The following is a 72089-nucleotide window of genomic DNA, read 5'->3' on the forward strand; positions in this document are numbered from 1 at the left end:
ATCACGAGCGCCTGGACTGCAGCAGACCTGGAAGAGCGCGCGGCTCCTGGGGAGGGAACCGTGCACTTCATACGTGTGCGAAGAAAAAGGGGGTGGAAAGGGAAAGGTGCCTCAGGCGTAGGGTGGAGACCACGGGGAAGTTCTGGCCCTGGTGGGGGGGGACCCCAATCACTGCTCCCCTCTCCGAGGCAGAGACACACACTCACCCCCAGAGCTCTTGCAACCGCTTGGCATCCTCAGAGCAGCAGGACAATATTATTCCCACACTCAAAATATTTGCAAGTGGGGAAGTGAGCCGTGTCAGGACCCATTAATAATCTCCTTGCTCACTTGTATGGGAGACACTCAGCTCGCTCTGCTGTCTCCTGGGAGTGGCGACTGCCCTGCCAGAGACCCGACCCTCCCCAGACAAGCCTGGGGTTTTTGGAGGGGGGGGTTTAGCGGGGGGGTTGCTGAATAATGGCGATTTTCCTTTGCCTTATGAACGAGACAAGGTGGATGCTTTTAAGGTTGCAGCCTAGATCTGCGCAGAAGCTCTCTCAGCCCTTCGCTGTGCATTGGAGCTGCTGGCTCATCCCTCCCTCCCAGTGCCGCAGAGGTGACAGGGTTTGGGCTGGCAGCGGGAGGGGGGCACATAGCCCCCTCCCCCGGTTTTGCAGGGTCTCTTTGCGGGGCTCAGCTGCCAGGTGGCTTTGCAGCGTGCGAGGTTGGAGACTGCAGCAGGAAGCCCCCAGCCCCTCCCACTACTTGTTGTTTGCAGCCTGGAGTTCTCGGGGGGGGGGGGAAAAGAGGGAGGTGCATGGGGGTGGGAGGGCGCCTATGGTATATTCTCCTCCTCGGGATTATTTCACACTCCAGACAGCTCAAGAACCCACCCACCCTGGGAGTTCCGATTCCTCGCTCCGATCGGCCGAGCCGGTGCCGGCCCCCGGGGATTTAAACCTGGCTTTTCTCCCGTGCAAAGTGGGGAAGAAACTGCACCAGGCAACCTCCTGTGATCTTGCAATATTGCTCCTATTTAATTTTTTTTAACCTCGCCCCAGCCAGGGGGAGGGAGAGGAAAGCGGGGGTGGGGGGGCATTTTTCAGGAAGAGAAACATTTCGATCCCTATAAATAAAGATCCATTTACAAGGAGAAAAAGAAAGGGGAAGGTAGTGGAGGGCCGGAGAGGAGGGGGGCGAGCTCGCAATAAATAAATAATTAAAGGAACCTGCTGCTGCTCGGGTTTGCCTCCTGCCGGGGAAGGGAGGCGGGTTTGAAGCGCTCCCGCACGTCTGGAGGGGGGCGAGTTTGTCTCAGACAGGTGATGGGCGTTTCGGCGGCGCTCCGGATTGACTCCTTGGGTTTCACTTTGGTCTGATCTAAACAAATATGCAGAAGTACCGGCTGGTCCAGTCCTAGGAGCGCGCGCGAGAGAGCAGCAGAAGCGGAGCTCCTCTAGCAAAGGGAACATACAAACCCCCCAAGCACACCGCCCCCCCGGCACACCGCAGCGTGGACGAAGAGCCCCGAGCCGCACGCCTCACCAGTGTCTTTCCCCGAGGGATGGTACTGAATTTCCCAGCCACAGGAGCCGGGCTGGAGCTCCGCCGCAGCACCCTTGCCTTGGATTCGTGCCCCGAGTGTATTAGAACGCGATGAGGACCTGGGCTTGCATTTTGCTGCTAGGTTTTTGCTACCTTCCCTTTGCGTTTCCCGAGGTAGGTGAGACTGGCTTCTTGCATGGTTAATTCCTAGTGCTCAGCCGCGGCGGGGGGTTGGAAAGAGTGTTTAGAAGGTCGTTTGCAAGGGAGGGCGGGGAAGCTCCTAGTTTTAACCTGGGCAAGGGGAAATCTTTTGCTAGTGTCCTCCAGGGCATCTCTCAGGATTGCTACCGGACGAAGCGATTCACCACCGTTGTTAGAATTTTGCAAAGGCAAAACCAAGTTGCAAATGGGTGGACAGAATGACCGTGCATTTTGCTCCAGGGCTGTTTGCTGGCTGCTTGCTTTTTGGAAAAAAAAAAATAAATACCCACCCCTGTTACAGTTTTCTACACCCATCGGAACGCAAACAGCCTTGGGATTATTTGCAAAGAAATCCGTGCTCGGACCTGTTGTTGCATGGCAAGGAGAAGGAATTATAGCGCAGTTTCCTGCCAGCAAGAAACTAGAATGAAACCGCTAATAAAATGACCGAGGAGCAGTTACTATATTGGGTTCATATACACACACGATCTGTGTTTAAGACCGAAGTCATTTAAAACCTCCTCTCCCCTCTTCAGAGCTGAAGTTGTTCTTATGCGGCCAAAAATGTAAAAATAAATATCCCTGCACCTATGTATTTGGAGCCCAACCAGGGAAAAGTGGGTTCTAGTCTGACCTAAATCCATTTGTATACTTCTACCGTGTGCTCAGTAGATTCCTATGCAGAGAGATCTAAGAGAAACGTGATTTTTTGTCTCTCTGGGGATTATTACAGGTGGCCATTTGTAGGGGAAGATTTGAGGGAATTTGTAGGACAATTGAAACCCCACTTTGCCTCTCGCTAGTACAAGGTACATGCCCACCCCAAAGCATCATACCTAGGGGGTTGTTGTTATTATTGTAAGTTTCATTTTCGTTTATATCTACAGCGTGGGTACTTGTAGGCTCGCCTTCGGTCTCGGGTACATGATTTCTCTCTGCTTTCCGACAGACGTTAGGGAAAGGTGCTGACGCCCTGGGTTGGGGTGAGCTTATAAACAGCTTGAAAACTTTGTTTTATCCCCTTCCTGTAAGTTTCTGGGAGATTTAAGGATCTCTCCACCTGGCAGAAACTTTAAGCCAAATCAAAGATTTAAGTGCGTTAAACAATTGCTCAGGGGTTTGGGTTTCAGAGTCGTGGCGCATTTCAACCTGATCTCTTCTGCTGGTGATGGCTCTATGAAATCATAAACACCTCTAGGCACCCTCTCTCTCCCCCGGCCTGTGCACAACAGCGGAGCTATCGAGGGGTGGTGAACGCAGGGCGACTCCAGACACTGTGGAAGGGAGATTTTAAATGTCTAACCGAAACACGTCCAGCAAAACCCTCCAACGCAGGGCGATGCCTAACATGGGTTACTTGGAAATGTTAAGCCAGGAGCCTGTTTAATAGAATTTCATGCGCAAAGCCCCATTCCACTTGCGTAGTGGGGAGCAGGGTGGAATCAGCTCAGAGCTTTCTGGGGTGTCCGTAGGCACACACAGCCTGCCCTGATGATGTACTCAGAGGTGATCCTGGAACAGGCGGGGGAAGCAATGATTTGGTGTTTTGTCTGTTTGAAGGAAGCTGAAATCCCCCAGGAGCTAATCGAGAGGCTGGCTCACAGCGAAATCCACAGCATCCGCGATTTGCAGCGCCTCCTGGAGATTGATTCCGTAGGTAAATTATTCTCTTTCCTTCCTTCCCTTTTTATTCCACTGTTCTGAAGGGTGGCACCTGGGCCCACAGATCGGCACGTGTCTGTTTGTTGTAATGGCTTTAAAGAGACGGTCTCTGAATATTCCATTCACTCGTTTCCAGCGCTGGGTGGGCCGACAGACCTAGCCCAAAGATCAGAATCCAAAGCAGGGAAACCAGAGGATGACGATGAGTCAGGCGTTTCTCCCCAATCCCATCTATTGGGTGTCTGGGAAAAGTCTAAGAACAGGCAAGGATCCATTTCCAAACCAGGCTTATTTTGCATTTTAAAATGAAACCATCAAAAAGTGAGCAGACACCAAATAAACTTGGTGCACGTATTTCTCGGTATAATATTAATGTTGGTGACCTTTGTACTGTCAGACCTCTTTATCAGTAAAAAAGAACGTCCATAATATTTATTGTTGTTATTCCACTGCACCGTTATCTTTAAGCTACTGTGCGAGACTCATTTAAAATATTTGCAACAATATTTATGAATGAAGTAATGTCTCTCCAAGATCTGGGGCTTACTGAAAGGAAAATAAACTGTCCATACTGATTTTAAACAGGAACCTTCCTATGGAGCTTACAGACACTCATTCAGAAGAGAATAGCAGGAGGTTATTTTCTGCCCCATTAGGCTTGTGAGACTGTACAATTCGCTAATGTTCTACCCTGGAACAAATCATTGCAGTATTGAATCAAATGTCAGAATCATTGCATTATTGAGTCAGAATCATTACATTTCAGTTGATACACTTAGCTGTTGGTGGTTTCTTCAGTTAGTTTGTGAAAGAATAAAACAAACAGATGCATCCTCCACGAATGAAGGGTAAACCTCTACCTTTCTAAAAGCACAAACAAAAAGTCAATGAATTGTTGCTTGCCTTGGTATTGGGAGATCTCCATTTAAACCATATGGTATGCATTCTGGTAAAATATAGACTAGGCTCAATCCCCTTCATTCAATGTGGCAACATCTTTTTAAATGATAACTTAATTGTCTTATTTTTTTTTAAGTGAAATAATAGTGAACAGAAATGTACCAGAAACATAGTTTACAAACACGGCTTTCCTTTTTCATGATGCTGAGCAGTAACTGGTGTCCCATTAAGCTGAAGTTTCATATACTCATCTCATTCACACTGCTTTGCCATAATGGCTGATTACTAATACCGTTAAAAACATTCTTTCTTCAAAAATCCTCTTATCCAGCTTGATTTTGGATTGGGCTGAAATTTTTAGAGACAGAAGTTCTGCTCTGCTAGTGTTTGTCATTGGGATTAAAGAAGCATTCACAATAGGGACAAAATAAGGAATCCATATGTCCCCACCTAAAATTGTGCCTTATACCATTCAAGTGCATAAGGACCTAATCCTGATCCCATTGAAGTCAGTGAATATTTTAGCTCTTGTGGGAGATGCCTGAGCACTTAGGAATTCGAACAGATTTTTTTATTTCCTGTGCCTTTGAGTCAATAATTGGTAAATACAAGACTGTATTATTTTAAAATACGTCAGTGAATGGAGCAGATCAGAGGAACTTATTCCAGTCTATAATTACTTACCTAATTGCAAATATCAAGCAGAAACAGTACTGAAAAATTAAGAAGTTAACCATAAATGTGTTGTTTCATTTTGCTGTTTTACTGCAAAGCATCAGTCAGAAGGCACCAGAGAAACAGGAAATATACATATTTTAATATTTGAACATGAAACTTTAATATTTTAGGGCATAAATGTATAAAAATCCCCATTAAGGATCTAGTCCTGCACCTTTATTTTTACTTATGTGAGTAGTCCTTATCCAAGCATTAAACTCTATTACTCTATTCTGACTAATGGTTTCAGGTCTGGGCCCTGATGGAGGTAGATAGTCATTTACCATCTTAGTTTATGCTTATGTTTAAACACATCACTGGGTCCAATACCCCATGAGTAATCCTTAGATCCCAAGTATTATTATAGCTATACAAAATCAATTAAATTTGAATTCTGTGGGCATAGTTTGGAGATAAAGGATTGCAGGGTTGAGCGTGTTTATTGTATGTGAGGTTAGCATGGGCTAGAAAGTCAGATGTCTGATAGCACTGCTAAGATAATACTTCACTCAATACTCTTTCTTTCAGTTTAATGTATTTGTTACTTTGAATAATAACTGCATTTTAAAAGACTTGGTTCAGTTAAGAACTATGCAGCAGTTATGTTGGTGTTTTTGCAGCATTTACTCTGTTAAATTATGGATTGCACAAAAAAACCCAAAACAAAACTCCATACTACCCATCCAATCATTACTTTCTTCCTCATTTTAGTGCATAACCTTGCAAATCCTTCTTCAAGTGACTAGCTCTATTAAACTCAATAGATCTTCTCAAGTGAGTAAGAATTGCTCTCCTGGACAAAGGTTTGCAGAATCAGGCTTTCATGCAGTAAATGTCTGAGTTCCCTAAGAAACCTGTCGCTCAGTAAGGGGCAGAGTCAGTGGAAATTTGAGGAGAGAGAGGTCACTTTCTCTCTCACACTGTAAAACAAACACAGTATATGTTTTTCGCAAGTAAGTCTTGTAAGTCAGAGTGGGCAGCTCTTCCTTGCATTCTGACAGATTTTGACTTGATATTGCGCTGCAAGGATGACTGATAACCCCTTCTTAAAATTAGAAACCACGCCTCCACACCATCTGGCATTTTACTTAAAGAAAAACATTATCCAATGTGGTGCTTATCAATGTTTTCAATTAAGAAAATCTGGGCCAAATTCTTCCTTGTTTGCCAGAAGCTGGGAATGGGCAACGGGATGGATTACTTGATGGTTACCGATTCTGCTCATTCCCTTTGGTGCACCTGGCATTGGTCACTGTTGGAAGACAGGATACTGGGCTAGATGGACCTTTGGTCTGATCCAGTATGGCTGTTCTTATGTTGCTATGCTCTTATGGCTTGATACTGCAGTCCTTAGTCTAAGAAAACTACCATTGGCAATAATAGGAGTTTTGTCTCAGTAAGGATTCCAGAAACAGGCCCCTATGAAAGTTACACAGGTGTAAATCCATTAAGTTCCACTGAGAGCAGAATCAAACCCTGGCTACTTAATATAAAGCATGCATGATCCCAGCAAGTAAATATCTCTAGCATTCAAGGTCTACAACTTTACTACTAATAGCTAAGAGAATAAATCACCAAAACAGAGGCATTTCATTTACTCTACCTGCAAAATCTCTTTGGTGTGGTGGTTCTTACCATTCACACACTACCTTGTCCCTTCTGTCCTGGGGTGGTAGAGTTCATTTCATCATCTATTAGATTTTCTTCCTGCCTCATCACTGCTTGGACTGAGATGAGACTCTCCCACAGAGGGAACAATAGTTTCCCTGTACTAGTGGGTGATGTTGGGGCATCAACCAGGAAATTCTAGTGCTACTACAATGCTAAATTCTAATGGTGTATTATAAAATAACACACACATGGAAAAATTGCTATTATATTAGTTCATTAAATCACAAAGTCTAATTCATTAAAATCTCCTGTTGACTTTAGTGGTCTTTGGACCAAACCCCAGTTTAAAAATGAACAAGAATGCAGATATTATCTTCTATTAGGCCAGCTGGAAACAGTGAAGGAGGCAAGCTTTTGAGATATGTTTCTGTATTTTGCTCTCTTCTCCCCTCCCCCCAACCTCTCCCCTCCCAGACATGATGTAGGGAATGTGGCTCTGGGAAGCTTAAATACTATAATGTTATTCTTTTTAGTTACTAAATTACAGCTCTATACAGAAAAATGCATCCTACATGTTACTATTTTAATTTATTTTAGTAGATCAAAGTTTAAAACTTAGACAGTCTCCGAGTTTGGATGTCACAAGGGCATATTTTACACCGGATAGAAATATGATCAAACTGTCTGATTTTGCCTTGGTCTTTTGGGAGTAGGACTGATTTGTAAGAGAGATTGTATTTGTTATTGTACATTGTATTGAATTCCTGAAAGAGAGACAATGAGAATTTCATAAGCTGATGATGATACCAGAAATCTTGGGCATCCATTTTTTGTACACACCTTGAGATGATGCTTATTTGGCAGAACACAAGTAAGCACACCATTTAGGACTGTACCTTACGCACAAAAATTACATGTGAAAACGAGGACACTATACAGATATATAAGTATTTATATAACAGTTGCTTTAGTGTTAGGGCACTTTTCACATGCTTATTTAGAGAGTACAGTAGTCATATTATTGGCAGAGTGTCATAGGAACGCTGAGATTTATGTATTAGCTACTCCTTGACATAGTGGAAAAGTGCCAATCTGACAAAAAGAACAATTTCAACTACATTAAGGGACTGACCAGAGCTAACTGCTAGCTATCTTTCTACCCATCATCAAAATGTTGTCAGTGCATCAGTGCATAAAAGATTAAAGAGAAATTACTTGATCAGCTGCCATGAAAACATTTGTTTTATTAAATGAACTACCCCATCTTAAAAGAGAGTGGCATTCATCTTGCTCAGCACAGCATCCTCAAAGTTGACTTAGCGACCAGTACGTTGCAACATTTATAAATTGGGAATCAGACTTTTTCCTATATATTCACATTTCTCAACTCTACTCTTAGGACCTGATGCTGCAAGGTGCTTAGCACCTACAGCTCTCAGTGACTTAATAGGGAGTTCAGAAAACTCCACATTTCTGAGGCACTTGGTACCCTGCAGCTTCGTTCTCTTGATCACTTCTGTCTTGTGGGAAAATTGACATAATTTCTGACACCATTAGTTCAGGAGCCCTTTTGTCAAATCGTGAGTTTATTTCCAGGCTTCAGCAGTCAACAGGAGAGTTCTATTCTGGATTACTGAAACAGCATTGTTCTAACTATTAAAATGGTAAAAATTCCTCTTCTGTCATTGATTTCAGTGGAAGTTAGGAGCCTAAATAGCTTTGTTGGCCCAGATGCCAAGAGGGATACAATATAGGCCAACTGCTTTCAGCACTTTAGCACAGTTCTTACAATAACCACGTGCTTCACAATTCTGCTTATAAAAAGACACTAATGATGGACTGAAAAAAAAGTATTTTGTATGCATGTTTCGTAATGCATTTAGATTTCACTGGAACTTGTTTTACAGTCAGCTGTGTTAGCAGTAGGGTAGCTCTACTCTTTTTGCTCTCAGGAATTGCACCCAGCTGGTTGCGAACTAATTGTATTTTATAGTGATACATCAAGGTATAATATAAGCCAAGGGCCTTCAGTGCCTTACAAGTTATCTTATAATAAGCAAATCCAACATGTCATTTTGCTTATAAACTGGTGATAGAATAAGGCTAAATGGAATTCTGAGTTGTGCAACTGTGGTCCCATAAACACATGATTTAACATAGTGGTTAGTTGATGAGATTGCTTCCTGGATCTTACCTGATTCACAAAGCAATATAGTATGACTGAGTTATGCTAAATAGGAGCTTTGCCTAGTAGGGGACAGAGGATTGGAATCTGGTCCTCAGGGCTGCTCTGCTGCTGGCATCACAATTCATTTATTTCTTAAGCAAGATGGCCACCACCAGCAGGAGGCTAGGCACAGGAGAATCAGTTTTACAGATAGTCTTTACTTTTAAACACTGTTTGCAGGTAAGCAGAATGGCTTCGCACCCTGTGCAAGTCAGGCTCTTGTGCTAAGCAGAATTAATGCAGCTTGCTTTTGAATAGGGTGAAAAAATGGGACACCCCATGGGCTAGCCTGAGCCCACCCCTCTGCCCACCCACTCACAGGGCCAGCCTGAGGTCCCACCTCCCTGGGGCCACCTGAGGCCCTCTCCCACCCACCTGGGACTGGCCTGAGGTCCCCTCCCACCCAGGACTGGCTCAGGTGCCCCACAAGCCACTCTCCTTAGCCCTCCCTCCAGCGCAAGACTGGTGTTGCCACTTTCCCTGCCCCCGTATGTACTTCCACACCCCGCTAAGGGTTGCACCCCACTTTTTTTGCAAAATTGTGCGAAAAAATTGATGATCAGTCGGCAAGAGCCAATGGGACAAATGCACAGTTTTGCCAAAAAAGTCGGGATGGCTGGGAGAGGGCTTAAAAAAGGGACTGTCCCAGCCAGAATGGGACATATGGTCCCCCTGCTTATGAACTATAGTTTCTTGCATCAAAGAGAGAGAGGTAGCCAGTGCTTAAGGTAGCCAGCACTTAATGAGCTCCCAGCACATGGGAAATCATTAAAGGTTTGGTCCTATGAGGTGGTGAGTACTTGCAGATCCCATTGAGTAAAAATGACAGGCCAGATGCTCAGCTAGTGTAAATCAACATAGCTTTGCTCACCTGAGAGTGGAAGGATCGCCTAGTTGCAGTGGGGTAGGTCTTGGCAAACCTGGGTTCAGTTCCCCACTCAGCTACCTACTTCCTATTATTTTACAGATAGGAAACTGAGGTACAGGATGGATTAAGTGACGTATCCTAGGTGTCCTTGGATATGTCACTTAATCCACCCCAGGCCTCAGTTTCCTATCTGTAAAATGGGAGCAATATTTCCTTACCCTACAAGGGTGTTGTGAGGCTACAAGCCATTAGTGACCACGAGGTGTTCAGACACTCCTGTGATGAGGGCCACATACGTACCTAGATAGATAGGGTTCAAAGGGGCTATGCTGATTTACACCATCCCCATAAGATCAGTTGCACTGTCTTAGGAAATGGGCAGGATTTGCCAACAGAGGAATGGAAGTGTTTGCTGGAGGCTACAGTTGCATAGCCTACTTAGTCTGCTTTTTTCCACTTATAAGAAAAGAGGAATTACACACTTGAGGGCATGTGGTTCCTTCTAAGGATGCTGAAGGCACCTGGCCTCTGTCTTTATGTCTCACTATGCACCCGAGGCATGCAATTATTTCACAGCCGCACGCTCTGTTGGGTGTGATTCCTTGTATTTGGGGGGCGCGACGGGGAAGGAGTCAGTTTATTTATAGAGCAGCCATGTGTGATCCATACTGTTAACATAGCTGAGTGTAAAACAGGTTCCACTACAGTCTGGATACATTATGAAACATGCATATAAATTTACTGGAAGCAGAAAGGACTGCGGAGTTTAGAAGGCATGCAAAGCTATAGAAAACAGGAGACCATTACATGCTGTTAGCAAGCAGAGAGTATAATTGATTTTTTGTATGCCAGCCACTTGCATTTTTTATGCATATTACAATTCTCCTTGAAGGCATCGGTGAAACCTATAAAATATCCCATTATGTCACAGAGGGCATTCCAATAGGCAGATTACCACACATATGAGATGTGTTGGAATTTAGTTACATTTCAGTCTGCATTTTGTTTATGCCAGCAATGCAGTAAGTATGTGCTCATAGCCTTCAGAAACCCACTGCATGGGACACGACCTGGACTGCTTCACTTCACAAAACCAAATAGTGAAGCGGTCATTTTGTTGTTGTATATGATAAATGAAATGCCAAGTTTTCCATCTTTGCTCTTTCTCATGGCCCTTTAACCCATGTGGTAGGCTTATTTAGAGAACGAGACAAGCCTGGATGCAATCCCAGAGTCTGCAGTAGCTTCAGATGCCCCTCCAAAGGTTAGGATACTTCACAAGGGATTTGTTCTGCAACAGAGAGACCAAATGGAAACCCAAACTAATTATTGCTTGTCCTTGAGTTAGCGAGACTAGAGAAAGTTTATAGGAACAGCATTATTACTACACCACCATATTTTATATTGTGTAGACCAGAGGTAGGCAACCTATGGCGCTTGTGCTGAAGGCGGCACACGAGCTGATTTTCAGTGGCACTCACACTGCCCCGGTCTCTACATTTTAATTTAATTTTAAATGAAGCTTTTTAAACATTTTAAAAACCTTATTTACTTTACATACAACAATAGTTTAGTTATATATTATAGACGTATAGAAAGAGACCTTCTAAAAACATTAAAATGTATTACTGGCATGTGAAACCTTCAATCAGAGTGAATAAATGAAGACTCGGCACAGCACTTCTGAAAGGTTGCCGACCCGTGGTGTAGACTCACAGCAGCAGAACTCTTGGAACTTCTTAAAGAGAGCTTGAATCTGTGTATTAGCATCATGAAATATTGTTATTCTGATTTCTACACCTAGATTCAGTTAGAAAGTTTATTATGCCTTTCACAGGAAAAATGCAACTGAATTAAAACAGAATTGCCCCTGTATCATACAACACAGAGAGTTGCTATATTTTTCCATAAAACAAATATTAAAGAGTTAAAAATGCATAAGTTTGTGTGAGAAATTCTGCATTCAATTCTGCCCTTAGGCCCCGGCTGTTTTATTGGTAGGAGTCTCACAGAATTGTATATTAAGGCAGGATTTGATCCTGTTTGTATGGCTGACGCATATTCTTATACATTAATGGTGCAGAATTAAAGTGACTGTCGTGCTTATGACACAGTAAAGGTCTGATATTGTGTTTTCTACTTTAGGATATGACGATGTTTCAGAAACAAACTTGAGATCTCATAGTGTTCATTCTGCTAAACATGTTCAAGAGAATCGCCCTGTACCCATTCGCAGAAAAAGAAGCATTGGTAAGAAACAACAAGCTATTTGTGCTTAAAGAACAACATCATGGAGAGAGGCTCCTTTGATTAGTCATGCAAGACACTTCATTGTGCAAAATAAAAAGTAGAAAGTAAAATGGTCTTTTCCTTTGAGCATGTCACTTTTCCAAAGTCAGTTGTTGCATCAGTCACCTTCTGCTGGGTAATCTATCCACAAGAGACAGGCATGAATAAATTCTTTACATTCACTTTCTTGTTGCAGCATGTTAAAAGGGAAACCTTAGTTAGAAAATGCAGAGATATTCAATGTATAATTCGTAGTGTGGGGAACAACTACTGCAATATGCTTTTTTAAAAAAAACCCATTAACAGTTGGTAGAGTTTTCAGGACAGAAGCTCTAGAAAAGGAAACAGCTTGACTCTTTCATTCCAAACCAGTTTATCCAAAAATGAAGAGCAAGACTGAAGTGCTATGACATTAATTCCCATCATTACACAAGGGACCAGGCATGTTTACAAGGCATTTTTCTAATAAGTATTAATGATGGTTTCAAACAAAAGCCTGGCTATAAAATGAAATAGATGTTAATTGGCTTCAAAATGGCATTTTTATGCAACAACACTTGTTACAAGTGATTAGATCTTACTGATTTACCATTTAACTTATATTTGGAAAACGTGCATATTCTTATATGCTGTGGGTAATTCCTAATCAGTGTATTTTAACTTTAGGCTAAGAGCCCATGAAACTTACAGCAGAGCACACTGTCAGCATGGATTTGTAGTGTGAATTGGCAACTGCACACTTATCACACGGAACCCCTCTAGAGGACAATGATTCTGAAACCACCTGCTGCATTTGGTGTCTTATTCTGTAAGGTGCCGAATGCCTCCCATTTAAGGTCAATGGGAATGGCGGTCTTAGCATTTTGCAGGAGCTGACCGGTATCTTGCACTATCAGGCCCTTAATTGGCCTAGTTAACAGCATTGTAGGGAGTGAGAAGCATCCTTCCTCTGCTGTGATATTTACCCACTCTATAGAGTTGTTTTAAAGCTTCTTCTGGGGCCTTGCCCATCAAAACGGACCTCTTCTCAAACCAAATCAAAGCAAATGTGATCCTAGGCTTTCGAGTTCTGGGTTAAATCAGATCACATTTTCTTCTCTTTATACTTCTATTGAGGGTATTGAAGAGCATCCCAACTTCATCACACCCCACCAGCTTAGCCTCTTTAACTGGACAGCAAAAAATAAGCTGCCTTCAAATAAATTCTCACCATTCAAATTTCCCCATTGGAGCTGCCATAACAGAGACAAAACATTCTTTGCCAGCCCATCTGGTCCTGGAGTCAAGAATGTCACTTCTTGAGTAGTCCTAGCTCTTATCATCCAGGCTGCAAGAGATTCCAGGTTTGTGGATCTTGGATTGTTCATATGTCAGCTTAATGCACTGTGACTAAGCTGTCATCTAGCAATATCTCACAACATTGCTTTATTGCACAGCAAACATTATACAGCTAACCCTCAAAAGCCTGAAACCTTTGCCTGTAAACTGGTCTTTCAGCACCAGGAAGTTGCTGTAGATTGAGACCTGGTAAAATAATTTGCTCAGCTGAACAGAGTATTATAGTCACTTTGGTCATGCTATTCTCATGGTTTTGCCTTGTTAAAAAAATCAAGCCATGCTTAATTTCCCCAGCTTCATTCAGAAATAAGGCATGCTGCCATTTGCATGACAGCTTGGGGTTAAGACCATTTCAGAACTGGAAGTTGGAGAAGGTTTTGTTATAAACAAAGGGATGGTGCATGGTGTAGAAATTACAGAAGCAGATTGTGTGCAGTTTATTAAATGTGCTTTGTATGTGTGAAACATACATAGATGCACATTATGGCCCTTATCCTGGAAAATAGCAAAGCTTCCGCTGCCTTGTGTGGTTCAGGACCAGTCCCTATCCAGCTGTCTTATCAGGAACTAGTACAACAGTGAGAGTTTCAGACGGTGTCCTTGCCTGCTGTCACCTTTCAGACAATCTGTGCCTCCCATTTATTTATCCGCGCTCTGAGCTGCATTGGAAGTTGAGCGATGGAAAGCCCTCGTTTCGTGATCTGGGTGTTTGGAGCAACTCAGGCTTCACTCTGGGGTAGCATGCACAATTGAACGGGAGGCAAGCAGTAACAGCTTATCCAAGCCCAGCACAAAGGCATATCATTAATGTCAGCAATAGGAGCACAGAGCACCTGTCACAAAAGCCTGGGTGGGAATCACTCTCTTAAGCACGTAGTTGTGTAAGCATGTGTGCTCTAAAGCGAGAACAGCTGTTCACCTCGAAGTTTGGGTTCTTCTGTTTGCAGAAGAAGCCATTCCTGCCGTCTGCAAAACAAGAACTGTTATATACGAGATACCTCGGAGTCAGATCGATCCCACGTCTGCTAATTTCCTGATATGGCCACCATGCGTGGAGGTGAAACGTTGTACTGGCTGTTGCAACACCAGCAGCGTGAAATGTCAGCCATCACGGATACATCACAGAAGTGTCAAGGTGAGCAGATGGTGATTGTAGGGACATTAATGTAAGAGTTTGGGAGCTTCAGACATTCTTGTGTGTATCCCGCTTAGCATCTACCTTTACCACCCTCGTCCTAGCAAAGTCAGTCAGATATCTTGCTCTCTTGTAAGTTGAGCAGATGCCTTTCATAAAATATGATTAGTGGAAAATGTTATTTTTGGATTTGATTTTCATGGATTCCTTTCATTTTCCTTTATATCTAAAAAAATGGTTTTGATTGTGTCTTTCCCACGATCTCTTCCAGAACAGATCTTGAATTTAAAAGATAGAATGACTCAAGGGGTGTTGGACTGCAAAATCCACTGCACAGAATTACGTTTCTTTAATTCAATATTGTGCAGCCTAAATTGGTCTTTTATATGTGACAATATAACACTTTTGATCTGAAAAAATGTCTTCCAAATTATTGTATCCCTGGGGATAAGAGACTCAAGGCTTCATGCTATATTTATTCATTAAGCAAAATCCATTTCTCCCTGCCACAGGCTTCTGGTAAATATTACATGAAGTGAATGGTATTTCTTGTATTTTGCTCTCTTTTATATCAATGCAATTCAGTAGTTACTCTGCTGAAGTCAACCGAGTTGCACCAGCATGGGTGAGATCAGAATCACATTTCATTAACCTCTGGGCTCCATGCTTAACTGCAAATTCTAAGGTCAAAATCCTGTTTTTTAAAAACTCAAATATGGATTTGCCTGAGAAGATATAATGAGTGCAGCAGCCACTGTGGTTTACTGAGTAATTATAAGAGGTGCTGCTAACACATTTATTTGGTCATCGCACATTCCAAGTACAAAGTGTGACATCCCAACCAATTATGAATTATCTGAACCCACAAAAAAGTGTCTGAGCAGAGGTTTTTTTAAGGGGTGAAGAACAGTTTCACACTCTGATAAGCTGGAAAACATCTGAACAGATTTTTTCAGTCTTTCCAAAAATAATTATACTTTACACTTACATGGCATCGTTCCTTTGTGGATCTTGATACGCTTTACAAATATAATTAAAAAAAAAAAGAAGAAAAAGAAAAAAAAACAGGGACAACACAGTTAACTGCTGGGCTGAGAACAAAGTGGAAAAGTCTAAGCCCCAAAGTTTAAGCCATTTCAAATAGAGACTTAGAATGAAAGTGCCTCCCCACCTGTAACCATAATGTCACTGGTGAGGGCAATGCTGTCATCTTTGGGCCCAGTCCTGCTCCCACTGAGTTCTCTGGGCCAGATTTTCTCGTTAATATGCTGACATGGTGCAAAGAGGTGAAAATCAGGCCGCATATGCCGAGCAGAGAATTTCCCTGGCTGATGAGAATTCCCTGCTGGTGCATCTGTACCACAGCCTAGTCTCCACTCCTCCATCTCCCATTGAACTGCAGGGGGCAGGGAGTGCGTGAGCCGGGTAGTCTGCCACAGCAATCCCCCACTGGCATAGGATGTATTAAGGAACATAAGCCAGAGATAGAGTTTAAAACTTAGGCAGCAGCTTTAAGTGATGTCATCTCCCCACCATTACTGCGCCAAGGAATCTGCCTCACTGTCTCACACAATTCAGTGATGCAGCATTGGTCCCTTCAGGATGACATTCATTGTATTACTGGGGTAAGTTAAAAGTAACCCTATCAGGCAAGATGATTTTTATGGCAGCATTAATAAGTTGACACCAATGGTATCGATATACACGTCGGCCTGTTCTTCAAAAAATTCCAAGGCAAGTCCCCTGCTCCAAACAGTAATTAAGTAGCAAGAAGGACAAGAGGTCAAACAGAAACAGGATGCTCATTGTCGAGGTTGCCCGCTGACCCCACAGTCACATCAGAAATCTCTGAACAGAATCTGTATTTGTTTCCTCCAGAGTCGGTTCTCTCATAGGCTTCGATATAATTAATTGTTGGATGAGCCTTTTGGAAATCTTGTATTTCGAGCTCAGTGGGTGTGCATGCCATTATCTAGCAAAGACCTGCATGAGGGTCCCAGGAAAGGTGGGAGTTGTTTTGGGGGGCTTGTCTGGGTTATTCCTGGAATGCAGTTGAGAGCTGTCTTGTTTTTTCCATGATGTCAGGCTGGATAAAAGCGCCCTTTTGATTAGGACTGGAAGGGCTTCCCTCCTTCCCCTTTCATTGACAAGGTGGTGAGATCATAGCATGCCTAGTCACACTGCAAAAATGTCCACCCAGAAAGGTCAGAGTGTGGGTTTGCAGATGTATTATCTCACAGGCCAAAGCAAAGGAGGTTTCTTTATGCCCTTGTGGACAAAGTTATCATTTATCAATAAGTCGGAGTGTTAGGACTGGAATGCAAGGACTTAATGCAGGTGCAGTGAAGGTGGGTGCAGGCGTTAGGGACATTCCTCTCCTTGGATTTGATCCTCAGGCCACTGAGGTCAATGGAAAGCCTCCCATAGACTTCAGTATGCTTCGGTTCAGACCCCTTGTACACTAGGCAGGGGGCTGCTGCAGTCTAGCTGGGGAGCAAAGCAGTGCTCTGGGCCAGCACTGCTGGTGGCACTGGCATCCCACAAAGGGGCAGGGGAACAGGGGTGCTTTGACCTTTCTCCACTCCTGCATGAGCCAGTGGACCTGGCTGGCATTAATACAGCCGGGCACAGGCTGCACCCCTTCAGAGGGTGCTAGAGCTCACGCTCCAGGATATGCTCCCTTTGGGGCTCCCTCTGCCTTCCGGCCCCTCTGAAATCTCCCTACCTCCAAACGCAGCCAATGGTTTTAAGAATCACACTGTGATCCTTTATTCTTAGCTTTTAAAAAAAAGCCACCTGATACTATGGAATCTCTTTCCTCGCTAAGCGATCAACAAAAAGCAGGGTCTGAGAAGTGGGGCTGCTGCTTGGCAACACAGAGAGCACCTATGTCAGATGTGTCTCCCTTTCCCCACAGGAATATGTTTTAAACAATCTATTCATACCTAGCATGAAAGAACATCCGTGTGATTGAAATGAAATGCCTGTTCTAAAGTCATTCTCCCTCGTTGACCCTCACATGCTTATGAGCACAAGTTCTATTGCTTGTATTTTTATGTTAACATACTCAAGGATTCAGTAATTGGAGCAGACTTGAAGTGTTTGCCGCTTCTTCTTCTGAACCTCTGAGTATCTTTTCTGACCAGTTTTCAGAGTGGTAGCTGTGTTAGTCTATATCAGCAAAAAGAACAAGGAGTCCTTGTGACACCTTAGAGACTAACAAGTTGATTTGGGCATAAGCTTTCGCAAACTGGACACCATTAAATTAGGCTTGAATAAAGACTGGGAGTTGGATGGGTCATTACACAAAATAAAAACTATTTCCCCATGTTAATTTTCCCCCTACTGTTACTGATACGTTCTTGTCAGCTGTTGGAAATGGGCCAGCCTGATTATCACTCCAAAAGTTTTTTTTCTCCTGCTGATAATAGCCCATCTTAATTAATTACTCTTGTTATAGTTGGTATGGCAACACCCATTTTTTCATGTTCTCTGTGTATATATATCTTCCCACTGTATTTTCCACTGCATGCATCCGATGAAGCAGGTTTTAGCCCACGAAAGCTTATGCCCAAATAAATGTGTTAGTCTCTAAGGTGCCACAAGTACTCCTGTTCTTTTTGCTGACCAGGCTACTGCAAACTCTGAACCACGGTGCAAAAGAAAATTGCTCAGTCCTGCAGAATTTTGACTTTGGGAATTCCTCTGTGATTAGCACATGGCAGGGAGTCCAATCGCTCCCTAGTGCCAGCTGGTGGAGTGTGATTTTTTTTTTTTAAATGTCACTTGGGGAACTATTTTCTCTAACTGTGCCTGTTGCCTCAAGAAAACTCAATTCATAATGCTTAGAGGTTCCATTGGTTTTATATTCGTTCCAGAAATATGTCAGGTAGATGAAGTATTTAACCAGCCCAAGGACCTGGAATATCCCTTTGTTTGGCATTTCCTGAAGTTTACATAACTGGGTCAGCCCAATAGCAGTCATGAAAGAAAACATCTTTCCATTCAGCAGATCTGCCAGTGTGTTCCTAGCCAAGACAGCAGATGTGGACATTATGGAGCAAATCCTGTTCCCAATGCCAAGCCTGAGTAGTTGAGCTGGGTGCTAGGGATCTCTGCAGGAACAGCAGGGAGCAATCTTCCTTTCCAATCTGTGGAGCAATAGCAGAAGGGCTCCATCCACTATCCTTAGCTGTAATAGCTGTGATGGATTTGGAGCTGCTCTGCATTAATTTATGAATATGGCACATTGACCTGGTTAATGGGATGTTTACTGTATGGATATGCTGGTGTAATTCAACAGGGGGTAGCTGGGAAAGACAAGCAGGAAAAGAAAGAGTAGCCCGAGATAAGCCACTTCAGCAAACCAACACTTGAGAGTCATTCAGAGACAGTGCCAGGGCAGGAAAGGGCAGATATGCAAGAGATCAAAAGAACTCTCACTGTTTAAAAAGGAGCACTTCCTCAAGAGAAAGGGGTAGTTGCTCAGGAGAAGCAGACTGTTATGCGGGGACCTGATGGGGGTATCTGCCTCCGTTACCGTCAAAGGATGATAAGCCTTTAGGTAAGACAGATAAGCAGATAGAGTGTTTCTTGTTTTAAAATTCTTTTTTTTTGAAATGTCTTGTTCCTTTTGTTAAAAGAAACAATACTTTGGTTTTAAGAAGGCTGGCTGATCCCTGGATATCACTAGACTCCTGAAGGAAAGAACTGAAGGTACCCAAGTTCAGTTAGACCTGCTGGGTAAGAATGGTTGCTCCACACAGTGCTGTAGCCCAGGGCCTGGTGTAAGAGACGGAGAAATGCAGAATTCCACTCCGCCATGGGTTAAGGTATGAAGACTGGGATACATGACAGATGTATGTTGCTTGGTGCACTGCTGGAAGGTGTTCAGATACTGTGGTGATGAGTGCAGTATAAGAACTAGTATAGTATAGTAGAGAGCAGATGCACTCAGTGAGACCAGAAAGGAAACAGAGGTGCAGCTAGCCCGGTAACTGTAATGATAGCCTCCACAGTCTTTGTATCCCCCATCACATGCAGGGGTCACTGGCTGGTGAGTCCCTACAGCAGTAAATCCTGCAAGCCTACGCTCACAAAGCCTGCATAGCTCCCCTATCTGGCCTCCTCTACACTGTGCAATGGAACTGTAGTGGTTCCTCTGCCAGCAAGACCTTCTGGACTAATCATGCGTATCCTGGTAGGCTGTCCATGGGGTCACACATGTATGGTTTAGGGACCATGGACATCTAGGTAGCAAGACTCCATCTGTAACAAAGCATTTCTTGAGGAGTGTGGTGGTTTCTTATCTCTTCAGTGTCCCTGCCAGTGTCCAGGGCCAGGCCATAGTTTCCCTCTGAGGTAGGTTTAGTGCTTCCAGCCAGAACAAAAGTCCTCCCCTTCCAGGGCAACCACACGAATCCAAAGCAAAATGGTCTTCTGGTTCTCCCCAGGTTCAACAATCCTCCATCCTGAGGCAAAGCTAATCAGATCCTCTGTCCTCACTGGGCTAAGTATTCTCTTTTCCTGTGACTTGAGGCTAAATGGCTCCTTCCTTGGTCCACCATGGGCCACAGCTCTCTCCCCTTTCATGAAGGGGAGTGAAAAAGGGAGTTCTTCCTACTCTTTCTGGAAGCACCAGTCTGAGCCCCCAGACTATGTGCCAAAATCAGGCCTCAAGCCCTCAGCAATACTGTTTTACTCTATACTTTTTCCTTCATGTGCTTTGTCACTACCCTGGGTTTCTTTCACTAGGCCTTCTCTTAGGTCCTTGCCACAGCCTCTTCCAAGCTGTTTCCTCTGCTCTCTTGGTGAAGAGCCACACATCAGGTCTGATCTCTCCCCGGTTTCTCCTCTTCTGAGGAAAAGCTGCTCCTTATATTCCCTGATGCTTCTTCCCATCATGCCTTGCAGCATCACAATATTCCCAGTGTCCCTCTGGGGACTACATCTTTCAATATTCTCTTGTTTTGTGCTGAAATGTGACCAGGCAATACTTGATCTTTAATTTCCCTTTAAGAGCAATTACAACATAACAGGTAGTGCTATAATCGTTCTTATTCCATAAAACATAATTGTGTGATGACTTTTTGACCTACTATAGGCAAATGCACCTTGCTTGAGCAGTAGTTTCACTCCAGATGATTTCTTTGTGTCTAGTTAAAACGCAACAGACCTCTGTCTTCGTTCTTTAACTTGACACCTCAGTTGCAATTTTTAGAATTGCCCGGGTCCATAGCGCTTCATTCCATCATACCGTTGCTAATCCACTTCTGAGCTAGAGCAAACTGATGCCTTTATTAGTCATTTGATTTCTGAAAAGCACCCTAATTCAGGATTTTATTTCATGCCTGGTATGTTAAACAGGGACCATCCAAGTGGGCTTTGTTGTTGTTGAGTGTTATAATAAAAGTCATGTCCCATGCTGAGAGGTTTCTTGTAAGTTCTTGTACAGAATTAATTTTGTTATTATGCTGGTGGGGTTCTCAGGGATTTCATGCCCAGAGTCCTGCCTTTTTCCTATGCGTGAGTCCCTGATTTCCATGAGATTCTGCATTGCAGCCTGCCTGGGAAAACTCATTACCATTCTTTATGTATCACTGCTGAACAATTTGAAACATTGCCTTCCCCTTGGAGCTGAGGATACCATCAAGTGTTCCCTCCAGACCAGATATTTTTATCTGAGCAACATAACTTTCCTCTACACTCCTTCCCCTCTTCTCCACACTCCCTCCTCACACACAATAGGAATGTGGAATAGAGACCATAGAGGTACAAAGCATAGACCCTAACCTACCTATTATGGTACAATTATTTAAATGTAATATTTGGGGGAGATTAAAAAACCCCACAAATGGATCTTAACTCCCCCATCGTTTTTATAAGTAATATTTTTTGTTGTTGTAGAAGGTTCTTGGTTTTGTTGCATTAGAGAAAGATGTTGAAATGATGGTTTGCTGAGGACTAACCATTTCAAAGCAATGGGTAGTACACAATAGTGTGTGGCTATCCTTCTCTTGCGAGCAACAGGATGGGGGGAAAAAGAATGCTAACCTTGAGTTGGATCCTGTGATGTCAAAATAGCCATGGCATTTTACATCAGCTGAGAATCTGGCCCAGAACCTAATGTTTTAGCTTAGCATTAATTATAGATCCCATGGTGGCAGCAAGTGTTATGAGACAACACAAATTTAGGAATTTAATTGCATTTGATGTTGCTTTAACTTGAGAAATTTTAATGTTTACAGCACTTTATAAATCTTCAACCTTCACTTATGTTGCCTGAAGGAGAAAGAGGAGTTTGGGGGATGCTTTTTTGTTTGTTTTAGTCTACAGTGCACTTCACTAAAAACTGTAGCTTTTAATTGGTCAATGTGAAGTAGGTTATCATCACAGAGTCTCTAAGTATCTCCTCCTACATCTTCCAGTGTGTGTAGTACAAAGTAAGGGGTGGAAGGCCTGTATATATAATCGTCTCAATTTGGAAAAAAATAGAGATGGCCTAAAATAAAGTTAGATTACAGTTTTAGTGGCAAGTAATTTTTGATGACGCTTGTTAATTCCAACAATTGGAATAAGCATGGCAGATATAAAAGCCATTTCATAATTGCTGGGTCACTTTCTATGTCTCTTGTTATAGAGGTCTTAATCCCTGTTTGTTATTGTGAATTTTAATTAGTCATCCTTTGATGCTGGGTGACTCAGATGTACCATACATTTTCAAATCTTTGCATTCAAAGCCTTGCTAGAGTTATACTCTAATAGAAGAGCCTGAAACATATTGCTGTGACCCATAGTTGACCCTTCAGCAGAGCATTCTGACATGTTAGAGCCAGCTCTAAATCTTTCTGTATGGAAATCTGACAGCCTCAGAAAATGTCTTTAATGTGGACATTTTAACTGCTGCATCTGTCTGTGCAGAACTATTGTTTGCTGGGTAAATGCAAATAGGTTCCAGATCTTGTTGACAAAGGGGGCAGTGAATGAAATGTGGGTTTGAAATCTTGGCTCTGTTGAAGTCAGTGGCAAAACTCCCACTGATTTTAACAAGGCCCAGTATTTCACTCTCATTCAGATGTCCATTGGTCATGTGTGTCTAGAAAGCCAAAGGATGGTTTCTGACAGTTGAGAAGTATAATCCCCACCATGTTATGAGAACGACTTGCCACTTTTGGAAAGACAGGGGGTCAATGTTTTCTCAGTGCTAAGATCAAGGAGCATTAAAACTCCCAACAAACAAATCCATACACAATTAGGAAAAGGGTCTATTTAAATTTTTGGACACTGATCATTTTTTAATAACCCTGCCTATTTCACTGATATACAGATTGACTGGTGCTATGTCCTCAAAGCACCACATGTGTGTCAATCATCTGGGCTGTGCAAGGGATCAGAGACCCAGTCTCTCGATTTCTTTGTCTTTAATTTATATAAAATAATACAGTATCCGCACTATTTGGTTTTATTGCTCTCCATGACAGCCTATGTTTATAGCCCCCTACAGGCAAATGGGAGGCACATTTTGGATGTCTCCCTAGTGCCGAGCAGTGTTGAAAAGCAAAGCAGCTAGAAGATTCCCCTTTGGGTATGGTTCTTCCCTCAGTACAAGAGCCTATGTATATTGGTTTCACTCAGGTTTAATCTCAGTGGTGGTTGCACAGGGCACTAAGAAGGTTAGGTTGGCTAATGTGGATGGGGCCAGTGCATGTTAGAACAAGATTTAAAATGTGTGTTCTATTTTAGCTGTCTTCCTGAGCTAGAATATGGTCCATGCTAGCCCACCAAATGGTGTTAGAACCTGTTTGTTCTGTACTTGTACTTGAACCTGAAATGTACCTGGAACCTAAATGCTAGTGAAATATGTACTCAGTGTATCTGAAGAGGGAACATTTCCATACAGTAGAGAGAGAACATCAAGCAAGATGGATGTATTTCAGCAAAGACTTTAAAAAAAGCTTTTAATCTCCTTTTCATTTTCCTCCTGGTTCTCCTTTAAAGGTAAGTGAGCTCTCATTCACCAGAGATCCTGCAAGAAGCTTACAGGACAGAGAGAAGGCATCCCTTATGAGATATCATTAAGATCTAGGTTCTCAAACAGCACTGGTGCTTTTCCATGTCTTTGCTGTTTGCCTTAGTCTTAAAAACAATGAGTAGTTCAACATAACCCTTGTGAAATGTTGTAGAGAGAAAAATATATTAGAATCTGTAAATTCAGTAGCAAATGCAGATTTGAGACTGAATATGAAACTTTACCTTGACTTAGAAAAATCCTGAAATATAGAATTGCTCAAATCCCATGAATGGGAAATCAAGCTCTTGGGGGGGAAAAACCTGGTCTGTTTAGAACTGCTGAACTTGTATAAAGGATGTGTCATGAAATAAGTATGTGATGCTCTACTAGGATAGAGGTGGCTTATATAGATATGTAACCACCTGTCTTAACTCCTGTTATGCATTAAAGTGTCCAAGTACAAATACCATTCTTTTTTTTTTAGGTGGCAAAAGTGGAATATGTTAGAAAAAAGCCAAAATTAAAAGAAGTTCTGGTGAGGTTAGAAGAGCATATGGAATGCACCTGTACATCATCAAATTCTAATTCAGATTATCGAGAAGAAGAAACTGGTATGTAATCCTTTTATTTTAGTACACATACTTTTATCAGATGGGAACTTATATTTATAGTAAAGAATGTGGACTCAACCCTGCTCACATTGAACTAAATCAAAAAGCTCCCATTGACCTCACTGAGAACCCCTCTGTTTCAAAGGTGTGGAATTAAAACAGGATTTGGGTTATATAGAAGAATTTGGATTCAAAGTTGAAATTGCAGCAGTTTCGTTAGTGCAGCCTTTAAACGTAAAATGCATAACATAAAAATCTTGCCTAACTAATTTGAAGGTTATACTATTTGTATCTTGCTGGTAAATTCTATCAAGTAATGACCCTTTTGAGATAAAGTTAAGGCTGACAATTTACTTTACTAAAGGGAAAACTAAGTTTGAAATGAATAGAACATTTTATTAAGAAAGAATTTAATCATTCAAAAGTAAGGAATTTTGAAATTGTTTCCTGCTGCAGCCTTTATTCGGTTTCCATTTCTCTACCCTTCTTTACAGAGACTGTTGCCAGTTGTCACATTAAATGTATGCCTGGCTTGTTGAGAATATGAATTACAGAAAAGGGGATTTATGACTGTGTGGGGGAGGAAATACTTACCTTCAAAGTGGCTTTCATAAAACTATGCCCAGGTTCTCTCCTGTACCCAGATCCACTGATCTCAGGGACTAGGAGGCATTCAGGAAGATGGGTATGGAGCAAGCTGCCTAGGCCTTGGCGCAGCCCTGGTGTAAATTAGAGCGGCCTGGCAGTTTAACTTTAAATTATGCCAGGTCACTGGGGACCCTAAAGGGTCACACACCAGTTTTAGACTTGGTGGAGTGCAGGTGCCCCCCGTGGGTGAGGCAGTCAGTGTTGCAGCTGGTGATGGTGTATAATGTAGAGGGAGGACAGGTACAGGTAGATCTTTGGCCTATCTGTGGCAGGGTTTTTTTCTGCAGTCTGCAGTCAGAACATACATGGGGTTATTGTATGATGTCTTGCCTATATCAGGAGATAAAGTAGTGTTTTCTGTTGCTGAGAAAACAATTGGCCTGATAAACCATTAGGTTATTCCAGTTTGATGCCTGTGTAACTCCATTGCAGTCAACCAAAACACAAGATGCTATAATCTCTAGATGTAAGTCGGAGGATGATTTGGTGAAGGATCAAGTCTTAACTCCATATGGATTAGGGGGCCTGATCCAAAGCCTACTAAAATCACTGGAAAGACTCCCATTTACTTCAGTGGGTTTGGAGATCAGGCCCTAGCTCGTTAGCTAGTTTATAAATTTGTCTGTAGAGTTTTGGCAGGGAGAGTGGATTTCTGGACTCTATGTTAGGAAGAGATTGGACAACGATAAATGGAGGGATGGTGCGTCTCTAGGTAGTAGCTAGCAGATGGCCAGGGTTACAGGTGAAAGCTAAGGTTGGTCGAGGAACCTTAATTTCTGATTTCCTTACTCTTGAGCATTTTATTGTTATTATTTAACTGTAACATTCATCCATTTCTCCGCCCCCTATGAAAAAAATTTGCAGCCACAATTCTCTATCTGAAAGTCTTTTGTTTGACAGTTTCCTTGGTGTGGGTTTGGGCATTTTTCATTATTATTCTTATTAACTATTTTATTTTTCCTGGTGGCCTCTTGTTGTGGAACATTTTGGTCAATAAAGTCTGCGTGTGCCCATGGATACGATAATTGCCCTAGGGACTCTGACTGGGCTAGGGGAGTATGCTCCTATTGATTACACAAGGCCTGATTCTCCTCTCACTTGTACCATATAACTCCATTGTGCCAGATCCTCAGCTAGTGCAGATCAACTCCATTGATATCAATGGAACTGTGGCAATTTACACCAGCTGAGGATGTGGCCCACTGACTTCAGTACAGTTTCTGCTGATTTATACTGGTGTTAGGAAAAGGAGAATCAGGCCCAAAGTGTCTGAAATTTTTATAAGGAAAGTAAATAGGTGAAACTTCCCTGCTTTGGGATTTCTGACAAATAGAAAACTTGCTAAGGGTTCCCCAGGCCTGAGTTTTATGCAAGTTTCTTGATGCTGTCTCCTCCCCCCGATGACACACCTTTGTCTAGGAGGTCCAGGCTACCCAGTTATCCTTTATATTTTTATTCTGGAGTGTAGAAATGGGCAGCCCGTTGGCCTGATGTCACTGAGGTGGGAAAGCAACTGGCTGGCTATTTTTGGTGCTGGCTCTAATTTGCCTCGGTTTCCAGCAGAGATTACAATTTCTGTCAGATGCCTGGTAGAGATTGTAACTTGGGTGAGAACACCCGCTGGAAGTTACCATGTCCTGCAGACACCTGGTGTAAAATCTAACCTCTTCAGAGGACATCTCACTAGCGCAGGTTCTCAGCAAATGCAAGGCTTGTGAGCTGCAGTTTTATATTTATTGGACTCAGAAGCTCATGACAGTTGAATTTACCTAGCTGTTTGTCTTACAAGAGTGTTCAAGTTCTCTTGACATGCTTTGCTTTACTTATAACCTCCTCTAGGCCTCTCAGGGAAGTTATAATATACATGGAGAGCTGAAAAATTAGGCCTATGCACTCGCTCTCATTGAGCACCAACAGGTAAATCAAGCTGGATGATTTTAGTCCAAGCTAGTTTGAGTTACGAATGGACCAAAACATTTAGGAAAAATTGGTGGCTTTTCATATTTTTGTAAATTGTTCTATGTTCCATACAAGAAGAATCTTATCTAGTCAACCTCAGCTTTCCAAAATATTTATTGTGGACAACGACTAAGCAGTTGAATTTTCAAGATGAAAAGCTTGTGCGTATGTGAGAAAAATGGGATGTCAGTTCAGAATCAGGCGTATGAAGGAAATGATCAGAATGGCAGAAGAAAATGATTCATATCCATAGTTATAGGGGAGAAAATGTTATGGATGGCAAGTTTAAAATAACTAAACTACAGGGACAGAAGGCAAATGTTGAATACAATATGCTAACAGTAGTTACAAGGCAGATCAATCACCAGCAGCACGATCTTGGGTTACTGGACCTTTGCTTTTATATAATTACTCTACTTATGCAAACATTATTTCAAAATTGGAAGTTATAAAGAAATACCTGTAATGCAAAAGATTGTGAGTATTCTGTGAGAGATAACAACTTGAGTGTTACTTCAGTTTTCAACAAAATGCATTATCTTAGGGCTTTTTACCAGCCTACCCTTATGTTAACAGGAAGGCCTAGGGAAACAGGTAAAAAACGGAAACGAAAAAGGTTAAAACCAACATAAAAACTACTGGAACTATTTGCTAATCAGGTAGGACCTATATGCTGAACACCCTAATGGCACAAGTAATGGAAAATGTAATCAAATATCATCACTCCAGCTTAATCACTGTTCAAAATCTTGACACTTGCTACCTCAAGGCTGCAAAGAGATTAGACGTGATTGGCTTTGATAATTCTACCTGCTTGGTATTTTCCCTTTAAGCTACACATCATCATAAGCATCTTACATTCTTCAGCTACTTCCTCCTCTTGCATTTTATTTATTTATTTATTGAGGGAGCTAATATTTAAGCTTCTTGGAAATCTCAAGTTCCATTTCCTCTGCTTTTTGTTTCATTATTGATTTCTGAAGTCTAAGCATCCCATAATAATGCATGAATGAATTGCCAGGTTACAAATGGTTTATGTTCCAAGCAGTCGGCTGTGAAAGCATAGAATGTGTATAGTAAATCTTATTACATGCATGACCATCAAACATTTTTTGGCCCGAACTGGGGACTGATTAAATATGCATCTGAAATTATCGGAATCACTGCATAATTTACAAAACAAGAGGACACCTGTTCTTCTGTAACAAGGCCCTGTGTCAGAGAGCTAAGAACCTCCATTGGTCTGGGGGCTTTCAGAGGAAGAATAGGATGCAAAAATAGGATGTCATCAAAATTTATAAGGTTTACATTGTAGGAAAAAAACAAAACAAGAAAGCCCTCAATACAAAAGAATGGCTTGATCAGCACAGTAGCGAAGTTTGATGTGACAGCTGTAAAATTTCAAAATTAAATACTGATTTTATATTTCTAAAATATCTGAAGTCATATGAGCTGCAACAGTTGCAGATGATTCTAGTGTTCTGAGTGGGATTTAATTTGAATTTGCAGTAAATGTATCCAACTGCTGGATGATGGGGAATTTAATAATTCAAGCACTTTTTTTTTCTTTTTTTTTACTTTTTTGCACGTGAACTCCCAATGTCAGATTTCATTTATATGGATGTATCTTTTTGAAAGAATGCTAAACTTGATATCCTGTTTCAGATTAACAGGTATTTATTGGGAGTAGTATGATAGAAGCAAAGATTTTGTAAAATTCAACTTTAAAAGTCAGCATGTAAACTCAATCAAAACAGCATTTAGAACTTCTTGTCCCAGGTTAGTGAATTTCATGCAGAATAGTTTTTTTTTAAAGACATCTCAGAGGAAAGGTCCTGTGATTCTAATCATGGAGTTATTATATCTTTTTTCTCTCCTGCAGATGTAAGGTGAAATAAGCTAGAAAAAAAAAGAACTTCTCTCTGGGACATGGATGTACATGGTTTGTTACATTCCTGAACCTACTATGTATGGTGCTTTATTGACTGTATACTTTATTTGTTCTCCTATGTGAAAAAAACTGGCTGAAAAGAACACTTAATGAGAACAAAGAGACAATGTACATTTGTTTAATGTGACATCAAAGCAAGTATTGTAGCACTCTGTGAAACAATAGGAAGCTTCCCTGTCCAAAAAACCACAAAACAACAAAACAAACAAAGAAAATAAGTAAGACAGTTGAATGAATGGAGGATACCAAAAGTACAAAACAAAAAATAAAAGAGGAAGAAGAAGAAAAAAGACAAAAATCTTAAGTGAATAGTGGATTTCTGTCAGAGCAGTCAATGGTGCTTTATGTCAAGAAATGTGCCTGCTTTCTTGAAGAAGATGGATGGACACAAATGGACTTCAGGCACAAAAAAGCAGGAATGTATCAAATGATCAAATGCCACGCAAACACTATAGAAACAGTACATCCTTGCTTGGTGGTGTTTTAAAGTCTATACAAAAAAAGAATACCTTCTGGGGAGCCTTAAATGGATTTTTTTTACACCATAAAGTGATTATTAAGCTTTCTTTTTACTCTTTGCCTAGCTTTTTATTATCTCTTGGACTACATTTATCAGTAACACATATAGAAGACTGGTGTAACAGTAAGCAGAACACAAACATTATGGTATTTCTCCTAGTGGGATGCAAACTAATGAGATATATTAAAATAAAAATGGTATACCTATGCATAATTTTCTAGACGTTTCTTGGTTTATGTCTCCCAACCTCCCCCGTAATTTAAAGCATTTAAAAAAACCTGATGTGTATAAACAAATCATAGGATATCCACGCAAATATCCTTTTTTTTCTTTGAGACTTATGCCAGTTGCCTAATAGTGATATTGTGTTAGCAATCTGCCATTCTTATCGGTATACAAATACTTTTATTTCACATGTTGGCGCTATGTGAAATGTACAAATTCTTGTATCCGCATTGTACAATGTCATTGTGGCATGGGAAAGCCCTTGCTGCAAATAGTTGAACAAAACCTAAAATTCTTTATTTTTGGTAAAATGTTATGCTTTATGTGTATTCAACAGAAATATGTGTTTTGTAAAGGTGAAGTTTGTATTTTTATCTAAAATTAACAGTTTTATATACCTAAGAAAGCCTGCTATGTTTTCTTGAACAAAAAACAAAAAAGAAAAGAAAAAAAAAGCATTTTGTGGTCATATTTTTGTAGTTGAATAGCCCAAATAACTTCAAAATATATTTTAGGTATAGCAGGGCAGATAAGATACTCAGGCACCAACTCCTACATTTTCAAAGTGCCTAGGAATTTAATTGTTCAGCTCCTCCAGGGACTGTAATGGGAGCCACATGCCTAATTCTTGTCTGCTGCTTTGGAAATGTAGGCCTGTGCCATATAGATCATGGCTACCCTGTTAGCCAAAATAACTGCCCCAGCCTGGTGGTTTAGATGATATGCCCTTTGTGTTACAGTATTTGGATTATCACATTGGACATGTAAAATAAACTACTGGGTTCTTTTCTTTATGAAACATCTCCAATAAGGCTTCTCTTGCTGTCAGATGAATCTGTTCTAGGGGCCAGTTTGTCACCTTTGTGTCTCAGTCATAGAATATCAGGGTTGGAAGGGACCTCAGGAGGTCATCTAGTCTAACCCCCTGCCCAAAGCAGGACCATCCCCAGACAGATTTTTGCCCAGGATCCCTAAATGGCCCCCTCAAGGCTTGAACTCACAACGCTGGGTTTAGCAGGCCAGTGCTCAAACCACTGAAAGATTTCTCTCTCCTTTGTACATCATGACAAAAGAGCAAGTCTTGAGGATAATGTGTCCACCCTGAATTAAAAGTCTCAAATGTGAGTGAACTCCAGAGCTTTAAGATGTAACAAAAAAAGGAGAGATTTTGTTAACACATCCCCTCCCCCACTATAGCTATGTCCAATTTCAACCGAACAAAGCAATTTTAATGAACAGGCATTGGTTTCAACTGCTAATGCAGGGATAGAATTAGTCACTATCCCATTTGCGATCATCTTCCCAGTGTATTACATTTAGCACCAAAACTGGAAATACATTTACTAAAACTATCTGTGCTTGTTCCTCACTAAGTGTACTGTTCACAGTGTTATGCCCGTGAATGTATGTGTCTGCGTTTAAAAGAAAAGTGTATAAATTGTAATTTATATATTTATGTTTCGGTGGGATGTCAATAGTGTTGCTCAGTTTTGTTTGTTTTTTTTTTCTTTTGGGGGTGGTTATCTAAAATAGCTAATGAAAAAAGAATTCATATATCGCTATTAAAATCATGTAGATGAAAAATATTATGTGGCCCACTCAGACATTGTGCACGTTTGAAGGGATGCCAAAGTCACTTAAGTGGAATAATGCATGAGTGAATTTTTCAACTAAGGTTGCACTGGCACAATAGGGATTAATTTAAATCACTTACCTGGGCCAGATCTTCAGACAGTTTAATTTGGTGTAGCCCCATCGATTATAATGGCGCTGTGTGTTTACACCACCTAAGTATATTTAATCTTGATGAAAATGCAAGTAACAGGCATGCATTTTCTCGGTGCCAACATAGAAATCTATTATGCCAAGTTTGAAAGGAGGAGAGAATGAAGACTGAATGAAGAACTTTCTGGTAATTATTTGTCTGAGATTTGAAATCCGTAATTCATTTGTTACCAGGTATTAGAAGCATACAAAGTCTTTATTTTAAAACCCACTGTTTACATGGTTCACAGCAGCAATCATCAAAGTCTTAGGGCCAGATTCTCAGCTGGTGTAAACTGACAAGCTCTATTGACTTCAGTTTACATCAGCTGAGGATCTGGACCACAGTCTTTAAAATATTGCTGAATGTTGTAATTTGTGCCATTGATTCTATTCCAGTTGAAATTCTATCTGCAAGCATTTCCAGCATTACTGTCTGTTGAATCAGTCCTCATCTATTTCTGTGATAAAACAAATATAACCAGGAGGAACAGTAACATTAAGGCTTGTGACTCAAAATAGCATAAACAAGGGACAGTAATTCAAAGTTAAGTTGGGCATTTTGAGGGCCAGATCCTCAGTTCACGTAAATCAACAGCTCCACTGACTTCAATGGAGTTATGCCAATTTACACCACTTGAAGGTCTGGTCCTCTACCCTTTACTCATCCCCTTTGGTCTCAGGTCTTGCAAGGATCACAGATAATTGCGTATGGTTAAAGTAACATCATGTTCCAACACTTTAAGCACCATAGGTGAGTTTGAAAAAGAGTGTCAGGCTTAACTTTGAATTTCCATGCTTTGCAATGGTTTGTTTCACCATTGTGGCTGTAAATTAAACAGTTTTCTGTGCATTCACAAACATTGTGCAGTGGTGTCTTATCTCTGCTTCCAGTATCAATACAGGAGGAAGTTGTTTATGATATTGTCAGAGAAACAGGAAGCCATGTTTTTTTTACGTTTAAATTGTAACATTCGGAGTGTCAAAGAAACAGGTTCAGGCACCTGGGAACCAGGAGGTATCTGACTGATGGCCTGTAGTTTTGCTTTTCTGGGAGGTAGAGAATTACAGAAGGTGTAATGAAGCAGTAGGAAAAATCATTCTTATCTGAAAATCATGTCTTTTTTTTTTTTTTTTTTGTAATTCTCAGTCTAAAATGTCACAGCTCTGGTGCTTGAGTACTTCAGTGATTTCAGGATCAGATGTTTTTATTTGACACCGCTAATACCTCCAGTCATCACCGGCTGTAGGAAACTGGTCTGATAGTCATCCTGTTTGCAGTCTTTTCTGGTTAAAGTGCATGATAGGAAGGCATTGGCCAGAAAATGTAATTCCAGCATAATTTTGGCTACAGTCACTGATTCTGTGTTTTAATACAGTATTCTGCTGCTGTGCTTCCTCTTTCCTCAGTTGCCCTTCTCCTGCTTTTGTGAGTGAAATCAATTTTAACAGGGTTATCTTAACCCCTGTGTCACCTGCTTGCTATCTCAGTTTCCCCCTTCTTTGCTGCCTGCTGAATGCAGCCAACCCCACTCCACCCGATTTGGTTCACGTAACATCCCCACCTGCGGTCTGGTTTATTAGACTTGCACAATTAATATGAGCAATTGCTCCTTTGGGGCAGCAGTTGGTTCACAAATAAGTCCATTCCTTCTGTCCCTTTGAGCGGAGTCCTCTCTCCCCTCTTGGAACACGGGCCCCCTTGATAATCCATCGTTCCTCAGTTTGGCTTCAGTAGTCTCTCTGCTACATGAAACGCAGCAGTTTTCCTTCTAGGCTTTGCAGTACAATCCCTACTGCACTCTATTCCATTAGCTCTCCTCCTGACTACCCTAGGGAATCCCAATTCCCTGGGACTCTGTCAGGCCATGCATGAGATCCAAGAAAGCATCCCTCACAGATTCTTACCCAAACTCTGGATCTCTCCTGTCTGTTATCCCCACCTAGGAGAATAGCCTTATACCTGGTTTCCTGTAGTTCACATGATTGCTGCTACTCAGGTGCCCTCAGACTATAGCTTTGAGCTTTAAAGAGCCAGGCCTCGTAACAGACACCTCATTGCACATGCCTTTAAACCAGTGCTCTGTTCCATAGTTACATATGTATGGGAGAAAAAGAGGGATGTTTTCACCTGCTTAGCATTAGGAAAAACTGTCTCAACAAAGAGTTCCATGTTGCAGCCAAATTCTGATTCCATTTACACCAGTGTAAAACTGGAATAACGCCATTGAAGAGATGCCACATTTACTTTGCTGTAGCTGAGACCAGATGGCCCCCTCCTGTAGTTCAGTTTGGATAAGGAACCAAAAGCATGAGGGTGGGATTTTCAAAGCTGCCTCAGAGATTTGGATGCTCAATTCCTCTTGGTAATTAACAGCAGTTAGGGCTCCAGTTAGGGCTACGTGGCTTTGAAAATCCCATCCTGGATGTTTATCTGACCCCCACTCCATCTTAGGCTGGAAGTCTTTCTTTAAAAAAAGTATGTTGGGTTTCATATTTCCAGTCAAGGCAAACCATTTTTTTGGCATTTCTGCTCCTGGTCCTAGCTGATCCCAGAAGCACAACAGTCGTATCGAAATGAAAAATTAGAGGATTGGGGGAAGGAAGCAATTTTTTCAGTTCTCAGCAAAGATTCAGTTCAAGGAATTGGGAGAGGGAGAGAAAGAGGCCCAATAATTCATCTCTCCCTATGCTCTGATATCTTTTTTAACTGGTAGCTGTGCTGTCCACACGTTTGTAGCAAGAATGTATTATTTATTCAAGGGCTTTTCTATGCTACTCTTCACTATGGTGTCTGAGTGCCTCACACTTGTTCATGATTTCCTCTTGCTACATCTCAGTGACATAAAGAACTTTTATTATCCTATTTTAGGGGAGACGGAGGCACAGAGAAGCAACTGGTACAAAGTCACCCAGCAAGTCTACAGCACAACCTCAGGGTGGGTCATCACTGCAAGTGACAGTGTCTTTGTAGCACAGGTAAGCACGCCCATGCTAGCTTTAATTCTAGCTAGCATGGATAATAGCAGTGTAGATGTGGCTACGTGGGCTACAGCACGGGATAGCACCCTGAGTACGTACCTAGAGTCCCTGGAGGGCTTGAACTCCTGTGGCTAGCCCTTGCTGCCACATCTGCACTACTGTTGTTATTCATGTTAGCTTGATTGAAGCTAGCATCGATATGCCTGCCTGTTCTACAATCACATCTTCACTTTGTAGTGATGACTCACCCTCAGACCAGATCAGTTTCCCCATCCAATGCTCTAAACCACATGGCCAGCGTTCCTTGCCAAAAATGAACCCTGTCATCCTTAAGGTTAAATACTGTAGTGACCGATGAAAATCCAGCTCTCTGCCCATGCAAATGTACACAGTCTGTTATGCTATCATCGGCTAGTCATTTCCTGCCCATCTAAGTACTCAGCCTTCCATGACATCAAGGGGAATTACCCAAGTGGAACAAATGCAGGTTCAGCAACTGTAGAATCAGATTTTATGGGAATTCACAAAGATTTAGTAGACAGTAGTAGGCACTTTCCCCCAGCTCTTAGTCATGCATTCCCTGTATAGAGGTTGGTATCCTCCTTAAGAAATCCCTTTCTACTGTGGCTCCAATCATGAATTCCTTACACAGGCCTAGTTTGGGAAAACACTTAAGCATATGCATAAATCCATATCTATTCAACACAACACTTAAGCATGTACGTAACTTTGAGCATGTACTTGCGTCCCATTGGCTTCAGATAAGGCTAAGGTCGTGCTTTAGTGCTCGTCTGGAATAGGTGTGAATCGGGACCACACCAATTCCAGGATTGAGCCCTTTGTACCCTTTATGTATTGAGGTATGTTGTAAATTAAATAATGCCAGATATGGAGTAACAAGAGAGAGAAAATAAGAGCATCTTCAATAAGAGAAATCTGTGAGACCTCCCCACAGTGTTTGACATGCTTTTAAAAAAATAGTTTCTATCCCTTGCTGTACATACAACCATCTTAACATCTGCAGTGATGGCATTTAAAGTGATTATTGCTTATACACCTAAAGCATGACATTTGAAAGCATAGGATATTCTATAGCTAAGCCAAATTTGAGAGAAAAAAATCAGCTCCGGATGAAAAAGTTAAGGCTAAGATAAGCATTGTCAAATTTAAAATATATCCAGCTATCTAACGTGTATTAGTGTGTCCATTAAAGCCAAACATATCGGATGGGACAGAAATTTTGCGCAAAAGTTTTTTTTTTAAATTGTGAAATTTTATCTGTCCCCTTACTCAGCTCTAATTATTTGATTTGTAAGGAAAAGAAATTTGTGTAAACTATGTATATAACTAGCTCCGAATCATCATGATACACATGGAAGGATATGGCTGTGTCGCCTTGAATTGCTACAGTATTTAAGGGGACTATTCAATCAGTTGTAAATTAAAAGGACAACTCATAGGATGAAGTGACTTATTTTCCTTGCATAATGTCTCTATGGTTATGTTGTGTTCCATCGCCACTTGCCCAAAAAATTTTGTGTTTTTTTTTCCCTTTTATTATTGATTCATTAATGTATAATTCACATGCATTGCTGCTTGTTACTATGCAAAACAGCCTGTGTATCGTACATTTATGGACACATGCTGCTCTGTAAAATGAGAAAAGCATTAGCAACACTATTCCTCTCTGTCAGTTTTCCACATAGGATTTCATCTCATGAGCCTTGTAGTAGCAATGCTACCTAACAGCTTACAATTTTTTACTGATTAATTAATCCTAAAATGTAGTAGGCAGGTATTATCTCCTTTTTATAGGTACTGAAGGTGAGACAGGAAAATTAAGTGTCTTCCAAGGTCACTGAAGGAAGTTAGTGACAGAACTGGGGGCAGAACTCAAGAAGTCCTGGCTCCTACTCCTGTAAGAAGGCTACTAGACCAGGCACAAAGTCCTGGCCTTCCTGAAGTTAATGAGAATTTTGCCATTCACTTCAGTGGAGCCAGGATTTCACCTCATGTCTCTTTCTTACTAAGGCTATTTCTTCTAGTCTTAGTCTAAGGCCTTGTCTGCACCATGGGGGTAAGTCGACCGAAGTTACACAACTCCAGCTATGTGAATAATGTAGCTGGAGTTGATGTATCCTAGGTCGACTTTCTGCAGTGTCTACACTGTGTTGGAGATACTCTCCCATCGATTTACCTTATGCTTCTCGTTCCGGTGGAGTACCGGAATTGATGGAAGAATGATCTGCGGTCGATTTAGTGGGTCTTCAGTAAGTAGATATGCCCTGAGTATAAATACAGGGGAAACAAGTCATTAGTTGTGTTCCATTCATTAGCAGGCAACTGAATCTTGGTTAGTTTGGTTTTCAGATGTCTAGAGCTTTCTGAATGGATTAACCTTTGGTCACACAAACTTTCCTTAATGATCTCAAATAAAAAATAAATATGACAAAACAGACATGTCAATAAATGTGCCCTTTTTAAGCTCTGGAAAATATGAAATATCTAGACGCCTAAATCTTCAAGTGACTAGTGATTTTGGGTGCCTCAATTTTGAGATGCTAAACTAGAGACACCACAAGAGGCTCAATTTTCAGAAAGGGCTGAGTTCCTGTCCTTAGAAATCTGTTCCCTTTAAGGTGTCTCAAGTTGGACATTCAAAAAGCAAGGCCTCCAATATCAGTAGTCACTTTGGAAAAAGTAGGCAAGCTTTTAGGACCAAATTTTCAAAGGTGTAGATAGGTGACTAGTGGGATTTTTCAAAAGCATCTAGGCATTTGAAATCAATAGGAAGTAGGCATCTAGGTACATTTGAAAATCCTGCTAGGCGTCTACTTACATCTTTAGATATCTAAATACCTTTGAAAATCTGTCCCTTTGTACATTTAGCAGCTGGAAAAGAATCCGTTTGGAAAATACAGTATATCTAATGATCATTCAGTGGCCAGAAAGTAGCTGTTTGTAGAATGTGTTAATGTTTAGAGCTTCTTAGCAGTTAATGATCATCGTTCACAGACCATAATTCTTGAATACTTCACTTATCAATATATATCAGGGCTGGGATGGACTTTGAAAGTTCTGAAATTGGGACACTCCTTAGCTTAAAGATACTGGATGTTCTTGTCACTGATCAACCATATAAAGGGCCAAATCCTAAACTGGAGTAAATTGACATAGCTCCACTGACTTCAATGGAGATGAGGTTTATGCACCCTGAGGATTGGGCCCAAAGAGTGTAATACTCTTGAAATGATTCAGATAATGATTTCATTTTTTGCTACTAGGATTGCTGTAAAAATAGATTCTATTCCCGGAGCAGCTAAAATAACTTAATCAGAAGAGGCCATTTCCCACAGAGACTCATCCCCCCTGGAATTCGCATGTTATGAGACCGATAGTACATTTCACATCCGGATTATTACAAAACAGAACCCAACAACTTTGTTTAGCGAGGCCTCTGACCTGTTAAAAATGCCAAGTATTCATTATCAGACTTTGCCTTGATGATCAGTGGATAGAATTACTCGTTAAAACTGGTCCGTTTGCTTGCTGGGGTAGCAGTAGTAAACTCTATGCATCTTTTGTTCCACCACGTGTAGCAAGAGTTTATTCATGTACAGCTGGCTTCTGTGTGGGGCTGAGGGGCTTATCTCTCATGCAAGTCACATTCGAACTTGGAGGCGGTCTTTGACGTCAATGGCAGTTGCGGGCGTTCAGAACACCCCATCCTGCAGCAAAGCTCATCCAGAATCTGTGGATGCTTCTGGCTGAGATTTCCAGAGGATTTGGACATCCAGTTCCCATTCATTTTAGTGGGATTTAAAAGTCCCAGATGGTTTTGACATTCACAGCCTGTGCGTGTGCAATGGAGACCAATCGTGGCCCTACTTAAGACAATGTAAATGTTGGAGAAGACAGGCTGTAGTGTAGTCTCTGCTCTTCAGTCAAGTTGATTCCCAGCAGTAACATGAAAAGTCATTATTACATACCCAACTTACCACTGTTATAGCTACGTGCTTACAACAGCCTACTGACCTATCAAATGTGGCATCCTCACTGATTAAATATATTTGTATTTAACATATGGCAGAGACAGTACTGCGGACAATACCAAGCTGGGAGGGATTGCAAGTGCTATGGAGGATAGGGTTAAAATTCAAAATGATCTGGACAAACTGGAGAAATGGTCTGAAATAAATAGGATGAATTTCAATAAGGAGAAATGCAAAATACTCCACTAAGGAAGGAACAATCAGTTGCACACATACAAAATGGGAAATAACTGCCTAGGAAGGAGTACTGTGGAAAGGGATCTGGGGGTCATAGTGAATCACAAGCTAAAAATGAGTCAACAATGTAATACTGTTGCAAAAAAAGCGAACATCATTCTGGGATGAATTAGCAGGACCATTGTGAGTAAGACATGAGAAGTAATTCTTCCACTTTACTCCACGCTGATATGGCCTCAGCTGGAGTATTGTGTCCAGTTCTAGGTGCCACATATCAGGAAAGATGTGGACAAATTGGAGAAAGAAAGTCCAGAGAAGAGCAAGAAAAATGATTAAAGGTCTAGAAAACATGACTTATGAGGGAAGATTGAAAAAATTGGGTTTGTTTAGTCTGGAGAAGAGAAGACTGAGAGGGGACATAACAGATTTCAAGTGCATAAAAGGTTGTTACAAGGAGGAGGGAGAAAAATTGTTCTTCTTACCCTCTGAGGATTGGAAAAGAAGCAATAGGCTTAAATTACAGCAAGAGAGGTTTAGGTTAGATATTAGGAAAAACATCCTAACTCTCAGGGTAGTTAAGCACCAGAATAAATTGCTTAGGGAAGTTGTGTAATCTCCATCTTTGGAGATTTTTAAGAGCCGGTTAGACAAACACCTGTCAGGGATAGTCTAGCTATTACTTAGTCCTGCCATGGGATTGAACTAGATGATCTGTCGGGGTCCCTTCCAGTCCTATGATTCCATATAACATGCTTCCACACTTTATATGATTTAGCCTGTGAAGCTATGTACATATCATGCCTGGGAGTGAGAAAAATTCACAGGGCCAGACTTTCATTAAAAACCGTATGCATGTGCAAAATGGTTCGTTTGCATGCATGTGTCCATCCACACACAACCTGGATTCATATTTTAGAATGACACACACATACTTCATTTCATGCCTGTTATTATTATTAATTTCTATTACCTAGCAGTGCTAGCCACGGACCAGGACCCTATTGTGCTAGGTGCTGTACAAATACAGAAGAAAAATAACATGCTCCATCCCAAGAGGCTTACAATAAAATGAACGTTGTATTGATTTCAGTGGAACTATTCAACTATTCACATGAATTGGCAGGCTCGGTCCAAGTCCAAGTGCAAACTTAAAGCCCTTCTCACCACTTCCTTTAGGGGACTGGAGCCTAAAGCTGGCCTCTCTTCGCAACCCCCGCCCCCTCCAGGAAAGCAGCAGTGCAGATACAGATTCTGATCCTACAAGCTGCTCTGTGAGAGTGGGCCCTTGCCTCCAGCTTGCAGTACTGGGCCCATACCATGTTCCCGCTAAAGGTGACTCCCTCCAAGGCTTCACTTTCAGGTGAAAGCAGCATGTGTTGGGAGCATTTGCACATGCTTATGACAGCAGCTGAGAATCAAGCCCCGTATGTGGCCTAGTCCTACCCACATCAAAATAAATTGGAGTTTTGTCATAGGTTTTCCTGAGATTGGGAAACCCATTAAAATAGATCGTCAGAATATGAATTCTGTCTTGATGACATCTGTTTTCCATAGGTATAACAAATTACTGATGTAATTTACGTAATGAATCATAGATAGTCGATATGCCCTATGTGCCATTCATACCTTTTCAGTATATCGTAGCTGTTGCAAATGTCACCTTTTTAAACAATATTTTCAATACATGTTCAATGATACACACAAATACATGTCTCTTGCATGTGCTTTAGAAAAGCGTAACCCAACAGTCAATGCCTCTTTGCAACAAGGAGCACAGCTGTCCACACTGAAATCCCAAAACTAGGAGTGTGTAGCTAACTTTGGTTTCAGAACACCACAGACGTGGACAGCAGCCAAGTGGCGTTCACTAATCTAATTGCATACCTGGAGTCTAGTGGGTGCAAAAGTTGCTTCTTGGCTATGTAGATACACGTAGGCTGCGATTCAGCAAGGTACGTAATCAAAAGCCTAATTTTACGCATGTGGGTAGTCCCTCTGAAGTACTCATTTGCTTGAAGTTAGGCATGGTCTTAAGCATCTTGCTGGACTGGGTCCATAAGGAGCCTGCTTTGATAATACCATGTGTGCTTAATATTCTCCTTTTGTGCATGCACAGGCCGATGCTCAATATGCAAGTGGGCGTGTAACCTTTTGAAAATCTATCCTATGGTGTCTGGTGAATGCATAACCACTTAGTGGCCTAATATCAGTGAGCTGGGCTGCAACATAAAGCATATAGCAATGTTGGCCTTTCCAAGCCCCACCTAAGACTTCCTACTTTGTTTTTCTTGGCATGTTTCTTTATTGCAGTGAGTGTAAAAATAACACACATTTTAATAGGTGGGAAATTAACCTGATCATATCATCTTAAATTGCTTTCTATAATTTAATTAAGAAAACAGTTGCCAACACTGATCTTATATTTTGCAGAACTAGCAAGGATGAAGAATCCTTACAAAGACTTCAAAAGAATTTTCAAGCTGGGTCTATAAAGCAGGAAAAGCTAAAACCTGAGGTGGAAACTTCTCACATACTTTATAGCTCATTAGTTAAAGAGAATACATTGTTCTATAGGATATTAATGAATTGTTCAAGAGGAGGGTTCCAAAAGCAAAAATTACATATTCTGGGCTTTAAAGAAAGGTCTGAGTGATTTTTGTTTGTTTAGATATTACGGTGATGATGAGATAGCTAGCTAGAAGATAATTGTAGCTCCCGCCCCAAAACACCTTTGTAATTATCAAACACTAGCACCTTTGCTGCCAGTTTCACCAGCAAAGTCTATGACTGAATGGATCTAGAGATTAGAAAACCCTGTGACCACAAGTAGAGCCCTGCGCAGATACAAAATTTGTATCCACATCTGATCCGCAAACATGGTCTGCAGATATAGAGTGGATAGCCATAGATTTGCAGGCTCTAGATATAAAATTTGGATCTGCATCCATCTGCGATCTGCAAACATGGTCCGCAGATATAAAGTGGATAGCTGCAGATTTGCAGCGCTCTAACCACAAGCCCTTATCCTCTGCATCAGGGCTGAGTCACATTAAGCGGGAAGCCTTGAAGTGTTTACAGTTGCAGCCTTCTCGCATCTGTTCTGTGACTAATGAACTTCAGTCTTCAGAGCTGTCAATTCAGTATCTGTCAACAGATGAAGGATAGTCTTGTGTTTAATGCAATGGACTGGGACTCCAGAGAACTGGATTCAGCTTCTGGTTGTGCCTCAGGCTTCTTGGGCGACCTGGGAAAGTCACTTAAGCAATCTGTGCCTCAGTTCCCTATCTATAAAATGGACACAAATAACACTTCTTCCCTCCCCATTTCTATCTCTTGTCTATTTATGGGTCAGTGACTGTCTCTTACTAGGTGTATGTATAGCAGCTAGCACAATGGGATGCTGCCTTGGAAGCTATAGGTGCTACTGTAATATAAACAAATAATAAATAATAATAATGATGATGCCATCTATAAATCAAATGGCTACTCCCTTCAAAAACAAAGTAAGTTGGGAAATGTGACCAAAAGAATGGTGAGCAGCAGTTGTTTTTCATCGAAATACTTCATTGAATGTATCATTTTAAAGCTCTAAAGTTTCAGGTACTACCCATGAAACTTTAATATTTCCCACTGTCAGCCCTCTGAAAGAGCCATAGTTCCCTCAGTTTGTTTTACCACTGTCCTGCCCACTCCATCCACCCCTGTCATGGTCTGTTGAACTTTCATTGTGTTTTCAGTCTAATGTTAGATGAAGTCCCTGAAGATAGGAATCTTGGGTAAAATTTTTGGAAGCACCTAAGTCTCATTTGCAAAAAGTAACTTTGGTTTTTAAGGCTCAGAAGTACCTCGGTGCTCTTCAAAATCCCACTAGATTCCTATCTGCATCTTTAAATATCTTTACAATTCTGGTCGTGTTGAAGGTCAATAGGAATCCGGCTTCTGAGTGCCTCTGGCAAGCTTGAAAATGGAGCTCAGGCTCCTAAGTGATTTAGATGCTTTTGAAAACATCACCCCTTGTCTTTATATTCACCTTATATTCACCTGGATTTGCTGCATAAGTAATAATGATAAACGATTAGCTAAAGCACTTTATCGATCTCTTCTCTGTATGTGTATTTCATGGTTGATACTTTAGGTCAGATGGTGTCCATTATGGCCTTAGGTGCCTGACCTCTTGAGGAAAAAACCCTGTCCTTTCTTAAGGTTGTAACAAGTGTAACAAGCCACTTATTTTTAACTAGCCATTTTAACAAGCCAGTCAATGACAACTGCTCAGGACCAGGGACGGACTCAGAAAAGCCTCCTTGCTCCTATAGAAGGTACCAAAGGTAGCTGGGTCCATCTGGCTGAGGTTGGTGGGTCTGGGGGAATGTGTGGCGGAGCAGACTGTTAATGTGATTTTCCATAACTTTCCTTGCAGCTGCATTTTGAGGAGAGAGAGAGAGAAACGGAGAGACTTGCAGGAACTTGTGCTGTCATAAATGCTACAGCCACCATCTGTTTCCAGACTACAAACTTGAAAGAAAACCAAGCGGCAATCTTATAATTCACGTGAATGTTTTACACTTGTGAACCCATCCTGACCTTTGTCTGATAATGAAAGGAGCATGCAGCATCTACGGTTTGGATTTATCCTGCAAGTATTAGTGTTTATTTGTATGTGTTTCTTTTGAAACATGTTTTTTCATGGACCCTTTAAAAAAAAAGATTCTCAGGAAAGCAAAGCAGACAAGCTGCATAGTCAAAATGCACTCAAGGCTAATCTTGACTACATTGAATTTAATGGCAAAACTCCTCCAAATGAGAACATTTTAACATCTCTCACTCATGTAGGTGTTGGTTATTTGTTGCTTAAAGAAAGGAATAAATGTGAAAATGAAATTACAGGTTGTAATAACTGCCATTTTTCAAAGTCTTCTGGATTAAAAACATGCCTTGTGCCGTTAGACCTGCTGCTGAGGGTGCACATTTGAAACCAGCAAAATCAGACATGATCGTCTATTAATGTCTGGACCCTGATGAAAACAAGTTTCTTTGCTAATCTTGACTTGAGCCTGGTCCTCTGTGGGATTATGATATCACCTGCTATCTAATGACATGCCCAGATTCAACACTAGTGGATAGAAGGGACAAAATTCTTGACAATTACTTTTGTGAGTGATAGCTGTCTATGTCTCTTGCAGTGCCAAGTTGCCAAAGGTCTGGTATTCAAGTTGGGATCATTTCACTCATGGAAATATTGTTGAACTGCAGTCTGTGAATTAGGATTAGCCTCATTCTAGGATTCCTTCTCAAATCTGTTCAGCAAAAATGAGAAGAAATGCTACGTCTACTTCCTGCCCTTTCTGTTTGGTTACAGGCAGCAAAGCTCCATATCTTGTGCTATACAGGAGAATAGACTTGATGATCTTATGGTCCCTGACTTTAAATTCTATGAATCTATTATTGTTACTATCTTGATTGCATTGTGAGTCACTTGGACTGGCAGAAGATAAAAGGTTACTTCTTAACTTCCACAGCCAACTGACCTTTAAATCCTAGCACAGATACGTGGGGAGGACAGCACATTTGAAACATCCAACACAAGACCAACGATATAGATGTTGTTGTCAAATAGATGGCCAAAAGCTGTCCACGAAGAGCATTATCCAGGGATGAAAGTTCTACTGGGACACCAGCTCAACTGGTATTCTCCCATACTAGGGAAGAAAATATAGATCAGAAGGATTGATTTTGAGCAATGAAGACATTGTTGCCTGCAGAGATGGCCTTTGCAAATCTTCTGGTGCCTCCACAATAGCATGTCATGACATGATAGGCCACTATTTGCTCAGGTAAATGTTGGGGGTGAGTGAAATCCTGGCCTTGTTGATGTTACTGATGAAACTCCCTTGATCCCTAATATGGTTAGGATTTCACCTTGGATGATTAGCACCAAACGACCTTTTTGCTCTAAAAAGCCCAGTTAATGGCTTGCTGCTGTTCGACTCTGAGGTGTAGGAGTGCTATTAAGGCTATTCTGAGGCATATTGATGTTAGATGAGATTTGGAAGTAATAAAAAGCTACCTATTACTTGTTCGACTTGGAGATGGTAACAATTACATGTCTCTGTGACACATTCCTATGTGATTAAGGAGCTCTGAGGATTTTATTTTGCCTATGGCCTGGTCTACACCTAAAACTTAGGTCAACTTAGCTATCTCACTCAGGGCTGTTAAAAATTTCATGCCCTGGGAGACAGGTCGACCTAAACCCCACTGTAGATGCAGCTAGGTTAATGGAATATTTATACTATCAGCTAAGCGACCACCTCTTGGAGAGGTGGATTACCTACACTGACAGACAAAACCCCTTCCCTTGATATAGGAAGCATCTTCACTACAGCACTACGGTGGCCCATCTGCAGCTTCATAGATGTGCTGCTGTAGCTGCTAGAGTGTAGACATACCCTAATTCTTTATTGGAGTTAAAAACAACCACAGGAGAGTGTAGGAAAGAGTCAGAATAAACAGCCCCACCTTCATTTTATAGCTCCACCTGCTTTATTTTATTGTTCATTACATCATCCTGCTGGATTCATTTCCTGCTGCCACCAGCCATTTATATCCCCTCTGAACTGGGCAGAGTGTGTGTGTGTGTGTGTGTGTGTGTGTGTGTGTGTGTGTGTGTGTGTGTGTGTGTGTGTGTGTGTGTGTGTGTGTGTGTGTGTGTGTGTGTGTGTGTGTGTGAGAGAGAGAGAGAGAGAGAAGTGGGGGCTGGTGAAAAGCAGTAGCAGAGAATGCCTAACATGAATGTCTCATGAGCAGGATTTGCACTTTTTATATGCATGCTCGGACAGAAGCACAACAGAATTGAGTTATTACTCCATATTCCTTCTTTTCTTATTAATTACCTTACGGTCTGTATTCTTCCAACCCTGTTGTGACATTTCCCCCCTAAATTTAGGTGATCCAGAGGCTAAGAAACAAATACCAATATATGAAACATAGTTCACAGCCAAAAAACAACCTGAGTTAGGCCTGTGATGGACAGAGAGATGGACAACAGGCTCCAGAGAGGAGGAAGAATGATAAAAGCCTTCAAGGAAAACTCTAAAGAGAAACTGAAAATAAGAGAGGGGAGAAAAGCAAGAAGGAGAGAAAACAAGGGAGCCATTTCCCCTCGTTTCCTTTCATTCTCAAGATTTTGAAAGTATTTGTCCATTTCTGAATGACTGAGCTGCTGGCAGGCCGACCACCCTTCCACTCACTGCATTAGGAAACTGGCCCTTCTGAAAGCCTCGGTGCCTTGAATGCTATCACTTTCTCTTTGTGGCCTGTTTTTGTTTTGTAGCACTTGCAAGACAGTTTTCAATTTCACTGCATATCAAAGCAACTATATTTTGTTGCAGTACATTTGGAGACACAGATGTCTCCAAAATTCAGCTATAATGAAATAATTGAAAATAAAGGCCCATTTTATCAGCATACACAAATGTCTGCCCTTTATTTAATCAGAATTTCATGCATACGATATTCACTATGTTGCATTCAGATTCCACTGGCTTGTCTCTAGTGCTCCTGGAAGCAGGGCTTTCATTCTGTAACTAAAAAGCATGTTACCCTTCTGCTGTTTTGATGGTACGGCATACATAAATCCTACAGCTCCTTCCTACAATCACAAGTAATGGGAACTATCATATCTATTTCACAAAGAAAACTGTTTTTAGCATCAGACCAAGGACACACAACAATGGAAGAGAGTAACCTTTCCCCTTTTCAAATGGTCTCTGAAATTCAGGCATCTGTTATAACCACTGAGGTCTATAGATGAAAAGCGCTAAATAAGAAACAGGTATTAATTATTACTGTTACCTCTTTTGACCTGAGGATTAGTCAATATTCAGGGCTCGCTCACAGGTCCTGATCCAATAGGCACCCACCGGATCAGGTCCCATTCAAAAGCTGGAGGAGAAGCCCACCTTATAAGAGTTAGCCTGGTGGTGAGTATTCACCTTGGATATAGGAGACCCAAGTTCAGTGCTCCCCTCCCTGGCAGATGGAGTGAATGGATTGAAACTGGGGATTCCCATCTCTCAGGAGAATTCTCTAAACAGCAGGCTCTGGGATAGTCTGGTGTGGGATTCCACCAGTATCCTCTGTTGAAAGTCTGCCACTGTGGACAAAGCAAGCAAAGAATGATTGAGCCAGCAAAAGAGAGAATGACTCTTTTATATGCCAGTGGTTTGGGCACCCACCAGGGGCAGGAGACCCTGCATCCTGTCCCTCTGCTCTAATCACTCTTTCATTATTTAACCACAGCTGAACAGCTTCAGCAGGAGAGACTGAGAGTGCTCCACATTAGACAATCTGATAAGTCTGTGGCTAGAGCACTCTCCCGAGAGGTGGGAGACCCCAATTCCCATCCTTCCCCTGCTCTGCCACAGAAGGGGGAATTGAACCTGGGTGCCCCACGTCTAAACCACTGTGCTCTAATCCGTGGTCTGAAAGTTATAATGTGGACACCTCCACCTCCTCTGTGTGGAGCGAGGCAGGCGGCTACCTCATTCCTGCAAGAAACTATGTAGGCGCCTAAGCCAGGCAGCAGGTTCCCGTTCATGGATAGCTAAGCAGAGATAGGCTCCTCCTCCCTGGAGCCTGGACTTAGGGACTTATCTCTGAGAAAGGGGCGGGGTGTAGCACATCAGTGTCCCCCATTGGCTGGTTTAGGCAGGCAACCACTGAGCATGCTGGCTTATGTGGATCGTATTCTAAGACACCAGTCTCTTCCCATTCATTGCATAGGGAGCCCAGGCGCTGAACTCAGCTTTGTGAATCACAGTACTGTTCCTGTGATTTTCTTGGTGCCTCAGGTCCCCATCTGTAAAATGGGGCTAACAGCAGTGCCTTAATTCCCTGGGGCATTGTGAGACTAAATACAGTAAAGCATGCGAGGTGCTCAGATACTATGGTAATACATGGTAATGAGGTCTATGTAAGTGCCGTAGACAGATAGGGCCCCTGACTCCTAGAGCAGTGCCCTAACCACTGGACCACACTGCCCACTGAATAGCCTTAATTTTGTATGAGAAAGAGGAATGAAATCTAGCACATAGGGCCAGATCCTCAAAGGTATTGAGGCATCTAACTCCCATTGAAGTCTGGGCCGTAGGGCCTGATCCAGAGTCCACTGAAGTCGATGGGAGATTTTCCATTGAGTTCATGGGGTTTTGGCTCGGGGCCCACAGAGGGTCAGCCATATAGATCTAGGACAACACAATATCATCAACAGCAACACATTTATGGCTGAATGATCAAAGGCGGGCAAATGGGTGTGCACACACTCATGCCACCTGAAACTAGATAACTATAACAATATTACTTTGAAACAGCACCTCCTCTCTGATGACCTCCAAAGCTCTTTGCAAATGTTAATGAATTTAGCCTAACAACATCCCTGTGAGGGAGGTGTTATTTTTATTGGAAACAGAGGCAGAGAGAGGACAAGTGACTTGCATAGTTACTGAGGGAGTCGGTGTTGTAGCTCTGAGTCAGCCTCTCCTGCCTTCACGTTGCATACCTTAGCAACCAATTTGGATGCATAAACAGACAGTTGCAATTACCCATTTATGCCTGCAGAAATGCAGCTTTCAGAAGGGGCATTGCACATGCCTGTATTCATGCAGATGCCCTCCTTTAAACTTCTATTCTTCAGTCACTGAGCATGGATGAACATTTTCTAGTTTGTCAGGGTGGCAGAAACCCAGGTGTGGATAGTGGAAACTTAGGTCATGGTACAATAAAAAAAAAAAGTGCTTTCTGAGAATCATTATACTTTATCACAGTTGCTAATGATTATTTAAGCAGCAACACATGACGATTTCAAAGATCGGTGTTTTTACAAGACTCTGGCTGATAAGAATCATCTCTTGTGATTAATATTTTGCTTTTTACATAGTGAACATAGCAAAGGTATGAGAAGTGAAGGTTAATGATTTCCTTTTAATAAGGATTCAGAGTTCGTTCCATAATGCTAATTAAATGTTTTTAACAACAGAGTAGCACCAGGATCCACCCAGTGTTATATAATTATCCCGCAGTCTAACACTTTCATGTTTCTTTGCCATGAAGATCAGAACTGAAACACTGTGAAAGCCATGCGAGAATTGCTTGTGTAATACAGCCATTTAACTCTGTGCAAATCTAAAATGATCAGTATCGTCTCTGAAGAAAGAAAACAAAAAGTTTCTTCTAACCAAGAGAGGGTATTTGCTGCTTTATTTAAATGAAACAGTATTGCACATACAGACACATTTCTTCCTGAGCATGTTTTGCAGATGACAGGTCTATGACTGCAAGAACAGGAGGTAAATTAAACAAAGACAGTATGATCTAGTGGCTAGAGGACTGGGCCCCAGAAGATCTGAGTTCTATTCCTAGTTCTGTCACTGGCCTGCTGGGTGACCTTGAGTAAGTCTAGTTGCTTGTCTGTGCCTCAGTTTCCATCTGTAAAATGAGGTTAATGGTACGGGCCGCCTTTGTAAAGCACTTTGAGTGCTACTGATAATAAGTGTGATACAAGAGCTAAGAATTATTATTATTATATAAATTTCTCCATGAATGGATGAACATTGGGAAATACTCTATGGGTAAGAGAGAAAAACAAGAGTGCCACATTTTATTTGTTGCTAAAGTGAACCTAGAAACACCTTTCTATCCATGATGTCCAAATAAGTTTCTTGCTTAAAGCTGTCTTTCTCTTTTCAGCTTGGTCGGTACTGGGATACTGTCTTAAAATCGTAAACATTTTCTTTTGTTGTTTTAAACAATGCTCAAACTTGGACTTGTCAGGCCCTATTACAAAAAACAGAGCCTTAATATTCTAGGGTTAAAGCTTTTCTAGCCCAAGGGTCTTAAATACCCACCTAAGGTGGTTTCTGCAAAAAGAATAGTAATCATGTCCCTAAAAGGGTTAAGTATCAGGGGGGTAGCCGGGTTAGTCTGGCTCTGTAAAAAGCAACAAAAGAGGCCTGTGGCACCTTATAGACTAACAGACATATTGGAGCATAAGCATAAGCTTACATGCGTCTGACGAAGTGGGTATTCACCCACGAAAGCTTATGCTCCAATAGTCTATAAGGTGCCACAGGACTCTTTGTCCCTAAAAGGGTTGGTGTTTTAAACAGCAAAGCTGGCTTTGATGGTGAAAGACACCTTAAGCTCAGCAGGGACTGGATTTCTGCATTGTACACATGGCTGGTTTCAATGAGGGAGGTCACCTAAATGCATGAATTCTCATGCTTCCCTAACAACATGTTAACATCTTTGTATAAACTGGTTAAATAAACGGAGTTGTTTGCTACTGGAGCTCTAAATGGCTGCTTTTTCTGTGTTTACATAATGCTTTTGTCTGCTTAGTGTAGATTCTTTGTAAACCTACATTTTAGACTGTTTTAATGTTACTTATTTCTGATTCACTGTTTCTAGCTCAGAGGCACATACTTTTCTAACACACAAGGAAGGGGGAAAAAAAACACCTTTAGGAACTTTGACCTGTTAAGATCACATACAAAAGCAAATCTCTAATGCTAACTTCCAGCTAATGCATCAGATAAGGCCTGAAATAAAATCAGATGCAATATGTCCCTTTAAAATGTCTTTCAAATATGAAAATCGCTTTCAGTTAGGGAACTGGCTCCGTATCCCACAAGCTAAAGTGCAACAGCAGAGTCTGCTTTCAAGTTTCTTTCTAATAATGGTTATGCGATTGCTTACATATTGATTGGCTGGTGTATGTACAACTTTTTTTGGCAGGGGAGGGCACACGGGATCCAAACTTGAGGCTTTCCTCTCCACGTCCCTTTGATTAATGTAGGAGCAGCAGTAGGAATTTTTTGCTTTACTAATAGTTTGGGTAGCCTTTGAGCCCAATTTTTCCATCATCCCCACCCATAAACAAACCACCACTGTAATGATACCAAAACTCCAGCAACAGAGCTAGAAAGCTTCTGGTTCCTTCCAAGCGGCAGCCAGTGGCCCTGCAGACAATCTGTCAGGAAGTACATGGAACTAATCTGATACCCGGCACATTTCCCTTTCTGTGGGTGCTGTGCATCTCTTAGAGGTGAAGTGCAAAGCAGAACACGTTTATGTTTTGAGCTATTTATATACACCTTCAAGGAACAATCAAGGGCAATATGGCTGGGCTTTCCTTTCTTTAAGTTTTTTCATTCATGTATCTTTAATTTAGGACTTACAGGTCTTGGCTTCTCCTTTTTTTGCTGGATGATCCTTTGGTGGACTGGACAAGGTAGCATCATAATAGCAGGGCTGGCTGTAGCCACCAGCACTCCAAGCATGTGCTTGGGGCGGCACTTTCCATGGGGCAGCACTCCGGTTCCTTTTTTTTTTTTTTTTTTTTGCATGGGGCACAAAGAGCCTGGAGCTGGCCCACAGCGGAGGTGAGCTGAGGCAGTGGGGGGTGAGGGGAGGGCCGCAGGAAGTAACCCTGGGGGGGCAGAGGAACCACTCCTCCCCAGCTCACCTCTGCTCCACAGCTGCCTGCTCCCCTGAGCATGCCGCTGCTATGCTTCTCCCCGCTCCCTCCCAGGCTTGCCTCAAAACAGCTGATTTGTGCAGCAAGCCTGGAAGGGAGGGGGGAGAAGCGGAGCGGCGGTGGCGCGCTCAGGGGAGCAGATGGAGTGGAGGTGAGTTGTGGTGGTGGGGAGAGCGGGGAGGGCCACAGAAAGTAACCCTGGGGGAGGCAGAGGAACCGCTCCCCCCCAGCTCACCTCTGCCTCCACACCCCAGAGCACTGCTGCTCTGCTTCTTCTCCCTCCTTCCCAGGCAAGCCTGGGGGAGGAGGCGGGGCTGGGGTTTTGGGGAAGGTGTTGGAAGGGGCGGAGTTGGGGTGGGGCTGGGGTGGCACAGGAACTTTTTTTTGCTTGAGGTGGCAAAAAACTTGGAGCCAGCCCTGCATAATAGTCTAAAATCTGAGCTTCTAAGTACTCAGTTGAGGGAGCAGAGGGTGCTGTCTATCCAACTGCACACAACAGCAAAAGGAAAAAAGCCCATCAGACAGAAAATTTGAGGCTGTTTTCTTGTAGAAAACCAAATGCATAAACACTTTTTTTGTTAGCTTGGCATTACACCTTCGAATTCTCTTTTGTTTCTTCTCCTCACTAATCTTTTTTCCCTTTTGCTTGTTCTATAACTGTCGGCCTCACCTGCTGCAAAAAACAGCAGGCAGGCAGCTTCCCAGTGGAAACACCACCGGTGCTGTCACTCAGCAAAGGAGAGGTGATACAGCTGGTACCGTATTTCTTTCTCCAAGGAGTAAATGAATCATCTTTTTAATATGCAGCGTTAGCCGGGATCTTTAAAAGGCTTATGAATTCCAGCATCTCAGGAAATATTATTTCCACATTTTGGCCAGACTAGGAATCACTAGGTAGAGTAAACAAGTCAGGTCTGCATTTGCTGTTTCTTTAGATTTATTTGAAGTGAGTCTCCAGGCACCAGGTGCCTGTACAGATTTTACAATACAAGGAGAAGGGCATGTATCCTTGACACGTAAACCCCACTGCCTATGTATGGCCCATTTAATCTCACTGAGTAGACCACTGAAAAATGAAACCCCCCCATAACTTAATAGCCCACCCCCCTCCCAAAACTCCCTTTGGGTGGTGTGCCGAACACCCTCTCCAGTGTAGGTCTGTGCCTGAAAAAGAGTGCTTGATCTCAAATTTATTTTTTCTGGCTCAGTTCCAGATTAAGGTCCTGTTCCAATCCTGCAAATGGTTGTGTATGTTCTTAATTTTATGCACGTCAGTACATTGATTGCAAGTTCTTTGGGCCCGGGACCATCTTTTTGTTTTCTGTTTGCACAATGCCTTGCACAGCGGGGGCTTGGTCCATGAGGAGGACTTCTGGGCTCCACCACAATACAATTAGTTGTTAATAAATACTACTACTATTACTACTACTAAGTAATTCCACTGAAGTCAATGGGGCTACTCGTGCACTGAAAGGTAAGCACGTGCATAAGTGCTTGCAGAATCAGGACCTAAGGCCCTTCTCCAAATCTGGAACTGGATCTGCAAGCACAGACCTGTATAGAGGCTGCACCATTGGCTTTAATGGGATCATGCACAGTACTCAGGGACGTGTGCAGGAATAAAAATTTGACGGCTTTTGGGACTGCTGCAGCCCTGGCTCCGGAGGAACTTGCTTTCCCCACTGTGGCCCCGGAGCTGGAGGAGTTCTGTGCCTCTGCTTGCCCCCCTTTGTGCATGCCCCTGACAATGCTTGTCTATTGTATTCCTCTCAGTTACTTCTGCAATTAACATAGGCCCTATATGAATTGAAGCCCCTATGGGAGTAATGTTATTGTTATTTGTATTATAGTAGCACCGGGAGGCCTCAGACAAGATTAGGGCCCCCTTGTGCAAGGTGCTGTATAAACACATAGAAGAGGCAGTTGATGGCCCAAAGAACTTATGCTCTAAATAGATAAGACATTTGATGGGAGACAGGAAGGACTGTTATCCCCATTTTATGGATCGGGAACTGAGGCGCAGAGAGATGAAGTGACTTGCCCAAGATCACACAGAAAGTCTGAGGTGGTGAAAACTGAACCCAGATGTTTTGAATCCCGCTCCAGTGATCCACCAGATCCTTCCTGTGTATATTACGATGGGGGCAAGTCTCTAAGGCCTCATCTACGCTGGCGGTGGTGTGTAGGGTACGTGTAGTACACACCACAGGCTGTGTCCCCACTGCGCTAGGTGAAGCTGCATGCAGCAGTGAAAGGCTCCGGCTGAGGGAGGCTAAAAGTAGCGCTGTACAGATGGGAAGCGCTGAGTGGGCATGGAGAGAGCCGTGTAGTGCACATGCCCTAAAGTTCTGGTGAGTCTTCACTCTACTTGCCTAAGCAGCACCTCACCAACTCTGGTGCTTTTTACACTGTGCTGGGGTGGGGGCAGGGGCATGTACTGTACATACCCTTATAAATGTAGAGGTGGCCCAAGGGCATTTCACACTGCCCTGAGCTCCATGCTGCTTCTTTTGTGTCTCTTTCTTTTTTGGCCAGCTCCTTGGGCCCTAATTCCCCTCTGCTCTTGCATTACTTATTCCATCTAATGGGTGTCGTCAGTTAAGCAAGCCAGGCAACCATCTTCTTGAACCAGTGCTGCAGTTGCTATAGGCATGGTAGTTGATTTTTGTAGGTCAGACTAATGCCCCCTGCTGCACTTTGCATGTCCTGGTGCTGAGGGACTTAGCCATCATAGGAGCACACAGGTACTGCAGTCACAAGTGCTATAGAACTGCCCTTGTATAAAGATCCTGACTAGATCTCTGTATTTGTTAGATGTGTTGCAGTGAGAAATACAGGGGGGGAAAGATAGCTCAGTGGTTTGAGCATTGGCCTGCTAAACCCAGGGTTGTGAGTTCAATCCTTGAAGGGGCCATTTGGGGAACTGGGGTAAAAATCTGGGGATTGGTCCTGCTTTGAGCAGGGGGTTGGACAAGATGACCTCCTGAGGTCCCTTCTAACCTTAACGTTCTATTATTCAACATAGATATTGTCAGCATGGTAGCAGTATTGTTTTCTTCTAGTCTCACTTTTTATTGATACAAATAGGCAAGACTCTCTTTTTTTTCTTTGTGTGTGTGTTTTTGTTTTTAAAGGAGTTTTGTTATTTGTGCCAAGCTCATAATGAGATGCTCCTGTTCAGTAGCCTGGAGGATAATGATCAAAAATATAAACCCAGTAAAATGATCTTTCGATATGTTTATACCATTCTGGCACTTTCCTCCTTAGTATCTCAGTCCCTGTTTATGCTGCAGACCCCAGTGCCCCCACAGTACTTTTATTTACAACAGCACAATCATCATTTCCATGGCAACATGTTTTTGAAGCTGCAGATTGAGGATTGCAATTTGCTTAGCAAGAGAGGAAGAGAGTGGAATTATTATTTTTATTATTTTTTTACCAGCTAGTAGCAACTTTCAAACACAAAATAATGAGTTAGGGCAAATCATTTAAATGCTACATTATAATCAAGGCAATTTTAAAGCACAGCATGGTTATTCTAAAAATAAAGAGAGTTAGATCCAGCCATTTAATGAAAAAAAAAGAGATCATGCAATGACATCCCCATCACTGCCTTTGACTTGTTCTTTAGATACAGCCTAATTTGGCACAGAACTGTTTACAGAAAGACTACTTGATCATTATAATCCTATATGTTTTAGGACCAAGTTTCCCAGTGTTCGAGACTAACAATGCAGCCAGCCTGTTTGAAAATGGCCCAGGCTAGTAGCAAGTGAATGTTGTTGCCAACTGGCAGCTGATGGTTGGCTCACATGCAATATCAGCCCCTAGCACTTTTCATCTATTGATCTCAAAGCAGATATTATTTTAAATATGGGGAAATTGAGGCACAGAACCATGAAATAACTTGTCCATGGTGACCCAGCAGGCCAGTGGCAAAGCCAGGAACAAAACCCAGGTCACTTCAGCCCCAAGTTAAAGGCTCTGGTCCCTGGACAACACTGCCTCTCTAGTGAATTGGTGGTCACAATCTAGTTCCTAATAGTCTCAGCAGAGAGGCCAAGAACCAGATAAGTTTACAAGGAACTACTCTCCTGCCCTTCCCCCCAAAAAAGAAGTTCCTCGCCAGGCCACAGATGCTGAACAATGGTAGGCCAGAGAAGGGAAGCTTGTGCTACCCATGTGGTTCCTGTTCAGGAGATGAATGAATGTCACTTTTCTAAGGCACTCACTTTCAGCCAGCACTACATTCACTCAAAAGACTTTTCTAAAAAAGTAAGTTTCTCTCCTCTCTAGGTTTCGTGGCTCTAGTCAGGACTGGAAGTAAAACTGACAAAATACAGCCAAAAAGGATGCTCTTGTGTTAGTTCCTGCCTGGCTGCAACCAGGGATCCCAGAAATCTCACAAGGAAGGCTCTGGTAAATATCTAAACTCTAGTGTGCTTCACTGAACCAAACTGAACCTTTGGGCACTTTCAGATTCACCTACTAGTAGCAAACTGAATCTGCAATTTCAGCCCCAGCAGGTGATGATGACACTACAGAACAATCTGAGGTAACATATGTAAATCTGATTTTAGGACAAGCCTCTCAGAAATGATTTTGAAGGATGCTGCAGGACCCGATTGCTTTTAGATTTAATTTTGACAGCTTGGATGACTAGCAAGGAAATATGATCAGGTATTCAAACTGACTGGGGTACTTCCCTGCCTAATTGAAATCTATTAATCCCAGTCAATTCTACTGAAACTTCCCTGGGATTCAAGGCCTGGCCCTCATCTTAGGCAAAATTTCCACTGACTTTAATGAGACTGTTTGGCTGAGTGACGCCTGGAGGATTGGGCCCACATGGTTTATTCTTGTGAATGCCCTCAACTGCCGCTGGGGTCAATTGGAGTTGAAGGCACTCAGCAGGCACAAGCCCTGAGTTCAAAACCTTGCCTTTAGCCATTAATCTTTCATAACAGTGGCCAGTTAACTTGGCATCACTAGATGGTAGAAATTACATCAAGCCTGCCTCAACTTTGAATGCTCACAGGAAATCAAGAACCCGCTGTCAAGAAATGTTAAGCACTCGACTGAGGTCACTGAACTCTAATGAGAAAAAGCCAAACCTCTTTAATGTGCACCTTCTTTCTGTCTTTGAAGTCCGGTGTCAGACTTTGTTTGGAGTCACCGCACCTGGGTTGGGAAGTCATGGAGCCGCTAAATATTTTCTACCCTGAGGAAAGGGCTCACCCTGAGGGTTTCTAGCAATAGACAAGGAGGAAGGTTTTTCAGCACACTCTATGGTTTCAGACTTGAACTTGGAAATGTTTGTTTTTGCTGCACCACCCCTTCCGCCCTGGTTAATGGACAACTTTGAAACCCTGCTTTATGTCCCAAGTGTTTGATTTACATTCCCAATGCAGGCCGTCTGAATCACTCGTCAGCACGAGGGAAGGAGGTGACACAGTGGGAGGAAAAAGTGACACCCCAGCATAAACATACAAAACAGCTGGACAGCCCTGTTACGGAGACTGCCCTGAACAAGCCAGTGACAACTAGTCACCTTGCTCAAAACGTTGAAATCTAACCAGTGCAATATATAGCAATGGATTTGTCTCTTTTGATTTACATTCAGTTCCTCTAACACTGCATCCTGTTTTCCTTACACACTGCAGCTGTGCATTAAGGTGAGATCTTGAAGACCAGGAAAGAGGATTCTTTTTTAAACCCCAAAATAACCCACAAGTTCTCTTTTTTTGGTCAGCATATTGCAATCCTTTATATTTAGCATCTATCAATAGCTAGACTGACCCACAGGCAACTTATATAATCACAAATCTCAGCACAGACAGAGTTCACTGGGCACTTTTGTCAAGTATCAGAGGGGTAGCCATGTTAGTCTGGATCTGTAAAAGCAGCAAAGAATCCTGTGGCACCTTATGGACTAACAGATGGGCACTTCTGAACAGTCAAGGTGGAAATTTCATTTTCTACTTCTGTTGATGATGCAGCAAAATCAGTAAGCAAAGTTTATTGAACATACCAAACAGTTTAACACCCTTTGCATTGCAGTGTCAGTCAATGCAGTGGTGAGAAAAGGAGAGTATTTAGAAAGTCCATTCAAAAATGTTTACTCCAAATGAAAAAGTATTATTGGCCCATCCCGGGTTGACTAGAAAATTACCAGTGGATAGCTTGCATGAAGCAATTCATCTGAGAACGGCAACTCTGACTCTACTACAGTCAGTGTCAAGCAGCCACATCTGAATGTTTAAAACTTCTCCTAGTAAGAGCTATTAATGTGATTCATATCTCTAGGGCCCAATCCTGCCTCCACTGAAGGACTGGGGAAGGCATTTGTTTGTGTCTGTTGGTTGGAGTTGTGTGGTGTACTTAGGCTGATAGAAATGTGGGGCTGGAATGGACCTTGAGAGGTCTTGTTAACTACAGCTCATCAATGGAGTTGTCAGATCAGATTTTCTTTCTAAATGCCTCCCCGCCCACACACTGACCTGGTATTCTTGTGTAGCTAGAGTACCTGATCATTTCAGCTTTTTATATGGCCACAAAATACTCATCCCATATGAGGAGAAAGACCCTCATACAAAATGCATGAGGCCCTCATGGTTTTATTGTAAATTAGCATGTTTGTTCCTTGCACCCATATTAAGCACTACAGTCCCAGAACTTCAGCTGGTGTCAATCAACCTCCATCCATTCTGACTCTGGCACTTAATGTTCTACCTCTTTCACTTGTTCTTTAGCTAAGATATCTTTTAGCTCTTAACTATGGCATCTTGCTCTCAGCTCCATCATACAAATCCTTTATAAAGATAAAAGGAAAAGGTGGACTCTTGGACTGATATCCATGGCCTACATTAACAAAGATCACAGTCCCATATGCTTTCCTGTTCTTTTGTTCATTTCCCCCTCATGTCTCATTACATGCAAGCCCAAGATAGGAAGGTATCACATACTTGTCAATAAGAGCAAGTCAAATATTTGTCCAGTAGTTTATTCAGTTAATTTCATGGCAGTTTTCAAATTGAAAATTTCTTCCTCACTCATCTAGCTTAGCAGGCTTGATGTATGATCAGTGAATACTCATGAATGAATATATATATTTCCATTGAAACTTATGTGATAAAATATTTACATAATAATTCTCTCAGCTCCACAGGGCTCTGCTGCGCTCTCAACCACAAACTGTACTGATCAAGAAAGCTGACCAAGAGAGATTCCCTTTGTTTAGTCATGTATATCTGTCACACTAAGTCAGCTGTGGGTTCTAGACTCATAAATGCAGTAAAGGCAAAGCAAGCAGAAAAGATGAGAAGTCCATTAAAACATAGAAAAATAAATGACTTAACTGAAAACCCCAGAGGACACATCCTAATTTTAACATCCAAAACTTCAAATAGCAGCTTCATAAGATATAACTACCCCTTACAGTCCCTTATTAAAAGGTAGAGAAATTTCTGACTAAACCCCTTAACTAAAGTCTGTCAGCTCCTAACTGAGGAATGAGCTCCCAAAACAGTAACATGCTCCTGCCCTGTGCTAAACTAAACTCAGTCTAGAGTAACCTTAGGAGCTGTATAAAATTTCCAACCTAGACTGGGCTCCAAAGCTACACCATACTCACAGATTAGAGCAAGCTCCTTAACTACAGTAAACTCCCAACCTGGAACGAGCTCCCCAAGACCAGAGCAGCCTTCTACCTAAACTAGACTCCTACCCTCAACAGCTGGAGCAAGTCTTATTGACTCTTAGCCCCACCCCACTGGTTTTGACCAATTGACCCCCCTCCACCTGTCTCAAAATGGAGCATTACAACTAGTAGCAAACATTGTGGCCTCTTATAAGTCCAGTAGAATCTCACTAATGCATTTTCCCCCAGCAAAAATATCCAAATTTCCATTATTCTAAAATAAAAATGTTAGAGAGAGAAGCAGAGAAGCCAACTCTGCACAAACACTCTGTGGTTTGGTTCTTCCTTCCCATTTCTCTTTGGGACTAGTCTCAAGTAATTAAAACAGCCCATTAGCCATTGAAACCCTTTTACACACCACCCCCCAGTCTCTGTGACAGACTGCTCTATCCTAGGGTGGTGCTCTGCTCTTGCAGAAATAACTTATGTAAATAGATGGCAATAACACATCCAGTACTCTGCACTTCATATTGCATCTTTGACTGATGGATATCCAATATTGGCTAAGATTGGCAACACCCCCTGGAGATTAGATAAGTATTTCGATCCCCAGTTTATAGTTTAGTCCCTCAAAGTACTGAGCACTCTGCCCATCTTGCAGCAAGGCACTTAGGCACATGCTTGACTTTAAGCATCAACTTCAGTAATTCTACTTGTGTGCTTAAAACTAAGCCTGAGCTTAAGGCTTTGCTGCATCAGCGCAAGTGTGCTCAGTATCTTGCAGGATGGGGACACTAAGGCAAAGTGAGAGAAAGGGCTGGATCCTGCTCCCAGCGAGGTCAATGGCAAAGTTTCATTGACTTCTAAGGGGTAGGATCAGGTCCTAAATGGCTTGCCTGAAATTACACAGCAACTCAGTGGCAAACCTGGGAATGGAGTCCAGGAGGGTCTTACTCCCAGTCTTTAACCATTTTTTAACTGTTAGACAAAAATTCCTCTCCAGGAGGAAAAGAAGTGGATGTGCCAGCAATAAGGGGGTTGAGATCATGGGGAAACTGGGGCTGACACCTAAATTCCTTAATTTCTTTTCTAGCCATTTAAATTACTCCAGTAAGTAAACCTACATTTATAAATGTAAATGCAAGGTTATAAAGCAGGCTTTTTGGATCTACAAGGATAATTTGAAAGTGTTAGCAAAATAGCTAAAGATATGCTCAGGTTGGGAAAAAAAAAGAGTTCCTTCAAAGTCAGGCACCTGATGACCTCTGCATCACTAATACAAGATAAATAAAGATACCCACAGTGAGGCTTGAATATAACTCAGAGTATCAGATTCATATGGATGCTGAGCCTAGTTATCCAATAATCACAGTGATCTACTGTTGAAAATCCAGAACAGATTACACTTTGCTTAGAAATAGATAGGAAAATCTTCCCAGACATTGCTTATGACCCCACTATGAAATAAGACCAGACTTATTTAAGTGCCCAGTATTTTTAGCACAGCAATATCCTCAAAGAATTCTTGCTAATTACTAAAGCGATACTAACTTCCCTTTCAGAAACAACTTAAGCTGTCCTTACCCAGTGTATATTGCAACAATTCCCAGGTTTGAGCAGCCCTTGAAATAACTTTTAAGGCTTACATCGTCAGTGAAGTCACAGGAGGCAGTCTGACATGCCCTTGGTTTTCTCAAAGATCTCTTAAAATTATAATAATAATTGCATTATATTAGTTAGTCCTCAGGGACAGCTCAATTTTCCATGCATGTAACCTTTACCACTTTGGGTTGCATACCATACTGTTTGTCTTGGCAGCTTGAAGACCCCATAACTTCACTGCGATAACCATTTTTAGTTTGGCCTGTTGGGGTTTTCTTCAAATCCATCTGCCCTGAGAAATCTAATTCCTGATTTCACCTGATATCACCTACCGTCTTCATTTGCAAGGACAAAATTAAAATAATTTACTTTTCTCTCTCTCTTTGCTCTCTGGATTTCCCCAGCAACACTTAGCCTAGAGATGCCTATTTTCCTTCACCATTTCTGTATTGCATATTTCTTCAAAAATATGCCTGAAATTTAAGGACTCTGAAAAAGGCACCATGAGGCTCCCCATTTATATAACTTTCTATGACATATGGATCAAATTTGCTCTGATTTCTACGAAACAAAATGGATAGTTTTAATGAGAGCCAGCACTGCACATTCAATCTAGGATCTGTGACCCAGCTCCTTAAAGGTGCTTAAGCACCTAACTCCCATTGAAATCAATACTCTGAACCAGGCAAACTCTGGCTGATTTTTTGGGGTAATCCTGTATCCCCTTACTCACATGTTGAGATGTCTCTCAGTCACCTCATTGGAGATACTTACATGATTAGGTCTGCTGTTCAGAAGATTTTCTTTATATCGTCAATATTTTCTACACATATTAACTGGCCAATGTTAAGTCTTAACTGACTAACATACCCCCCGTCCCATGAGATACGTAAGAATTAGATTTTGTTGAAGGGGAAACTGAGTAACAAAGAGGTAAACGTGATCTGGCCTAGGCTACTTAGCAAATCAGTGGAACAGGCGGTGCTAAAACTAAGGAGCTACTGACTCAGCCCCAGTCTACCAGACAATTTTGCTTCTTTTCCTACAGGCAAAAATTTCTATGAACTTTGGGGAGTTTTTCCTGAGGGAGCTGCAGGATTAGGACCTAAATGTTTAAAAAATCCCAAACTAGTTCTGGGAGGTTTTCTGATTTAAACTAGCCACAACTGGGAAGGGCGTTATGTCATTTTAGGATGGGTGGTAGGACCATATGGCGAGCACTACATTTGACATAAAAGGCCTTAAAATGTGCTAAGTGAATAATTTCCACTGCCTCTGAAGGTGTAGAGCTCTCATTTACACAAGCAGAGGAGGGCAAAATAGATCAATGACTATACATATTTGGAGGCACAGCAACTGAATTTGGATCAGCATTTGGACTTCTGCCAAATTAGATGTGGACTCTCCCTGGGATGTTTTAGATTCAAATGTGATAATTTCATTTCCTCCCATTTTCTCCTCTCTGCTTTGCGGTATTCTTCCCCTTTTCCCTGTATTTACAGTGTAGAATGGATTGTTACAGAAAAAAAGAGTTTTCGGTCTCTATGTTTAAAAATTATCCTAATATTATTTTATCTCCTTTCCCCACTGAGTGATTATTCCTTATTCAACATCTTAAACAACATGTACCCACTTGCTGATTTCTTCATCCTCTGTTTAATTCCAAATATTCAATAGGTGAAACCACCCCTCACTAGCATGATACTCAATGCTAGCAGATGTCTATTTCTTCACATGCAGGTGACATTCCTCTGGACCTTTCAGTTCTATTCCTACACTGTAACCCATTTACTACAGTTATCTAGAAATACCAAAACTTTCATCCTGGCCATATGGAAAACTTCTGTTAGCCAATGCTATCCTGCTCTAATTTGGAAGAAATAATTGATTTATTGCTGCTGCATACCTCTCCCTATTTTACAATGCACAGCAGAAATAACACGATGTTCTGGTTTTAAAGAACCTGATGTAAACTAGATTCACATACAACACACTTTCAGTGTGTGATTATGGTAACTCTGCTCAAAGGATGTCGCACTGTATCTTGACTCTGGAGTTTGTTTTTTTTAATTATATCCTGGCTTTGGCATATGCAATGCATGATATTTGACATGCTTAAAAAGGCCACAGGAAGATCATGTAGTGTGTTTTTCAACCAGTTCTCACACTAGCAGGGCACTGACCTTGCATGGATGTCATGCCATATTTTATACATTAGCTGAATGACTTATCAAGATAGCTCTCCATCTGGCTTGAGGTACCAACATAGTGCAGACAGGGGTTCTTTTCCTCCCACAGAACTCTCTGAAGTGATATTGTCAGCACAGCTATAGTTAATGGGTTCTATCCACATGCAATCAATCTCCCAGTGCAGAAGAATTGGTTTACAATCTCTGAAACTTTACACACCTCCATGACTGCCATGCACCAGCAGAAAGGACCATTTACTACCTTTCCACCTTTCCTTTCGCACTGTGTTGCATTCAGGTTAATAAGACAATGAGGACACTACAAACAATATTCTGACAGGCCAAAGAAGGGGAAATTGGTTGTCAACATCTGTAAACAATTTTTATCCACGACTAAAGACTCCCTTTAAATTAAATGCCCTAGTTACCTTTTCTTGAGCTTAGTATCAGTCTTGGAAATGAGCTGTGATCTTCTATATAACTTTGTCATTGCATGGAACAATTCTTTGTCAGTATTAGTCACAACAAAGAATTTATCCAGTTAACCTCGTTAAGCAGAAACTAGCTGACATTTTAGGAAGATAACAGAGCAGAACTTTCTGGTACTCTTATGGTATGTCTACACTACACGCTAAACCTGGGCTATGACTCAGGTTTGAACCCAAGCCCCTTTTCCATCCACACACACAAATCAGTGTGATTTGGGTAAGCAAGCACTCTGGGCCCAGGTCCTAGGACCCTGCTAGGGAGGTGGGTCAGAGCCCAAGTCCTACTGTGACTTGTGTCCAAGCCCTGTCATTTTGTAGTGTGGCTGCAGCTCAAGCCTCAGACTGAGAAGGTCCATGTTGTGCAGCATGGAGACCTGGGTTCAGCAACTGTAATCCCAGGTTTACAGTCCAGTGCTGATGCTCACATGTGGGCTTGGAAACATTAATGTTAACAGCCTGGGTCCCACAGACTCAGGTTTACAAAGCAGCAGAGACACCCACAGAGTTTTCTGTGAGGTACCCTCAGAGTCTGCCTGAATGAGCTTTTATTATACGCATTAAGGTAGAGGTCATCTGTTTATATAAGTAATTTTATTCAAGTAAAATTGCCTGTTTCCTAGTTTAAAAAAATGTATTCGAGTAATGTTCGGTTCCTTAGCAGGACAGAACAATAACTTTATGCTCCAAGTGTGTGAACTGAGATAAACTGTGGACTACTGGTATGACTTCCACTTTATTAGCTCTCTAGTTTGCCAGTAAAGTATAATAGCTAAGTCATGACTACTATGTGATGCCAGGGCTATGGAAGAGCTCTGTTAATTATGATACTTGGTACAATTACCGAGGAGGGGAAAAGATGTATTTAGGGCAATATAAAGGATTTGAACTAGAAGCAATGGGATTATATTTAGTTAAAAGAAAACTAGGCTGAATATTAGTACAATTTCCTAGGGAGGAGTGCTATCAGGCTGTGATGTAGTCTCTCAAGAGAAATGTGCCCACTCCTTAAGACATTTATTAAAACTGAAAAAAGACACCTGGTTCTGTTCTATCTGCCACTGATCTGACCTTGCAGAAGTCACTTTCCTCTCTGCACCTCTGTTTCCCTTCCCGCCCTTTGCCTGTCTTGTCTATTTAGACTGGAAACCTTTGGGATGGGGGCTGTCCCTAATCACAGCCTAATAGAGCTATGTGTTTGTGCGACACCTAGCAATCTCCATGCCCTTCCCTCTCCCAGTCTCCACAGAGGCCTGCAAGTGCTACCACAATCCAAATAAATAAATACATAATAGAAAATACAGTATAAGGGAAAATACTACAGTGGCAGGTAGATGTGCTGGATGACCTTATATTATATCTTCTCAAGCTCTAAATTTAGTGCTAAGTCCCAGCACATTATTATTATTATTATTATGATTATTATGATTATTATGATTATTAATGATTAGTATGCAATTAGAGCATGTACAATGTTTATGACAGTCTCCAATTATGAACATTTAAGAACTAGCTGTTGGTGCAAATCTTTCGGATCAACATTCATTGGCACTGATCATATTCTTTAGTATCACCTTCTAAGTATCTTGTTGTTATAGTAATAAAACCACATACATTTCAATTGCCAAGTTTATGATTCAGTGTGCTATGGGGTATATGAATAAAGCCAGCTGCTCTTGAAGAGTGCAGTTTAGTTCATGGTTCCTCAGCTGGGCTGCAAAAAATCCAGCCTCTCCTTGCTCATAGCCCCTTCTTCCATCCTGAACTCCCCCCTCTCAAACTATAAATAACTCAAGTTATCTAACATTCACCATATAAGGAATAAGCAGAATTGGAAACATGCATTTCCCTTTGCCTTTAAAGTTCAAATGGATATTATAGCAAGTTAGGTATTCCCAGCAAAATGACTTCTGATACCATATTTGCCAAAATGGTCCCCCAAAGGCAAATATTCTGTAGATGAACAGGCTATTCTCATGAGTATGTGTGTGAATTATGTTGGCCATTTATTGGAAGGCTGTGTGGGGTATTTTGATAGCAGAGTGAAAATGACTGTCAGGTTTGATGTCCAGAATGTTAAAAGACTCCCAGGTTTCTGATCAGTTAGAATCCAAGAAAAACAGGGATTCTTAGCAATTGATTTATCATATATTAGGGTGAGGGTGGAGATAGAAAAAACTAATTTACAAAAAAACTTACCAGATAATTACCTGGGTGCCAATGGGTGCCACCATGAGTACTGCAGCACCATTCCCAATATCACCACCACCACCCTCATGATTTGGGTGACCATATTTCCCACAGGGAAACGGGACACTGCATAGGGCTAATCCAAGCATCCCCCACCACACGGGCTGGCCTGAGCCGCTCACCCGAGCCCTACTCCCTGTGGGGCAGGCAGCATTGCTTGCTTGAGCCCAGCCTGCCTCCAGCCTGAGCCCTGCTTCCCCCACCCATGTGGGGCTGGCATCACAGATAACATATTCCGCCGTACTCCACATTTTTGACAAAAGTGGGCATTTGTCCCATTTGCTCTTGCCAACTGATCAAGTTGACAAGAGCAAACAGGAAAAATGCCCACTTTTGCCAAAGAAGTTGGGATGGCTGGGACAGGGCTTAAAAATGGGACTGTCCTGAAGAAAATGGGACACTTTAATCAATCATCATCATCATCATTGTCAGAAGCAGGACATTTCAAAAGCAGATCTGGCCGACAGATCACCCTTGGGGATTTGGGTAAGCTTTGGGTTCAGGTTCAGTTCTAAACTGGTGCCAGAATTGGAGTTTGACAGGGTAAGCTGATTTCCAATAATTTTTCCTTCTTAAATGATGGGTGACTTACAGGACCAGCCATTCCACCTTTTAAGCCACCTTCGAACCAGATGGAACCCATTCCCATTTTGGATCTGATCAAGATCCAGAACTGTAGGGGTGGCTTTGCATCCAGGAATCCCAATTTGAACCTCCACCCGAAATTTATAGTGGAGACATAGGATTTGAAATTCCAGTATGGGCCTCTTTCTATCCCAAAGGGAAATAAACAGCATAATTACTTAAAAGCAATATGGCATCTGCTAGTAACACTAGATTAAAGAGTAATTTCATGAATGAACTAGCTGGCTATACAGAACAGTATATATGTCAGTATCAATGATTTAAACCCCACCCCACCCCACCCCACCCCGAAAGAACCCTACATGATAACTAGACAGAAAATTTAATTTAACACTCAATTTAAATAATCTCCCTTTCCCCTGAGGCATAGCTACATATCAAGGTATTTTATATGATACAGAAAAGAAGGTAGAGATGCGATTGATGTTTGAAGTGGAAAACATCAAAGTGATGAGCTATGGTACAAGGAAGACATGCCCGTAGAGCAAAATTTAAGAAGTGTGGGAAGTTAATTTACACTGGTTTACTGAACATCCGGAACAAATCCCATTTCCCATTCAGATTAACTGTAGGAAACAGAATGTCTAATTTGTTTCTTGTGCACCTGCCTACTCCGCTCATTTATCTCTTTGCACTCAGATAATTCAACAATCAAGTTCTCTTTTCACTATAGGGCCTGATTCTTGCACTACATCTTATATAGTCTTTTCACCAGTGCAAAATCAGAATGGTTGATTTTCACCCCTACTTTGCATGGCAGCTGTGTAAATGCCGACATGAGGTGCAAAGCAATGGAGAATCAGGCCCATAATGGTCATAGGCTCCCCCAGCAGTTGAGCTATATGAAACTTCCCCCAAACTTTAGTTTACCCTGACCCCCTCATCACTTATGTATAGGTGCCTGTGTGTTAAACATCAAACCAAAGCACATCCACACTATTCAATCTACATCAGTGATGTTAGCAATAAAAAATTGCCTCTGGCACACAACAATATCCTCAAACCCCCAAAACCTGCATGAACAGAGAAGCTTTGGAGTGTGCCTCCTAGGTCAGCAAGCTTGGCCTCTCTTGGAAAAGGAGGAGCATTGACTTCCAGTATTGAGAACTGTCCATTCAAAATGCCCTGCCTCTAGTCCCCAGATGTTGGTATCTAGAGGCTATAAGCTTGATAGTTCAACAGCTGGGTAAGAGCATGAGGGAGGGAAATAAGCTGCCTCTGTGGTACATAGAACCCAAACCTTAATGAGCTTTGTAGGTCTCTTTGAATTGCATCTGCATTGGAAGCCAGTGCAGTTAATTGCAAACCTTTTGTGCATGCAGAGAAGCCCATGAGAATCTGTCTGAGTCATAAATTTCCCCAGTACTCTTCGAGAATAGTGTAGCTGAAGTCGACCTATCTTAGATCGACTTACCTCCCGTCCTCACAGCACGGGATCGACGGCTATGGCTCCCTGTCGACTCCACTTATGCCTCTCGCCCTGGTGGAGTTCCGGAGTCGACAGCAGAGCGATTTATCGCGTCTAGATGAGAGACGATAAATCGACCCCCGATAGATCGATTGCTTCCCGCCGAGCTGGCAGGTAATGTGGACATACTCGTCTAGCCTCTGTTAATAAAGGACATTAGAGAATGTCACCAACAGTGCCATTATCTATGCATCTATCACAGACTCACAGAGATGTAGAGCTGGAAGAGAACTAAAGAGGTCATTTCTCTGTTGTCTCTCTTTTGTTCTCATCCCTTCACCTCCTTTAACCATGGGTTTTGTTGACATTTGGCAATGAAAACCTTTCAAAATATGGATTCCTCTGGGAAGAAAGTTAAAGGAGTCAATTAAAAGGAAAACAAATAGTGCTGGAAGGCTCTGGGCTCATGACATCTGTATGGAGACAAAAATCCCCCAAATATTTGTATAATACCTGTTCATAACATATGGGCTAACTCTCTCCTTTAATCAAAAACAACTGCGTGAGAGGTAGGAAGTGAAACAAGTGGTGGGTAAGTAAGTGGCCACAGGTCTAGGAACTGAGACATTCTGTTGGCTTGTCATGGGACATACTGTCCTGAGCAAACATAATGCATGGAGAGCAGGATATTACTTGCCATCTCAGCAGCAAGATGCCCTGTGTAATCACGCTGTTGGTAGCATACATTCCCTATTTCCTGCCACCCACACACCCTTGGTGCATTGGCCAGCATTTTAGCTGGGCATAAATCCCAATTGACTCTAGTGCATTATTAAAGTATGTTTGTGTGCCTGTTGGTGAGAGACGAGGTCCCCTATATTCCCTTTCCCCCCTGGTACAGAGGACAGGATTCAGCCCTGGACATAGATGCAGTCTGTTTCATGCCAATTAAATAGAGAGTGAATGTCACTGATCAGTTGTGGAATCCTTAAAATCATGGATGTTATTATTTCAGTACACGATTGTAAGAAATTCAAAGCGTTTCCCCTTCATGGACTGAGATACAGAAACACTGGGAAATACCCATGCTGGCAGAGCACATAATAATTCTGGACATATATGTTCTCATTTGTTAAAGCAAAACCTTACTTGTTTTTTTAAAGCATGTGTGGAAAATTGGGTATCTTCCTCCTAGTAGGAACATCTCTGGAATCAACTCCAAATCCAGAGTGAGCACTAGGAAAACACTCTTTGAAATGCAGTAGAGTGATAATTTATTAGAGTAGATGAACTAGCATTTAATGCCATTGTAATTTTCTCAGCATCCTGCTTTAAAATTCTGAGTTAAAGCAATGTTGGAAAAATGCTGTCATTCTTCGGACATTAAAATTTGATCTGTTGTTTTTATGGGATTTTTTTTTGAGGCATATGTTATGTTTTCCTTTCGTCCCATACGTGGCAAACTAAATGCCTTTGTAGTTCAGAGCTGCATTCTTTTAAATCAGCGCTGAGTAGTAAGTAATACAATAGACATGGGTCTGAAAAAAATTGTTAGCAGCCTGAAAACTGCAGCTGCTTCATTTGTCTTTTCAATGGTTGGGATTTAATTTACTGGAGTTATTAAATGACCTGAACTCATTTTTCCATGAAACAGGTAGATGAAAGAGTTTGACGTGACCGTGGAGATAATCTCATTGCTGTGAAGCAACAGAACTAAGTGGGACAGAGACAGAAATATTCATAGTTGGTAAATGTTTATAGGAATGACTCATCTAACTCTTGATGTTGTTGCTAAGTTAAATTGTGGATCGTATTAGACCAGACTGGAGACAACAGCTTTAAAGCAAAGCTCATGATAAATTATCAGAGGTAATCAGTGGAATGAAAACACCGGGTTTAAACCAAAGCCCGTTTAAGTCAGTGGTAAGACTCCCTTTGACTTCAGTGGCCTTGGGATTGGGTTCACTATTGGCAAAATCCTGCTGCTTACTAGTAGAACCAGGCTGTAAAGACTCAAGAAGGGAGAAGGGGAAAGGATCTGGCCGAGGGGACATCCCGCAGTTGCAGGGCAGAATGGCACAGAGCAAGTTACATTGACACACTGATTACTAGACAGGAGGAGTTATACACTGATACAGGTGTTAGATGACAGATACATGAACAAGCGATTTGTTGGAATAAGTATTGGGATAGCGACAGAAGCAGGTTAATAGTCTTAGGAGGGACTGTTCAGGAACAGTATAAGAGATTTGTCAATAATAGGAACAGATCTTTAAAGATAGTCACTCTATGATCTGCAGAACTTTCCTGGTGCTTGGCAACTGTCTACATTGGATCTAGTAGTACCAATATGTTGTACAGACAAAACTACACAGGATCTTTTCAGGGAGCAAGACAAAGATACCACATTTATTATGATAACAATTTGATTTATGACTAATAACTAATATCTTAATTCTTATACACACACATTATACCTAATACCTATACACACACACACATTCACACACACATCCATCAGATGTTCTGCAGCTGCTGCATAGTTACCAGTCCTGAAGATAGCTTAAGTTCATAGCTTGATTTTGTAGCTTGGGTTCGTAGCTTGTGGTGGCTAACTGGCCAGGAAAGCCGGGCACAAGGACAAGCTGGATCTCTGTTGGGCAGGCACCGATGTCCTTCCATGTTGGCAGCAGAATGTTACCCAGAGTCTCTCATCTCACCCTTCTTTTTTATAGGCTTTTAGTTTGGATTCAAAGTCTACAGGTCTTGCTGTGTCACGCTGCCTCTGGGTTTGGATTGATCACCCATCAATTGCAGGCGTGACTTTCAGCCTTGAACCTGGCTTTGATCTTCCTTCTGTTGTTCTGTTGTCCTTTTCTTTTTAGGGTGGATGCTTCTTACTTTGTTTAGGGCTGTTGTCTAGGACTGTTGTTTAGGGCTGTGGTCTTCAGCCGTTGGTATTTGAACTTTACTCATCAGGACAGGCTGGGGCTGGAGATTGATTCCGTCATCCACACATACCTCATTCACACCTCTAAACTAAGCTAATAAGATTATAGCAGGGTTTGCAAAAATGAAGGTTGGAGGAAGCTTTTACAAAATGGTTTGAGTGTTTTAAAATGGGGTTTGAATTACAATATGGAACAGAAGTTACAGTGTAGGCAAATGTAGTGTGGATGGTGAACAGAATTTACATTAATAAATTAAAAACAATTTCATTTATCAGTTCTACAAATATGCTCATTGCATTTGTGTTTGAGCTGCAAATGGCTGGCAGGCCATGCATCCTTAGCACAGCACGTAGTCAGGTGAAGCCGTTATTATGGAGATGCAAAATGTTTTTGCAAAAGAAGAGTGCATGAATTTTCTTTCTTCAAATGTGAGAAACATTAGCTCAGCTTAACTACCCTCCTTAACTACCTTCTTGGTGATTGTGTATGCACCTACAGAAATTCCCTCAATTTCATGGTATTTCCCTGGCTACTGACACCAAGCAAGTGCTTCAAGAATCACTCCATGCATAAGACAGCTGTTTTGCACCTGGTTTTATGGGAAACAGTGAAATGAGATTTTCTCAAGATTTGGGGAGGGGAAAGAACCTGACGTATTTAAAACAACTATATGAAGATTTAATGCATAAGGAATTTATGAACTCTGGTAGCATTCAATAATTAAAGTATAATGAGCCGACCTTGTGTTTCATAATTTTGTTTTTTAGTGACTTTTCAGTGAAATTTTTTTTAAATTGGCAAGTTCATAGGATGAAATAAATCACCCAGCTATGGAAAATCTTGTCAGTCTAAGTCAATAGTTCATCAAGAAAAAAAAGTATGTTTTCTTTTTCTCTAGGTAAATAGTATCCAGGGAGTAAAAACTCTACATGATAAAAATGCAGTTTAGGTACAAAATACAAAGCTAAGACTGGTTGATATTTTTCATCAAAAATAGGATTTCAGTTTTACAAAAATCTCAACAAGGCATCTACTTTCTTCAAAACGTTGCAATTTTTCATCAGAAAACTGAACGTTTTGGGGGTCTTGGCTTCTTTTTCTTCCACAGTTTTTGGCTGAAATTTGGGGAGTTTTCATTTTTCCTCTGGAATACCCCATTTTCCAACCAGCACTAAACCATGCCTATAGTTCTGTATGGCAAGAGCACCCAAAGTGTTCCAGGTGTTATACAGACATGTAAGAAAACAATGTTTCTGCTCCCAAGAACTTGCAATTTAAAGGGAAAAAATATGAAAAGTGGAGGGAAAGGGGAAAAAACATAGACATAGAGTGTTGGCCTTGTCTTGTTAGTTATATAGTTGGCCTTGTTTTGTTAGGTCTTCTCCTCATGCACATCAGTGGCACTCCGTTGGGGACTTGGCCTGTAACGCTTTCTGTAAAGGTTAGTTTTAGTTTGTTCCAAAAAGGGATGTGGGGTTGAAATGAGGAAGAGAAAAGGTGGCGAAGGGGGTGTGGAGAAGGGAATGGGAGAAGGAAACTAAGGAGGAAGGCATTTGAAAGCAGAAAAGAGAGAGGGGAGGAGCAAGCAAAAGGCTGTAGGCAGGAAGGGTGAGGTGGGGCTGTTGAAAGGTCACAGTGACAGAAGGAGGGCAGGCTGGAGGTAACCCTGAAGCCAGTGCCCATATTCCAAACAAGAAGAACAAACTCTGAATCTAAGCTTCCAGGTTCAGTGAATGATGCCTGGAGACTGTGATGGCTCCTTCCCAGCTGCTGATGCTGTTCACCATGTGGGTGTAAAGCTGCTTTACTCAGTGCCCTAGGTGGATTCCTATTGGAGGGGTGAGTGGGCCTGAAAGGCCCTGACTTAACCTGTGCCCTTTGCTGGTGATGGTGCTGGCTCCTTCGGGGCTTTTCAAAGTCAAGCTTCTTCCTGCTGCTACACAACTCAAGTGGAGGATGGGAGAGGAAAGGCAGCTGACAGCTGTTGATCTGTCCCCTGCCTTCTGGGCTG

At 41.8% G+C, this 72089-nt stretch overlaps 1 protein-coding gene across 4 annotated transcripts; it reads left to right on the top strand.

The window, feature by feature from the left end:
• Window positions 1-841: 841 nt before the first annotated feature.
• PDGFA (platelet derived growth factor subunit A) lies at window positions 842-28950 on the top strand. 4 transcript variants are annotated; one of them, XR_007776116.1, is made up of 8 exons: window positions 842-1701; window positions 3289-3385; window positions 11859-11963; window positions 14288-14475; window positions 23970-24096; window positions 27280-27362; window positions 28369-28482; window positions 28586-28950. XR_007776116.1 is itself a non-coding variant. In XM_050966268.1 (7 exons), exons 1-6 carry the CDS (start codon window positions 1639-1641, stop codon window positions 27333-27335), a joined length of 636 nt encoding a protein of 211 aa, XP_050822225.1. In that variant the 5' UTR covers window positions 842-1638; the 3' UTR covers window positions 27336-27362; window positions 28586-28950. The 4 variants fall into 4 exon arrangements, 2 of the variants coding, with proteins under 2 accessions (XP_050822225.1, XP_050822226.1); XR_007776117.1 differs by lacking the exon at window positions 27280-27362; XM_050966268.1 differs by lacking the exon at window positions 28369-28482.
• The last annotated feature ends 43139 nt before the right edge of the window (window positions 28951-72089 follow it).

Source organism: Gopherus flavomarginatus, chromosome 9 (assembly GCF_025201925.1).
Source record: "Gopherus flavomarginatus isolate rGopFla2 chromosome 9, rGopFla2.mat.asm, whole genome shotgun sequence".
NCBI lineage: Eukaryota > Metazoa > Chordata > Testudines > Testudinidae > Gopherus > Gopherus flavomarginatus.

Bases quoted from the DNA above. Each gene is read 5' to 3' on its own strand.
- PDGFA (XM_050966268.1), top strand. From the start codon at position 1,639: ATGAGGACCTGGGCTTGCATTTTGCTGCTAGGTTTTTGCTACCTTCCC. The intron at 1,702-3,288 runs GTAGGTGAGACT...GTCTGTTTGAAG, and splicing joins TTCCCTTTGCGTTTCCCGAG to GAAGCTGAAATCCCCCAGGA. The intron at 11,964-14,287 runs GTAAGAAACAAC...TTCTGTTTGCAG, and splicing joins TCGCAGAAAAAGAAGCATTG to AAGAAGCCATTCCTGCCGTC.